Below are 72,089 nucleotides of genomic sequence, written 5' to 3' on the forward strand. Positions count from 1 at the left end.
GGAAATTATCCTGTCTAAGGAACAGAAAGACAAAAAGATTGAAGAAATGACCAGAGTCTAAGGGGCCTGTGGGATGCCATCAAATGGATCAACGTATGTGTCATGGGAATCCCAGAGATGTGTGTGTGTAATTAGTTTTTAATTACCTCTACCAAATAATGGAGCCAGAAAGTATATTACCTTTCCCTTTTACAAATCTATACCTCTTTCTATAAGTATATTTTACTGTTGTATAGAAGATGTTGTAAAATGTATAAGCACAAAAGTCCTCAATAAAATACTATCAAAAAGAATTCAGGTTGAGAGTCCGCCTGCCAATACAGGGGACGCGGGTTTGTGTCCCGGTCTGGGAAGATCCCACATGCCACTGAGCGGCTGAGCCCGTGAGCTATGGCCTCTGAGCCTGCGCGTCGGGAGCCTGTGCTGCGCAACGGGAGAGGCCACAACAGTGAGAGGCCCGCGTACCACAAAAATAAATAAATAAAATAAAATAAAATAAAATAAAAAGAATTCAGCATATTATAAGGATTATACACCATGATCAAGTGAGGTTTATTCCTGGAATGCAAGGATGGTTTAACATATGAAAATTGATTAATGTATTATTCCACATCAGCAGAATGAAGGAGTTAAAAAGCACATGATCATCTCAAGATACAAGAAGCATTTGACAAAATTCAACACCTTTCATGATAAAAACACATAAAAACTTAGAAATAGAAAGAAACCAACTCAATATAAAAGTTCCTCCTTAATAACTGAAAATATGTAATCTTTGCATAGTGGAGAAATTTACAAATTTAAAGTCAGTTCATATTTAGAAAACAAAACAACCCTCGATTTATAGATTTATTTTATATGCTGGTCTCATGGGCAGATGAGATGTTATATGATTAGATATTACTGGCTGTAGTTCAGAAATAGCTCCTCTTTCCAAAATATCACTACATCTGGTCTACAATCGTCAACATCATGCAAATAAATATATCCAGCAAATAACTAAGAAATTATTAACCACCATTAAAGGCATAGTATAGTAAAGTACCTAACACAGTATCTGGAGACAATATCATATGTTTTCCCTGTTTCGAGGAGGACTGATTGATTAGAAAAGAACCACAAGATATGTTTGCAGTGGTGGCTAGAAGGTTAGGATAAATGTAAGAGTCTTTCTAAGAATCTATTGTATATTTCTCATTGGCAATTTTGACAAAGACAGCACAGCTTATATTGCTTCCTCTTTACAGTTTCTTTGAAGTTAAGAAGCCCTAGTGGGGCTTCCCTGGTGGCGCAGTGGTTGAGAATCCGCCTGCCTATGCAGGGGACATGGGTTCGTGCCCCGGTCCGGGAAGATCCCACATGCCACGGAGCGGCTGGGCCCGTGAGCCATGGCCGCTGAGCCTGCGCGTCTGGAGCGTGTACTCCGCAACAGGAGAGGCCACAACAGTGAGAGGCCCGTGTACCGCAAAAAAAAAAAAAAAAAGCCCTAGCTAAACCCTTTTACTCACATGTTCTTACTGTTTATATGAGATGCTCATTTCTAATTCATATACAGATTTTGAACAATTGCTCTCAGACGTTCTGAAAAAAGCAACACTGCCCTTCAGTTTCCAGGTCATTTGTTTATAATACAAATTACCAAATTTTGAAAGACTAAAGCAAAAGTTAATGACTGAATCACATAGCATATGCTATTTTCATGTTAAGGAAGAATTGCGAGATCTTCTCTTCCCCTATTTACATGTTCTGACATGTTGTATATGTTAAATGAATCTTATGTGGATAAGAAGTGGATATAATAGAGGTATTTGGGTTACAGAATAGATCATTGTAAATTTTAAATGAGATGATACTTATAAAACTCTAAGAAAAATATATATAATAAACTGTTATTTAATGAATATAAGCTATAAAAACACTATCAGTGATCATAATGATAATGAGATTTGGAGCATGGAGTTAAGTCATACCATTTCTCAAACCTAGATAAAATGCTTAAGATTCAGGGACACAAAGAATATCAGAGGGCTAACTACTTCAGCTCTGGAAGTTTCTGAGGCTTATTTGATTTTTTTCCTTATCAGTTGATTTGCACAGATATCTGTTCTGGAGCAAGATGATAACATTCTACAGAAGCCAAATAAAGAGAATTCTAGGTCAGAACTCCAACAGAGTTTGAGGACAAAGACAATGTGGAATAAACAGGTATATGCCTTTCTTCAGCAATGTAGAAAGTCTGTTTCTTATTGCTTTCTTTTCAGTTATTTTTCTGCTTACAAATCATTTGAAGCTTTTAGCTATTGTAGGGTGCCTATTTGGTCAGTGCATGGAATGTTTATATATGTTTGGTTGGTTGATTTGTTGGAAACAGTTACTTGCTTATTTGCCAACTGTCAAAAATATTTGCAAAAGGGAAAGAAAGTAGAAATGATATTAAATAAAAAATGCATTCTTTAGGAAAGGCAATTCCTGGAGTGCATATTAAATTACTCTTATGCTTTCTAAAAGAAAGTAGTACTGGTAACCTAATTTACTTCAACTCCTTCAACTTTCAACACTAAGGAGAACAGAATTGTTTGCTTTGTCTTTCTGATTTCTTAATCAAGTACTATACTCAAAGAAACATGTAAGGCATAGAAGCAAGGAAATATGACTCAAAAGAAAAGACTGGGGAATTCCCTGGGGGTCCAGTGGTTAGGACTCCGAGATTTCACTGCTGAGGGGGTGGATTCAATCTATGGTTGGGGAACGAAGATCCCACAAGCCAAGTGGCATGGCCAAAAAAAAAACCCCAAAAAACAAAAAAAAGACTGGTTGACTGGTTTTGAAAGATGATGATTCCTAAAACAAAAAAAAGAAAAGACTGGTTGACTGGTTTTGAAAGGTGATGATTCCTAAGTAGGTTTAAAAATGCCCAAGTGAAGTGACAAGGAAATAAGGGTCCTTTCCTTTGGATGCTTTTGCCATTTAGAAAGAAGGTGTACACATATTTACTGTGATGAATCAAGAACCTGCAGAAGTTTACCACTTCTGTTGATCAAATGAGTCAGATCAAATTGAAAGTCATTAAATATTTGAATACATTCATTAGTGTTCCCTGAAATGTATAGATTCAAGCATTAAATATGGTAAATAGCAAATTGCTATTGTCCTTGTTATTTGTTAATGATAGTAATAATGTAGATAAGATAATTTACATTGTCTTTTAATGTCTTTTGACTCTGTTTTATTCAGAGTCCTTGTTTCACTGGTTAATATGCATGCCCACATAGGATAGGGTATGCGACACAGTGTTACACTTCTACACCCTTACAAGTCACATTACATTTCATAGTGGCTAAAAGAAAAAAATAGCAAAAATATTATCAATAATATTTATTTCCTAGCAACGTTTCAGTGTTCTGATTGTGTCAATAAAAACATGCTTTAGTCATTGATTTGTTACTTATGTGCCTGTTTTAATGTTTTTCACTCTATCTCCAATGACCAGATGAGCTTTCTGGCAACATGCCATCCATCAAAAGAAAATTTCTAGATATGAAATTGAGCTATGAATCCAGGCAAGTTCTGTCCAATTGTGTACTTGAGTCTGATTACCAATATGAGTAGTAGAGCCTGTGTAGAAACAGCAGGGCTATTTTTTATGAAATGTCACTCTTTGAACCTTCTTAATTTAACAAAGAGGCAATCTATCACAGTCTCTTGAGAATATATTTATATATGGGATTTAACTTACATAAGTGGCAGGCAATAATGGTAATTGCCTTCTCTTACCCAGATGGGTTGTTTTTTAAATGGCTATGTACTGTTTTAAACCTCACTGTGTAGTCAATACAGCACTCAGGTGGCAGACTCTAACATAAATAATATGTCAAGAATATGGATATAAACACATAAATATAGGCTCAGTATGAACTGCCTACAAACAGCATATTTCAAGGTGAGTTTGTTTGTACATATTTTCTTTGCAGATTTAAGGTTACAGTGCACAACTGAACTAACCAATGTGTTTTAGATCTAAATTCAATAGGGCACCATTAAAGGCTAGCATCACTCATGCATTGGATCAAATTCATAGCTATGACCAGTAGCTCATTCGTTTGTAAGAAAATGTTTTTTATATCCCCTCAGGGTTTAATCCAGGAAATTCAGAGGATTTCCAAAGGTTAATCACAAAGAAATGGACACAATTGGGCATGAAAATAAATCTTATAGTGGAGAGTACATTGAATACATCATGCCTCTCACACCTAAATGCTATAGTGTGCATTCCCTTGACCTAAAAACAAGGACAAGGACATTCTTTTTAAAACCACAGTATTTTTATCAAAATAAAAATTTTGATATTGCTCAAATGTTACCCACAGTTCATACCTAAATTTTGTCAGTTGTCTCAATAATGACCTTTATAGGTTTTGTTCTTTCCCTGATCCAGGATCCAATACAGAATTACTCATTGGATTTAGTTGCTATATATCTTTAGTAATTTTAATTTGGCAGAGTTTCTTTAATAATCTTGCTTGACCTGGATGTTTTTGAGGAGTAGAATGTCTTCCATTTTATGTTTGTTGGATGTTTTCTCAGGATTTGATTAAAATTATGCACCTTATGGAGGAATATCACAGACATGCTATTGTATTATTCTCAGTATTGTTGATGTCAATTAAGATCACTTTCTTAAGGTAGTGTCCCTCAGGATTCTCCACTGTAAATTTTCTATTTTTCCTTTTGTAACTGATAAGTATTTGGGGTGAAATTCTTAAAGATCATGTAAATATCCTTTTTTTCATCAAATTATCATTAATTTTATGATTATTGCTGGAAGATTTTCTAACTTCATCATTTCGTCTATATTTTTAAGTTGCCATTCAAAGGAAAAGAAGGGGTTTCCTTTCTAGTACATATATTTATTTATTCCTTAATTTATTAATACTAGTATGGACTCATATTGTCCTATGTTATTTAGAGCATTATAATCCATTATTATCTTTATTTTGATAATCGAATTTTTCCAAATTACACTTGTGAGAGTCCCTTCATGACAGCAACTATGTCCTTTTGATGTCTCTATCATTTTTCGAGTACTTTTAGGTACAATATGATTAACATATTCCAGGATTATCTTGTACTTTCCCTGCTTCAATATTGGATTTACCCTTACTCTAAGGAGTATTGATTCCTTAAGTGGGAAATGAGATTTTGATAGGAACATCCAAGTGCTAGAAGTGTTAACTGTTTCAGTATCATTGCTTCAGGGTACTCTCATTGGACACAACTAAGAAATGTAAATATTAATAGATATTACTTGTATTTGGAGATTCATTCTCTCTCCCTTCTCCCTTTCCCTCTTGTTCTCTTACCCCTCCTTCCTCCCAATATAATAAAAAACCACAAAGTGAACTCTAGTCTTCTCCCTTTCTGTTTTTTCGACTTAGTTTTCCAAAATTGAGAGACCTGGCTCCCAGATTGTCAATGCATTCATTCAATGAAAAATAATTTTAGAGTTCACATATTTATTTAGGAAGATGCATATCAATAAATGCACAAATCATAAGTATATATCAACAGTTTTCACTAAGTAAACTCACTTCCTGTAATCAACACAAAAAGCATATTACTGTAACTCTAAAAGCCCTCATACTTTTTCCTACTCAGTCTTACTCTCATAAGGTAATCCATATCCTCATCTTAAATAATTCATGTATGCCCTAAAACTATATAACAATGGAATTGTACTGACTGAATTATTTTGTGGCATTATGTTTCTGATGTTTATCCATGATGTTGCATATAGCAAGTTCATTTGTATTCGTAGTGGTATAGCATTACACTGCATGAATATATCACAGTTTACTCAATTTGATGGGTCTTTTTGTTTTTGTTTATAATTGGAGCCACCATGTAAAGGGCTGCTAAAAACACCTTTGCACATGTCTTTGTTGAATAAAGTACACATTTATCTTAGGTAAGTAAGTGGAGTTGCTGAGTCACAGGATGTTTATATGTTTAGCACTAGAAGATAGTGCAAAGCAATTGGTTGTGTGACCCTATTTAAATTGACACCAGAAGTAAATGGGATTTTCATTTGCACTGTATCTTTTCTAACATTTGGTATTGTCTTTGTTTCATTCTAGTCATTCTTTTGGGTGTGCAATTGTATTGCACTGTAATTTTAAATTGCATTTTCTGATGACTAATGATTTTAAACATGTTTTCATAAATTTATTGACCATTTTTATATCATTTTTAATAGTGTGTAAATTCAAATCATTTGCCCATATTATCTATTGCATAGTGAGTAATTTTCTTATCGATTGTAGGAGTTCTTTATGTATTCCAGATAGAAGTTCTTTGTCAAATATGTGCGTTGAAAATATCTTCTGGTAATTTGTGGCTTCACTTTTGACTCTCAGTGGTATAATTCTTAATTCTAATATAGTGCTATTTGCCATTTTATGGCTACCTTTTTTGTCTTGATAAAAAGAACTTTTATTGCTTTGCATTCACATTTCTACAATACAACTAAAATTGATTTTTACCGTGTACTATATGAAGTAAGATGGAATATATTTTGCCATATAAAAATCCAATTGACTCAGTGGTATTTATTGAGATCATCTTTTCCTTTAAGCACTGTCATGTCATAAATCAAGTGGCAGTATATAAATAGGCAATATATATATGCTTCTGGAAACCATTCTGACCTATTTACTATTTATTCTTTTATCATTGCATTTATACTGACCATGTTAATATAGCTTTATAAAAGCCTTGGTACCTGTTAATGCGAGTCCTTCTACTTTGTTCTTCTTCAAGAGTGCTTGGTTATTCATAAAAATTATATTTGGGTGGAAATTTGAGAGTCTATTTGGCTGCTTCAGAACCCCTGCTGGGATTATTATTATTGTGTTTGTATTGTTTTTATAGGTCATTTTGGGTGGAATTGACAGCTTTAGAATATTAAGTGTTCCTTTTCACAAGGATGGTATATCCTTCTACTTATTTGGTTTGTCTTTAATTTCTCCCAATGATATTTAATGACTTTCAGAAAACAAATTTTACCTCTTTGTTAAATTTGTTCTTAGCTATTAGAATGTTTTAAGTTTTTGTAGATAGTATTTTTATTTCATGTTTTTTGGTTTGTTTCTGGTATTTATAAAAACCATTTCCAGAAAAAAAATTACATATTTGTTCTAATAGTTTGTAGAGTCTTCCAAATGTTCCACATATATCATTGTCATTTTTATATAATGACATTTTTATTTCTCCCTCTTCAATTCATTCATATTTACTTATCTTATCACTGTGGATAGGAACTCCAGTCAATGGTGAATAGAAATGGTGATAACATTTTTATCCTAGTCCTGATATAATGGGGGAAAATTATGAATATCTCAACATTAAGTTTGATGCTTACTGTAATTTTATTTATCTTTTTTCCAGAGATTCTTTATTTTAATGTTCTCTTTCTACTTTCCTAAAAATTTACAATATATATTTTGAATTCTACATTAGTTTTCTATTGCTGCATAAAACAAGAGGCTTCAAACAACCACCATTCATTAGCTCACAATCCTGTATGTAAGAAGTCTAGCACAAAGTGTTTGGGTTCTGTTCCCAGGACATCATAAGACTGAAATCAAAGGTTTGGCTGGGCTGAGTTCTAGTCTGGAAGCTTTGGGGAAGAATTTGCTGCCAAGCGCATTCAAGTTTTTGGCATAATTCATTAGATCTAAGTTATAGAACTGAGGTCCCTGTTTCTTTGCCTGCCTACTGTCAGCCACAAGTTGTTCTCAACTCCAGAGGCTGCCTAAAGTTTTTGCTATAAGGCTTCCATATCTTCAAGCCAACAGTGGCTCACTGAATCCTTCCCAAGCTTTGAAATCTCTGATCTCTAGAACTAGATTTAAAGGACCCATGTAATTAAGTAAGGCTCACCTAGATATCTTTTATAAGGTTAATCGATTTGGAACTTAATTAATTTTGCAAATTCTTTTCACAACAATACCTAGATTAACATTTGAATGAATAACTGGGAGAAGTGTGTACAACAGAGGCTGGGAATCTTGAGAGTCATCTTAAAATTCTGCCTACCCCAAATTATATTACGCAGCTTTTTTTCTCCCACATCTATTGAGATGACCATGTGACTCTTTTGGCCTTTATTTAATTAATGTTGTGAATTACACTGATAGATTTTCAAAGATTAAACTAACATTGCATTCCTGGAATAAACGCAAAATAGTTTTCACATACTGTACTTTATTTCTAGATTTAATATGCCAAAATTTTAAGATTTTTACATCAATGTTCATGAAGGAAATTGTCTTATGCTTTTTTATTGTAAAGTTTGTTTTTTGTTCCCAAGTTACTGAATTAAGGAAATGCTGATTTCATCACCTGAAGTTTTTTATTGTTCATTCTTATTTTTTCTATTTTCTGAGAGATTTTCAATGAGATTGACATTATTTCGTACTTAAAGGTTTGGAAGAAATTATCAGTTAAGCCATATGGATTTGAAATTTTCCCTTATTGGGTAACTTTCTTTTTTTTTTTTTTAAAAAAAAAAATATTTATTTATTTATTTATTTATATTTGGCTGTGTTGGGTCTTCGTTTCTGTGCGAGGGCTTTCTCTAGTTGCAGCGAGCGGGGGATACTCTTCATTGCGGTGCGCGGGCCTCTCACTGTCGTGGCCCCTCTTGTTGCAGAGCGCAGGCTCCAGATGCGCAGGCTCAGCAGTTGTGGCTTATGGGCCCAGGTGCTCCGCGGCATGTGGGATCTTCCCAGACCAGGGCTCGAACCCGTGTCCTCTGCATTGGCAGGCAGATTCTCAACCACTGCACCACCAGGGAAGCCCCGGTAACTTTCTTTTAAGTGAGATATAGAACAGTTGCAGTTTTCTTTTACTTTTTGTTTTGGATTTGTATTTGGGAAATTCTACTTTACTTAAATCTTCTAAAATGTTATTGGGCTTCTGGCGCAGTTGTTGAGAGTCTGCCTACCGATGCAGGGGACACGGGTTCGTGCCATGGTCCGGGAAGATCCCACATGCCGCGGAGCCGCTAGGCCCGTGAGCCATGGCCACTGAGCCTGTGCATCCTGAGCCTGTGCTCCGCAAGCCTGCGTACTGCAAATAAATAAATAAAATGTTATCTTACTGATAACTGTTGGCTTTTGTATTAACTGGAGTTCTCCAGATAAACAGAACCAGTAGGCTATCACTCTATCTCTCTATATCTATCTACTTATTTGTAAGGAATGACAAATTGGCTTATGCAGTCATGGGGTCTCATGTGTCTGCAATTTGTAGGGCAAGGTATGGGCTGGGAATTTAGGTAATAGTTGATGTTATAGTTTTGAATCCAATAACTACAGAAAATTCCGGTAAACTGGGAACTCAGGCAGGATTTTTATGTTGCAGTTGAGACAGATTGCTTCTCCTTCAGGATACCTCAGTCTTTGCTCTTAAGACCTTGAACTGATTGGACAAGGCCCACATTCTGGAGAGTAATCTGCTTTAATTAAAGTCCCAAATCAATTGACATTATGATAGAGAGGTTATCTGAGTGAGCCTGACCTAATCATATGAGCCCTTTAAATTTAGGTCTTTAATGATTGTGTGGTTGTGTTTTATTTTATTTTCTTCTCTGATCTTCAGTTTGGACATTTTATGTTAACTTTATACTTCATTAACTTTTTTTTTTTTGCTCTGAGTCTAATATCCTGTTAAATTCATCTGTTTATTTCTTAATTTCAGTTCTTTTAACTCTCTTAAAATTTTCATTTTATTATTTAATGTAGATCTCAGAATCTGGTGCATTTTTAATTCTTTCTTCTCTTTTCTCTATATTTTCCTCTACAGTCTACTATTTCCAATATCTCTATCACTTGTAATTTACTTTTTTTTTCCTTTTCACTATTTTAGAAAAAAATATTTTGCCTTTTTCTGTGCCTGGTAATTTTTCCTTAAATGCCTGTCATTGTGTTTGAGAAATTATAAAGTATATAGATGTTCTCTTCCTACAGAGAGTGTTCACACTTTTTTCTTATAGAAAAGAAAGGAATATGGGTTGATTACATTAATCTAATTAGGGTAAGACTTGATTGTAGGATAGTTTATATTTAGATCTTTGGGGGTGTTTCATGAAGCCCCTCACTCACCTACACACAGGTCTTGAACTCTAATTATTATCTTCAATAGCTATCTTCTCAGAACTACAAGCTGTCATACCTACTCTGACTTTTGTAAACATTTTGACTGACTTTTGGCCTCATACATTTGCAGTTTCACAAGTTAACAAATATCTGGGGAGAGGGGCACATCAGATAGTTTATAGCACTCTTTTCCCTACAGTTTATGGCTCTATTTTTGGAAAACTGAAACTGAAAACTCTTTTTCCCCCCCCAGGATCATTAATATCTCTGCTGGTTTCTCTGCCTCTTAGTAGAGGTCTTTAGTCCTTTTTTTTTTTAACATCTTTAATGGTGTATAATTGCTTTACAATGTTGTGTTAGTTTTTGCTGTATAACAAAGTGAATCAGCTATATTGCAAAGCATGCTCAGAGTCTTTCCTGGCGCTCAGAATTTTAGGCCTTATAAGAGAAAACAGTTGTTGACTATCTCTTATATTAGCATGTTTATATTTATTCATTGATTATTTTCTTCCTCATGTTATTTTGCCTTGATAATTCTCTAATTTCTAGGTTACATTTAGTTGTTTTTAAACATTTTATCTGGCTTTTTAAAGCATTCTCTCTGAAAGCATGGGTCTACTACAAGCTACTCATTTGTATTGAGATGTGGATTCCTGAAGGCCTAATCCTGCATGAAATATACATGAAAATGAATAAATGTATTCATCATATATCTCAATGAGATTTAATAGGTCTTTAAATACTTCATTGCTGTCATGAAAATGGAAATAAAATGTCAGCCATCTAAAATTAATAATATTGTTACTTAAAATGTATTTTTCATCTAAGAATCTTAGTGTACATCCTTAAAATTGGTCCTTGTGTGTGAAGACTATGCAAGATTCCTTTTTTGTTTTAAAGAAAATAAATTACCTGAGAAGGGTTCATGAGAGATTTCATTTTTTTCTAGTGGCAGTGAAAAAAACATGTTTAGAAAAATAATGTCTGAAGCAAAGAATGGTTTAAGTGTCAATGCAGAATAAAGTTTAATTGGGGCTGTTTGCTCACAATTAGTTAAATTTTACCTCAGTTAAATTTTGTCCCTGTAAATAAATTACGTGTTATTCTAATTTTAAAAATTATAATCTTGTCCTCTCTCTCCAATTTAATACCTTCTTACTTTTTATAATGAAATCACAGAAATTTGTTATCCCACTGCCATGATTATAAAATTAAAAGTAAACAATCTTCATTTAAAAAAATAAACAGTAGAGAGAATGGAAATAAATGCCTTACCCTCTTTGCTAAAGTTTTATTTTTCCCCCCTCAATTAAAGGGTAATTCATAGTTTGTACATAGTGGTATTATTTAGTGTCTGACTTTATGTGGATTATTTTATAATGTAGCTGCCTAACTTATTATTAAATCAAGACAGCATACAAATGGATAAAAGATTATTTCACTACTTTTTTCAGTGTGGACTTAATGAGAGGCATATAGTTTTTATTATTCATACATTTTATAATTAGAGTTCTGAAGTTCTGTCCTGATAAAGCTAAAAATAAGGAAGAAATATTTGCTGATTGAAAACAAATAATCTTTTTAAATTTTCTGTGCATTCACAGAGAGTATCCTAATGCCTAGAATATATGAGATAAAGAGTAGTACATCTCTTAGTTAGCCACATAGTGTATAATAAAAAAAGTACAAGAGGTGAGTGAAGGAAGATTTAAAAAAAAAAAAAAAAAGTACGTTGTTCAGGACTGACTGTTTAGGGAGTAATCTTTAATTTGGGCTGTATAGAATGTGTAGGTGTTTACGGTATTCTAGTTAAAGAGTCAATAAAACAAAGACAAGTATATAGGAAAGAACACTTGACATCTAAGTCACATGTGAGTAGTCTGGTTTAATTTAAATGTTAAGTATAAATAAAGGAGTGTTATTAGATAGAACTAGAAAAGATGGAAAGATACAGGGTTATGGAAGGTCCTGACTGCCAGACGAAAGGGATAATACAGGTGTGACAAAGAAACAATAAGAATTAAGCAGATGAGAGAAATAGTTATGAAGACACTTAAAGCAGCTAGATATTTTGTATAAGATAGAAACTTGAAGTGTGAGATTAATTCTACCAGTTAGGAAATTATAGTATACTAAAATTAAGTGCTTATAATCTCATGAGAACTTAAAGCAATGCAATGATGGTAGGAAGGTAATCATGTGATATGAAAATTATCAATTAATAATTAATCTTGAATTAAATTGATAACTAATTGAGTGTAGAAGAACAGAGTGAAGTGGAAAGTTTGCGCTAAGATTTTAGGCTTACCTTCCTGGAAAAACCATATTCAGATATAGTCATAAATGGAAGCGTTAGAAGAATAATCTAGTTTTGACCAGTTGGTGAAGGTAGCAGGTAATATAATGGACTTTTTGCAAAGTCAGCTTTGATGATCCATCATGATATGGAAATGAAAATGATTACTAGACCTCTGCACCTGCAGAAGAGATTCTTGAGGTCTGAGAAACCACACTCTAAGTGGCTGGGTACTACAGGTTTGCGAGTCAAAGATGAGGAAATGTGTGGAAGAGGGAAAGAAAGATGAGATGAGACATCTGTTTCCTTGAGAGAGGTTTGGTAGTATAGGTGAAGAAAAGGAAGACATTAAATGTGAAATGAAAATAATGAAGTTCAAGTAACTTTTTTTTCTAATTAAAAAAAATCAGATTCTTTTTTGACTTAAAGTCACTAGTTGGATAAAGATTAGTTTCAGTTGGCCAGAGGAAAGAGCTTCTTATGCATCTTTGATATGTAATCAAATTATTGATTAGCATTATCGTGTTTGAATGAACTGTGCCCACTTTTAAGCAGCTTATTTATTGTTTACTTTTACCAGTTATATATGTCAATGACTTCTTAAAATCTTCTACTCACATGACTTTCCTTTGAATAATAATATTTACTCTATTGCCTGGAGTCACACAGTAAGAACATGAAATAAGACATGAGGCATAATTGCTATGTTCTTTCTTTTCTTAAACTACTAACAGGGAAATCCCTAGCTGGTCTTAAAGGCCACTAGGACAACATGTATATATTTCTTTTGAAGCATAAAGGTTAAGAAAAAATGTAGTTCCCAGCAAGCAATGGATATAAACAAGATTAGGACCCCATAAGTGAGTTCTAGCAATCATGTTCCTGCTGAAAACCCATAAAGCTAAGTGTCTTTCAAGGCATGCAATATCCTTTCTAAATCTTTTAGAGCACACATATCATTATACAATTTGGCAATCTTTAAACCCCATGGGGATCAGTGTTTTCAGTGTGCTACATTATACTTTGCTGTTATAGAAGCTCTAGGTAATAAATGTTTCAGCATCCAATTTAAAGAATATCCATTATGCAAATATAATAATACTTGCATAAAATTCTTGATGTTACAGTTTAGTATCATGTATCAAGCTGACTAATGACTTCCCCAAATAAGTTTGTTCAAACAAGGGAAAAAATAAAATACTGTTAACTTGCATGTAGCCATTATAATAAAAAGGAATAGGGGCACTTAAATCTCTAGAATATGTCTTTGAAAATTATTTTAATTCTGAATATGATTATCAAGGCATTCTTCTAACTTTCTGATGAGAACATTTTTTTTTTTTTCTGCAAGGTTTCTGGCATCTATTTTTCCCTAAAATATCTGCCTATATATCACATGAATATAAATACAACCATATGTAAGAATGATATTAGTATGTATTTGTATATAGACACACACAGAGACACATGCAGAAATACTTCTTACATCCTACTTTCCTCTGGTTAATTGAAATAATTAACTCCTCCTTTGCTGGACTATTCCAGGATGAATATGTTGAGCTGTATGTTAATTTTGTAATGACATGATATTATTAGTTAATAGATCTAATCTCTAAGTGAAAAGTGAGGGATGAACTAGAAAAACATAATTTTTAGTTTCTAGAATAAGCACCAAAAAAAAAACCTGGTGTATGACATGGGAGCCCCTGTTACTGGATCTGACTTGCCTCTGCAGGGGTCAGTTGGCAGCCCCAGAAGCCAACCCTCTGCTGGCCTTCATGTCTCCCATAGCACATAGATCCTGGAGAGTTCCCAATACTCCCCTAATATTCACAGCTTCACAACCATTATCTGCCTTGGTTCTTTCAGCACAAGTATTACTGTGCCCTCTGTCTCGGTTTTTTTTTTTTATTTTTTATTTTTTGCGTTATGTGGGCCTCTCACTGTTGTGGCCTCTCCCATTGCGGAGCACAGGTTCCGGACGCGCAGGCTCAGCGGCCATGGCTCACGGGCCTAGCCGCTCCGCGGCATGTGGGATCTTCCCGGACCGGGGCACAAACCCATGTCCCCTGCATCGGCAGGCGGGCTCTCAACCACTGTGCCACCAGGGAAGCCCCTGTCTCTGTTTTTGATCAATTGCTCATCATCACAAGAACATACTAGACTCCCAGGCCTTTCCTCACACCTGGAATATAGTGTCTCTCCTCATTGTCTTTTCTGTCCTATCTGTCACTCCCCTAGAACTCCTGAAACTTTCTACTCCATTTGCAGGACCTATTAAAATCCCCTAAATTATTTATCTCTTTTTTTAAGGTTCCCCTGTATCCTTCCTCTAAAGAAAAATTGTCTAATCTAGCTTGCATAAATAATAATTTTTTTACACATACTTTGGATATGCTGGGCCGGAAAATGAGTATTCTGGCATCAAATCACTACCTTCTTTCATGAAGTCATCTAACAATTCTTAAGCACTTCTTGGTATTCCTAGATTCTGTAGGTTCTTAGCTCACTGTCTTTCTCCATTAGTACAGGCATCTTCCTTCTTGGTAATTTCAGTACTGATATAGATGATCCAACTAATGCTGTGCAGTCGGAACCATGGCTTTCCCTCTTCCAGTAACTTTCTTGAACTAATGTCCTCCAACTTACTCCATTTTAGTCCCTCCAGCTTCCTTTTGGTTCCTAGGACACACCAGACATGCTTGCACCATAGGGATTTGGACATACTGTTCTTTCTGCCTGCATACTCTCCTGTGCATATTCACATGGCTTGTTGCCTCATCCTCTACAAGTCTTAGTTTATTTGTCACCTTCTTACTGAGTCTTCTCCTTTCTAATTTAAAACTGAAAACTCACTTGTCCCTGCATTCCTTATATTCCTTCCTTGATTTATGTTTTCTCTATAGCACTTCTCACATCTAATATACTATATATTTTACTTATTTTATCTATTTATATTCTTCGTAGTCTGACCCCCATTTTAAAAATAAATTCCACAAAGGCTGACTATTTTCTGTTCCCTTCACTGTTGTATCTTCAGTTCTAGAAGAGTTACTGGCATATGGCAGGTTTGAAAATAAGAATTAAAATTATCCTTATTTATAAGAAGTAAACACTCCCAGTGTAAGTAAATACAACCAGTGACTTAAAACAGCTTAATTTACTCACTGGCTGATTTATAAATTAATGAATCCATCTTTTAAATATGCACATTTACCTTCTGAGTAATACATTCATCAAAATAAATCTTTGGAAAATTGTTTAAACCATATAATTTAAATGATAAACCTGAATTTGTTACTGTCTTTTCAGTCTAACCATGAAAGTTCATAATCAGAATGGAATAGTTATGTTAGAGCAGGCAGATAGCTAGATATGAGCAGAGAAAGGGGGGCACAGGCCAAGTGGCAGGAAACCATGCATCTTGTGAACAACAGGGTCCTTGGGTAGACAAAGAAAAGCCGGAACCTCTGGACTGACAGGAAGCCATACAACTTGAGGTCACAGGGGTCTTAGAGGCAGACACAGGAAGGTGGGAAAAGGAGGGAATCCCTGGCATTTGAATGTAACCTTTTGCTCATTTTGCCATTGTTACAATAAAATTAGCCTTGCAGATAAGAAGTACCCATCATGCACTGATGCCATGACACTTCCAATCAAGACTAAATAAGGACAAAAATTCCTCCTCCCCTTGGGAAGGTGGAGCTGGGATGAGAATCAGGGAATATGACCCAAAACCCCTCCCTCCTCAATGAATATCCTGCCCCTTCATTTTCACATCTCATATAACCAGCCTGCCAAAGAAACTCAGCGCAGCTACTCAGCTGAGTCTGCCTGCTCTCACCTTGGAGCATACTGTTACTTACTAAATCCTTTCTTTGTTTTCCTGACCTCTGTGTCTTGTCTCTGAATTCTTTCTGCGATGAGTCAAGAGGCTACTCTCCGGTAACAATTATATGATGAGTAAATTATCTAGTGAGTAAATAATACTCAACAGAACCAAATAATACCATCTTCCAAAATGAGAAGGAAATAATAAACAAAAATATATCATTTTTAATGCATCCTTCACTTTCTAATAAATTATAAAAATATCCAAATGGAAACCAACCAAATTATTTGTGCTCAAATAACTCAGTCCCTAAGAAAAGTCTATAGTTTAACATAAAGGAAATCTTTCTATACTTATTTTAGCTAGATGGATATGAGTATTTATAGAAAGCTAAATGGAACTATAAATTTCCTAGTACTTATAGAGTCATTGAGATAAAATTCCTAACTAGGAATGTACCTAACTAATAATATCTCTGCCAGCAAATAATATTCAGATTTTAAAGATCCTCAGTTGTATATCCTTCTACCGTAGACTCATCCAAGGCAAATTTGAGTTGTTTACCATAATCTCTACATCCCTCACTTTTAAGCTTGTTTTCTTCTTGTCCACTGTAGCAATTGATAGTCTCATGCTGGGCCCTTGGTGCCTTAGACCCGAGGATGCAAAATTTGCAAAATATTAGGATCCCAGTTAAATTTAAATTTTAGTTAAATGGCATGTATATTTTTAAGTCTAATTATATCTCAGGCAATATTTAGAACATACTTATTGTACTAAAGGTTATTTACTGTTTCTCTTAAATTAAACTTAACATCCTCTATTCTATTTGGCAATTCTACTTAGGTCTCCTACTTATCCCCAAGTACTCCATATATGTATACTTTTACCTCTAACTCCTCAAACTTATTTATCTGTGCCATATTTTCTTAGAGGCCTATGGGATATTGCCTTATGTGTCATGTAGTCCAGTCCAGTGTAAATCAGAATGTGGGTTAATAAATGAAGTAGATAATTTAAGTCTGCTAATATTATAGATTAGGCAATTAATTACCTATACTATTAATCTTGTTTGCCCTCCCTGAAAATCACACAGATTATAAAACACATAAAGGACTTAATTCTGTATTTTTCTTTAAGAAGGAATTTTTATTAAAAATATTTAGCATTTAGATATGTTTGTAGCCAATTAATATGGGTAATTTTGGTTTAGTGTAAGAATGGGTTTGGGAGTAGAGCAAGGCTATTTTGGTGCTCCTCAAAAATTTATTGAAGGCTGTTGCCTTCTTAGTGTCAATCATAACAGCTCTTTAAAAAATGAGTATTATAGAACCTTATCTTGAAAACATTGGAAAATTATTAATAAATTGATTTTTGAAATAAATAAAACTTGACAAATGATAATATATTTAGCTAGTCAATCTCTAGTAATTATTTTTGGCTTCCATGAGTAAAGCAATAAAAAGAACTAAAATCAGTGAACTTTTAAGTTCTTGAGAAGATTGCAATTGATTAGTGTAAACTAAATGAACAAATATAGCAAAACTATATAATATATGATGAATAAATGTAGCAGAAACATAGATCTACAAAATTGACCTACCAATAGATACACCAAATTGTCTTCAATAGTTTAATTCCTAGCATCTTCGAAAAGGTTCCATTGAAATACAGTTTCCTTTTTATGGAAGAATTGTGCTACTCCTTTAAAGAAGCTAAAATAGAAGATAGAATATATACATCTATACACACATATACACATACATATAGGTCATATATACATACATATACATGCATATACATATGTGTGTGTGTATATATATATAGTTGAAAATTTGCTGTAAGAATTATCCCTAGAGTAAAAGTAGGAAGGCATATTTAACTGGACTCTTGAGAGTTTTCCTGGAGTTTCTTCTTTTCTTCACTTCTAATTATCCAATATGTTTGACAATTTTGATTTTTGTAGACATACGTTATAGAGAATGACTGAGTCAAATTATATTCAGTCAGAGCTCCATTCTTTCATCTCTCCTACTCACATAGGCAGACATACACATGCTGCATACACACATGCACAATCTTATACCTGAATAGTGTACAATGCCATTCGTTCCTATTGTGAAAGAGACTGAAACAGTTAACTCTCAAGATTCCTTAAGTACAATTTTAATGGATATGAAAATTAAATACACTTTGATCACATTCCTTCCTAATTTTTATTGAACTCAGATTTGAGACACCATTTCAGCGATTATATATCTTTCTCATCTATAGTAATAACATTCGCATTTTGCATTCTGCCATTGAAACTGTAAAACCAGAGTCTGAAAAAGCCCTGAAATCTGTTCATGATTTTTGGTTCCCTATAAGTTAAAACAACAACAATAACAACAAACAACAAAATAACATTAAGATTTTTTTCTGATACATATTGCTGTTTTGTTTTTTTTTTTTAGTATACCACAGGGCCAGTGCCTCTCTCAATTTAGAGCCTCAAAGAAGTCAACAACCCTTTAAGTCCCAGTGCAGGCTTCCCATCTGTTGGGTGAATGGACCTCAGAGAAAACTGAGGTAAGTGCTGGGTTTAAAGTATGGCAGAAATAATGGAGATTTTAAAGCAGTCGTCACCCCTCCAGCAATACTGATGTTCACATAACTCACAGAATTCTTTCTATCGGTCATTTTACCTTCAAAAACTGTATTTCTCCCAACAAAAAAAGCCAGGTTACCCTTTTTGCAATTACTGTGACTTGTGTTTCTTACCCTCCTAGAGGCATCTTTCTACTGGCAGCTTGGGAGCTGTTATCACTAAGTTGGACTAAGATGCCTGCTCTCAGGGTGCATTTCATACCTTCAGTCTTATATAACCATCCTTAACAACCCTCTCCCTGCCTCCTGGTATTGACATCAGACTGATATACATACCTCCCACAACCAACTGAACAATACGTTACATTTGTGACTAACTTGGGAGTTTCAACTATTGTTTGAAGCATAGCTTTTAACTCAGTCATTTATGTTTTCAGTTTCAAAATGGTTAGAAAACTCACTAGACCCAAGTATTTTATTAATTTGAGATAAAATCGTATAGACAAACAAGTACAGTTAAATAAAGCCAGTAACATCAAAGGGATAATTTTCTGTGTAGTCATTATTTTTACAAAACTCTACTCTGTTCTCCACTTTGTCTCCAGTGAAGTGCTCATGTAAATATACCCTCAATCAATTAAAACAAATATTTCATTGTGGGTTTAATTTGGATTTCCCTGATGATTAGTAACATTGAACATTTTTTCATATACTTGTTGGCCAGTTGTATGTTTTCTTTAGAGAAATGTCGATTTGAGTCCTTAGACAAGTTTTAAGTCTGGTTATTAATTTTTTGCTATTGAGTTGTAGGATTTCCTTATATACTTTGGAGATTAAAGTATCATCAGATACTGATTTACAAATGTTTTTTCCCATTCTATAGATTGTCTTTTCACTCGATTTTTACCTTTGCTGTGCAGATGTAGCTGGTGGAAATGCAGAATAGTATAGTTGCTATGAAAATAGCATGTCAGTTCTTCAAAAATTTAAAAATAAAACTACCATGTGATCCAGCAATCCCACTTTTGGGTGTTTATCCAAAATAATTGAAATCAGAATCTTGAAGAGATATCAGTACTTTCATGTTCATTGCAGCACTATCCACAATAGCCAAGATGTGGACTGCTGTACAGCCCTGTACATATCGTGAACAATAATATACACTTAAAGACTTGTTAAAAGGACAGATATCATGTTATGTGTTCTTAGCACAATAACGTAAAAAATAATACACATGGATTATTTCATGTTTAACACTAGAATAACTACCACGTTAATACAGAGGTAAGAAAAATTTATTGATTACGTGTGGATTTTTGGTCACAATATATATTGTCTAATTGCTAATAGGAAGTTATTAAATGTATTATTAAAAGTTTATATTTTTTCATGCATTATAAAAACCATTTGCAGATGCAAACAAAATATGTTTTTATAACATGCATTTCTCCTTTTTATTCTGGAGACATGATTAATGTACATGTAAGAATTGTTTGGGCCATCAAGGTTTTCTTTCTTTTTTTAACATTAAAATAAGTTTGACATAGAAAATCATACATGTCACAACCACATTTGGCATACAAGGTGAAAACTTACTGTATTCCAACTTTGTATTAAAATTTAGGAATACAACCTAATGGGGGAAACAGACAAAAATAAATAACCAGTCAAATAAAATAACACATTGTGGTAAGAGCTAAGAGGAAAGAACCAGGTAGCAGACAGTGAGTAATGGTGAGGGAGTAAGAATGAAGGAATAATAGCTTGATTAAGACAGATTTTCTTTTGAAAAGTGCGGAAGCAGAATTTCAAAGTTTAAGAAGGAAAGTCATATTAGGATAAGGAGGGGAGGAGGATTCCTGAAGCAAGAAAAAGCTTGGTATATTTGAGAAGCTAAAAGTTCGAATGGCTAACATGTAATGAGTAAATGGGAGAGTAGCGCTATACCAAATGAGACATTGGTACGGACCATGCAGGGCCTCTCAGGTCATGATAAAGAGACCATATTCCCTTTTTTGGTATTATGGTTAAAAATTGATATAAGAGAGTGACAGTATCAAGGTATGTGAATGCAGTCGTCCCTTCGTATCCATGGGGCATTGTTTCCAGGATCCTCTGCAGATACCAAACTTTGTGGATGCTCAGGTTCCTTACATTCAGCTGATCTAATGTGGTTGGATCCATGAATGATGAACTTGTGGCTAGGGAGGGCCATCTGCAGTTGGAAAGTTTACCTTACTTGTAAGCTTATAAGTTAGCCTATCAGAGTCAGGTAGAAGACTACTACTGGTAGAAGACTTGAGACTTGAGTCAGAGACAAAAGACCTTATTATTCATGACACAGAAAGTGCTATGAGGATCAACATATTTGTGCCAGTTCCCCTTGCCTCTAATTTCCACAGCAGCAACACAGGTGGGCCCAGAGAAGGGCTGGAACAGGCAATGGATTGTGTTGCAGGAGAGGGACCCTGAGCTTAAGGAACAGGAATCTTTTGTAATGGACATTAAGAAAATCTGCCCTTGTTCTCCACAAAATGACATGATTTTTATTATATTCGACAGTAAGCATGCCTACTCTGCACTCAGTAAGAGTCTTTCTCTATCTTTGCCCTATAGACATCCTTGAAAAGATAGTCTAGAGCAAAGGGAGATGAGTGTCTCTGCTCACAAGACATACAGACATGCAGGAAACCCATGGAGAATTGTCTTACAACAGTCAGGCTCTGATGTATGTTTTAGGCAAATCACTAAGGTCATATAGTAGAGAAAGAATTGAGAGGAGGCAGGTGTTTATGTAGGGTGACCACTGGGATGTCACTACTTTGTGACAGAATGTACATGGGCTTCTGTCACATGTACAGATAATTCTTGCTTGAACTAGGCATCTGCTTGGGAAGGTGGACAAAACAATATGTTAGTATATATTTTGGAGGTGAAATTGACAAAATTTCTTGATTAGTGCTTGATTGGATATGTGAGATAATTCACAGGGAAACAATTTATTGGTATAGAGATGATTATGTGATAGAAGTGGATACAACCGTGTTTATTTAATCAATCAAGAGTTGAGTTTTGAATATGGTATGCTTCAGATAAATGTAAAGGAATGAAATGGATATGTACAAGTTGGAGCTCAGAGGATAGGTCTTGGTGGAGATAATTTTGGAGTCAACAACTAGATGATGTATGAATCCCTGAGCTTGGATGAAACAACTTGAGGAGAAATTTATGAGGGAAGACAAGAGAAAATTCAACTGAATATCAAAGAAAATCAATTCTAAGATATGATATATGAGAGGTAGTATCTGAAATTTTATGAAATAGAAGTAAAAAGGACAGTTATTCTGTCAGAAAACAAAGTAAGTTAGTGTTGCAGGAAGTATACAGACATCTGGTTCAAATGGTCCTGATTAACAACTCTCCTAGTCATGAATTTAGAAAGATTAATTGAGTGAACTTTACTAACTAGAATAAAATTTATTTTTTCCTCAAAAAATAATTCATAACTGGAATAAACATTAGCCAAGAAATTAAGAACTACAGGTGGAATTGTTACAGATTTTAAAATTAAAATTGCCCATCTAGCATCTCTCTACAACCAAAAAAAATACAAAAGACCATTACAAGTGAAGTGCAGTATGTTATAAACCATGTGAATGTAAAAGTAATAGTATAGAGAGAAGGTGGAGGAGCCTGTTAAAGTGGAAAAACAGGTGCTAGAGTAAAGACGTTGATTTCTTATTCTTACATGGTAAGAAATCAAGAGACACAGTCTGAAAAATAATGAACAAAAGTTAATATGTCTTATTTAAAATTCCAAAGAAGCAAATACACAAATGATAAAATATAACTAACAAAATTAAAGCTATCATAGTATAGTATCATGATGCTACCTTCCTGGCTTTGATCATTGCACCGTGGTTATGAAAGGTATTAACATTAGGGGAAACTGGGTAAAGAGTACAGGAACTCTATTTTTGTAACTTTGTCTAAAATTATTTCAAAATAAAATGTTTTAAAAATTAAAGGTATCAGTGATATGAGAGAAGGGACAAGTATGCTATTCCCTCATGTTATATTAGAATCTATAATAATGTTGATTACCTACACTGCCCATTCCCATTATTTTCTTCCTATTCAAGTATCAATACTGTTAATGTATTCATACATTCTTTGAACCCATGTATCTTAGAAGCTGACTCCACTGACACATCCAGAAAAAGCCTGCATTAGTCAAAGTGTACACCAATTACTCCTCGAAGTAATTAGTTCAGGAATGAGTGTATGACTTAATCCTGACCAATGAGCAATAAAAGGAAGACTATTGAGGGTCTTGTGAGAATAGTTCCACTTCTAAGAGAGACTACATGACAAGATGTCTTTTCTTCTTCCTCTGGATTTTATGTGAGTTATTTGATGCCTAGAACCTGAGTAATCAATTTGCTACCTCTAAATATGGAATAAATGCTGCAGAGGTGGAACAGAATAGAAAGAACCTGGGTTCTTGATAATATAATTAAGCATCTAAAATAATTAACCCTGAGGTCTGTGAAATTATGAAATAGTGAAGTTATGTGAAATAAAATAATAATATACTATATTTTAAGCCAGGTTGAGTAACATGCATGAAATTGAAAGCATTATAACTAAGGGAATTTACCAGTGGAAACTATGTAACGGTGGTAATTCAAGAAATGAATATAGAATTAATTGTTTAGAATTCTCTTGGTAACCAATGAATAATTTAAACAGAATGCCTAACTCTAGTAAGTGGGGCTAGAATAGGATGAAGAGGATTTAAATTTTTTCAACTTTTCATTTAATGTCATTCAGTCCTGTTTGATTCTTCCTCTATAAACCACCCCCACCACTGTGCATGCTGTCATTTATATAAGATGCCAGATATTGAGGCCAAAAATAATAATAATAATATATACAAAGTTAAAGATAAGAACCAGATTGTAAGAAAGGGTTTGCAACATAATTCATAGTGATTGGATTAATATATGTATATATAGACTTATTATTACAGAAAAAGACATCTAAGTATAAAATTGGGTAATGGATGATAATTAGCAACTTACCAAAGATTAAATGCAAATGCCCAATATACCTATAAAATGGTACTCAAGGTCACTAATAATCAAGGACAGTAAAATTAAAACAATATTGAAGCTTTTTTAACCCATCAAATGCCAGTCATGTCAAAGACTACGGTTATACTTTCTTGACCAGAATAGACCAAAATAGAAAGACAAAAATTCTTTTGACAAGAGGGTTGCTGGTTACATCAACCCTTGGTTACATCACTTCTGGAAGCCTTACTAATCCCTCTCAGCACTTCCTGGAGCAGGTTTTGATTTTCCCCCATAGTAGATAAAGGGGAAACAGAGGCATAAACATGTTAATAAATGTTCTCAAGTTCATATAGGTCACAGTCAATGAAGCTGTGATTTGAACATTTTTTTCTTCGATATAAAACCTCTTGGTTTTAACTATTGGAGACAACCTGAACCCTTTGGCTAATATTTACATAAGAATAATTCCGTGAGAGGAAGCCTCTAGGCTCCTCTCTGCTACCCCTCACAGAGGCTGTTTGGGCAGGGACTAAGCATAATTTATGCAGCTCCTCTAAACTCTTTTTTTTTGACTCATCTGTTTACAGATAGGAAAATCTAGTCTTCTAATGCAAATTGAGGAATTTTAAAATTGATATTTTATTTCCCTATTAGTTCTAAAAGGTACCAGAAGAAAAGTATACCATCTAATTTTCCCTGAAAACTCCAACATAAATCTCTAAACATTTCTCCCTATAGCTTTTTTTTCTCTCTGAGAGGAAAACAATTGGGCTGATAGGTAGGAACAACTAAAATATCAGTTAGATGGACATTCAAATATTTTTTGAAATTTTAGTGCTAGAGCAACCTATTTTTTATAAAGCTTTTAGATAGATTAATTACTCTAGGAAAGTTAAAATAGTATGCGTATTTTTATTTTTCAGGGTTATGACTTAGGTCACTATTGTCTTTAATAACTCCTTCAGTTGTATTGATTTTATATTTGAATGTAAGGGTAATGTCTGCTTTTCTTCTTCCTTCTCAGCTTCCTTCTTCTTCTCCCTCTTTCTTTAATTTATGAGGTCCATTTTGTGTTCTGTTTTATAATTTCAAATATTTACAGATATTTCCCTAGCAAAATATTTACCCTTGGGCTGTTCCCTTTAATGAATTGCCAGACAATAGACTAGTACAAAATATTTTTGCCTTGAAATATTTCTTAAATGGCTGTCATTACATTTTTTTTTTCACTTAGAAGCTCATAGGTAGAACTTTAATTAAATTAATTATATTTCCTTCCTCATCTTAGTTTCTGAAAGTTTGAGCAATACTTAGAAACTATGTAGTTTGAAATGAGTATATTACCTGTGTGGTAAGCCTGAAGATTTTGGAAGTGATCAAGGAAGAGACAGGACCACGAGAGGCAGTAATACATGGCAGGATTTGTTGGTCAGTGCCTGGACAGGGCTGCATGAGGGTGAATTTGGCATGAGGAACCACTCAGAAGGGGAATAGGGCAAGAGACTGGACCTCCTCAGAGAAGGGAACATCAGAGCAGGGCAAATACGTCTTGGTGATGTCAGTCAGAAGTAAGGCTGGGAGTTTCCGGGTCAGAGTTTGGAAGGGCATTTGTGGTTTGGGGTCTTTTATAGACACAGGGTTTGTCTTATCAATGGTTATCACATATTGGGCAAGTTTTGAGGAGTATACATAGTAGACAGGCTCTAAATGGCTAAAAATATGTTTGTATGTGTAAGGTCGGATCTTAACAAACGGCACCGCGAAACAGAGGAAAGCTTCAAGTGAGCTTTATTAGGGAGCGCTCCCGAGCGAGGTTCACTGGTCCGAGAGAAAGGGGCCAGAGAAGTCGCACCCGGGCGAGGGTTGGGCAAGATTTTATAGGGGAAGAAGGGAAAGGGGTGTGGTGAATCTGGGAGGGCGCAGGGTATTCCTTATTTGGTGGTCTTTTCGGGTATCCTGGGGAACCATTAGTCCCGCCCCTCGAAAGGCGGGAAGGCTGGGCCAGGTGCAAAGTCCCCAGGTCAGTTTCTGGTACTGGGTGGTCCGGAGAGTTTCGGTCTGATGCAACCTGTGAATCTGATTGTGTTCACCTGCCTCGGGCCAGTTGGCCTTACAGTATGGACTATATTTAAAACAATTTAATGTGTAAGAATTTGAGTTTGGCACCTGTAAGCTTTGGGCTAGCAGGCTTGGCTGCTGTGAAGAAATAAACAGTGTGCGGCCATTTAGGACAATGCATCTTTGGCCCATTTATGTAACAACCTCTAAGTGTGAAACAGGAATATAAGCATAATTTATTTTGTTTCCTTCTCTATTTATTGAATGAGTTAACCTGTACTGAATAATAGGCATGTCCTTTTAGGAGGCGCATCATGTAATTTTGTCATTGGTAAATTCAAAGCAGGCAGTATACTTTACATAAATGATTACAGGTTAAACTATTTTGCAGCTATAGCACAGGGCAAATTGTTAAGAGTATCAGTAAACTATAAAACCATTCCCTGAAGCCTGATATCCTGGCCAAAAATTTGGAAAGGGTTTTTGCTTACTTACTGATACAACTAAGCTTCAATATTTAAAGAGGAAAAAGGAAAAGCCCAGAATGAAATCGTATTTACACAGTGCTCAAGGTGCTAGGGAAGAATGTATGATATTACTCTTCTGTAATGTTCTCTGAAAAGTTCTGGGTTTTATAGAGAAATTCAAGTCATGGTGCAAAGGGAATGGTGAAACTGGACAAAGCAAATTCCCTTTTCTAAAGGTAAAATGATATGTTACTAACTCCAAGAAAATTTTTTGATTTATTCATTAGAAGAATTTCTTGGTGCATATAAATGAGTGTTGTTCTATTAGTTCTTTTATGCTTTAGGAATGAAATTAAAATTATTTTCAAAGTAAAATTCCATTAGAAAGCACCTTGCTGTAACCACAGATTTGGATTATTTTAGGGCAAGTACTATCTCCTGTACACATGGGAATTTAGTACAACTCTTTCCATAGAAAATATTCCCTGCAATATAATAATGATGCTAGATTGTAACTTGACATTCAGTGCAACACAACCTCCTTTTCTCTGTTTCATTGGCCAGAGTAGAGTGAGGCTTTTGTCTTGCCCAGCATCACTTTAAGAAACCACCCTTTCTTTTCCCATTGTTAGTTCAAGTGGTTTGGATGGAACTAACTATATTTCAGAGATAAGACTGTGTCATTGGAATTTTTTGGTTCAACATATTAATTATCATATAAAATTAGTCTTGTCAGTTGAGTAGAAATTTAGCCCTTTTGTGAAAGGGTGAAGGAAGAATCAAAATGTGTAAGAGAGAGTAATATTGCTTTTCCTTTTTTGACTGGGAAGGTGCATGGTTGCTGCCTTCTCACATAGAAGGGAGATAATGAATGGAACAACACAATCATACAGCATTGAATATTAGAGTGGATTGGGTCCTAGGAATACACTAATCAAATATCTTCAGTTTACAGGTAAGGGAACTGAGGCCCATGTAAGGAGCTAGATAACTATGAGCCATCCTTGTCATGTGACAATGTTATAAGCATTATTGAAAAAACCAAGTCATTATGAGAACTTCATCTGTATAAATTATCAAGAAAGTATGACATAGGAGAGTGGAAGAACTGGAAAGAATTTTCTGGTACTACAAGGGTTAATGGAATATAAAGTTTTCTTTATCATAGGATATACACTAAAATTGAGGTTTGAAGGTAATAAAATGTACTTGCGGCATTTCAGTATAATAAAATACAACTGTTTTTTAGAATTTTTAAAGGAGTATAGTTGATTTACAATGTTGTGTTAGTTTCTGCTGTACAGCAAAGTGAATCAGATATACATATCCACTCTTTTTTAGATTCTTTTCCCATATAGGTCATTACAGAGTACTGAGAAGATATCCCTGTACTATACAGTAGGTCCTTATTAGTTATGTATTTTATATATAGTAATGTGTATATGTCAATCCCAGTCTCCCAATTTATGCCCCCCCATCTCCCCTAGTAACCATAAATTTGTTTTCTACATCTATGGCTCTATTTCTGTAAATACAACTAGTTCTGAGAATAAAATCAAGATGCCAAAGGTAAAGAATTTGGAGACACTACCTGCACCTAGTAAGCACTCAATAATTAGTACTTCCTTTTATCACTGTCTTTTCCACAGCAAACAGACAATTCTTTTTTTTTTTAATTACAAACTATTATTTTCTTAAATAATCAAGGACATGATAAAGTCAACACAAACCATAGAAGGTTATTATGGTAGATATAGAATCTTTGTTGTTCTAGGCAGGTTACATCAAAAAAAATTAAAAAAAGAATAACCCTTTATATTTGTAGCTGAAGGCAATAAACAGTTAGGAAACAAGCACATTGAAATTACCCCACTTTACAAGATTTTTTTTTTTTTTTGCGGTACGCGGGCCTCTCACTGTCATGGCCTCTCCCGTTGCGGAGCATAGGCTCCGGACGCGCAGGCTCAGCGGCCATGGCTCACGGGCCCAGCCACTCCGTGGCATGTGAGATCTTCCCAGACCGGGGTACGAACCCGCGTCCCCTGCATCTGCAGGCAGACTCTCAACCACTGCGCCACCAGGGAAGCCCTACAAGATTTTAAATACTTCATAATTTTCAAACTCAAGTATTATAAACCAAGGCAAATAAAATTCATTTAAAAATTGTGTCCTTCATTGTGCTCTTTCATATTCTGGAACAAACTGATGTTTTACTTTACAACCATCTCGGGGTTCATGAGGTTAAAACTAAGTTTTTTAACCTTGTTATAATATTATTAACATGCCATGCATTCATTGTCACTATCTTCAAATGAATCAGGAAGTAAACATTTTAACATTTCTGTTTCTGTTTCAATTTTCAGTATGGTAAACATTAATAGTTATGATACATAAATAATGCTAGCTCCCTGGGGTCCTCAATAAGCTTGAAGAGTGCAAAGGGGTTCAGAGACCAACAAAACAGTCCTTTAGGACAAAACTAATATTTTCCTTAACAAACAAATATGTGCAGAGTTGTATTTCTCTGAAATTCTTGTTCCTAAATAGAGTTTCATTCACATATATTAATCATAACTTTTAACCCAAGTAATTTCAATTGCACAGAAAAAACTTTGAGGAGACAACTGGGGTTACACAGCAGCATCATTGAAGTCTTGCAGAGCTCATAAATACAACACAACTTTCTATAGCTATACTTCATACAACTCCTCAAAATGGCAAAAATGTGCATATTCTTTAATAGACCCAAAGTCTCTCAGTAGCATATAAGAAGAAGCAAAAACATAGAAAGTTAAAATTATGCTTAGTAATTAATGTTTCATTGTTCTGACTTAGAAATTATTAAGGTATCCAATGAAATTTCATTAATTAATTCATTTCAGACAATTACTTAGGAAATACACAAGTTCTCTTTGTGTGGCCTGTGGAACCTGCTTAACTTTCCTAGCACTTTGTCTCTGGCTCTTGATAATGGGGATAATTGCACAGTACTTGTTACTTATGTAGCATATTGAATTCCTGTTGCTAAATGATATAGATCCATGGGTTTAAGATATGTCCATGCACACAATATTATCATTGACAATTTAAAGGTTTTTCAGTTTCACAAAGAGTATCTTCATGATCACTTTGAAAGATTTATAAGGTTTGTTTTCATCAGGAAATTCTTGTCTGAGAATTAGCATAAATAGTGCAGGGGAGCCAAGGTGCTGTTAGACATTTTAAGGACAGTACTATAAATGGTAATTACTAGCTTAAACATGTATTTGTTCCAGTGAAATACAACCCTCCATTTACATCTGAGTTCTAGCTGTGAAAGATGACTTTTCTGTAAGCAGGGAGTGGGTTTTTTCCAACACCTGCTAGAAATGTATATGAAATACATTAACTCACGAAGAAAACAGTATCATTCTAAAGCCAAATGAAGTGGTGTTCTATACAGTTCCCATGGAAGAATATCCCTTTATCATTTCATCTCACTGTGAGCCTAGTGACAGAAACCAGTGAAGAGAGGAGGCTGATGAATGGAGAAGGTTGAAGAATTGATGTAAATAACCCTTGATTAATTCTTATGTACAAGGTTATTAATAATAATATTTTAGAAAAATTTTTAGGAAAAGTTGTCCTAAGCCAGTGGTCATTGCTTTAAAAAGTGATAACCCCCTTTAGAATTTAGTAACAGTATTTTAAAAATGCAGTTACTTTGAAGGAGCTAAATCATTTCATGTGATATGTGAATTGAACTCTGAGTTCTTACATGGGATTGCATCGGGGAAAATCATGAACATGTTGCACTTCCTTTTATGGAAAATTGCCAAATGTGTCAATAGATGCCTCCAAATATCAGGCATTCTTAAATCACACTCTTTCTTGCGTTAGCCCTGACTTAGTAACTTACAAATTTATCGAATAATATTGTTTTCTTTACTTTGGCTAGCAGGTTCATAACTGACTCTGCAAACTTTGTCATTATTAGACAAGGAAATAAGACATTTAGAATTTTAGGGAAATACAATTGAGGTTGAAGTGATTATTTTCCACACAGGTATAAATTTTAAAGCTAGTAAAAGTTTTCAATGTATGAATTTATAAATAATAAATCTAGGAAAATATACTATCGTCTGATATTGCAAATTCTGATTACATAGAGAATAAACTAATAGATTTTTATCAATTTCTACATACAGTTGTTAGTGAAATCTTTCATTATATTTCTGGGAACATGTCAAGAATATGTAATGTGATGATTTACTTTGGAGACTTTTTATATGTTTATTATTATTATTTTCTTTGCCTGGAAGATCACTCATCTTTTCCTCATCTGATTAATCCCTACTTATTCCTCTAAACTAAGCTCAAGAACTTCTAGAAAAAATGGCATAAAAGAATGGTATTCAAAATCTCTATTCCATGAACTCATTGAATTTGCCACAACACTAAAATTAGAGCATGGTGTAAACCAAGTGCTGAATAGAATTTCTCCCAGACATAGTGAAGATGGTATTGTGTTGAAGGAATTTTTCCATTGCCAGCACATAATTCCCATTTCTGCAAAAACAATTCAGTGTTATGTGAAATAGATGAAGAAAATCCTCTTAATATTTCTAAAATTTGGAGGTAAATATTTTAATGGAATGCAGTGGACAATTCGGTATTTTATGGGCATCTTTGAATCAGTAAGAGTCATTTTTGCTGCAATGAAAGCCATTCTGAGACCACAGGAAGTATAAAGTTACAACAAATGGAAAAGTCTGTGGTTAACTGATTTTTAACAATTCAGTGTTATGTGAAATAGATGAAGAAAATCCTCTTAATATTTCTAAAATTTGGAGGTAAATATTTTAATGGAATGCAGTGGACAATTCGGTATTTTATGGGCATCTTTGAATCAGTAAGAGTCATTTTTGCTGCAATGAAAGCCATTCTGAGACCACAGGAAGTATAAAGTTACAACAAATGGAAAAGTCTGTGGTTAACTGATTTTTACTCTGACTTACTAATAGAGGAATAGAGGTTTTAATAACCCAGGAATTGGTAAGTTTGTTTCTTAATCAAAACAGAAATATTCTAACCCAGTAAAGTGAGGTCTAAAGTGTTATTTGTAACATCAGAAGGACAGGTATTCCTACCCTAGGAGAGATTTTATCCTCAAATGGCAACATTTTTCAGAAAAATTATGTGCAGGCATAGCAATATCACCTGCAAGCAACAGGTATTGCCCCGAACAAATTTCTTCCTGTCATCGTACAAAGAACTCTCTGTAGGAAAGCTCTTAAATAAAGAAGAAAATTTCAGTTAAGTGAAAAAATTTTAATTTCTTCCAAATTGGCTAGCACAATAACCAAGAAAATTGACTATACATGGACACAGTGGTTATCTAGAGCAGAGGCCAAGTCAAATAGAAAACCGATGTAATGAATATTTAAAAAATATATATATGAAACCAATAAGTTTTAAATTTCCTCCCCCCAAAATATATATTTCATATAGACTGTTTCACCATTATAATCTCAGAAGTGAGTTGGAGTGAAGGTGGTTGGAACATTCTTCTGTGAAGTATAGATTCAGCTAATGAAGCCCAGAAAAACTGAAAGCCCCTTAGAAAAATCCTTGCATTTATTGTGGGACTAGAGCAAGATTTTCCCTCTCAGGTGGTAGGTTAGAAATGGATGGGGGGAAATATCTAGTCAAGCATCCCTAAGCCAGCCATCTCCTCCATCAAGTGTGGATTCCTCAGCTCCACTGTTCTTTAGGCTGACCCTAAGTTTGTGTGTACAACTATAGGGTGGATTAAAAAAATTATTAAAAAGAAACAGCAGGCCTGCAAAGAGCCACTCTGGCTAAGGATGAGGTGTCCTATAGTAAGTTATGGGATTAACATCATCAGCCATGGACTGGATAGATGATGGCTGAGACCCAGAGGTATGGCCATGTTCAAAAAGCCATAGTGAATAGTACACAAGGGCCAGAATATAAGAAACTTGGAAGTCACCACTACATACTAAGAACAAATAAAAAGCTGAATAGATTAAAAAATCAACAACTCTTCTAAAATCCATAAGAGAAGTAAGGTCACAGGGCAAACTGCTGTCCCCAAATTGGAGAGATAGACAGTAATACACAAAGCATCAGAACTTACCTAAGGAGAGCATATATCTTCATGGGAACCAGCGCCAGGGCAGGAAAACCTGAAATGTAATTGACTAATTGCTTTAGGCTCAGTAAGGAGTAAATACTACAAGAGGACCCCGTCATTTGATGTCCCCAATACTTTCATGAATTTACATCCTGGAGCTCTGCCAGGTTCACAGTGAACACTGGAGAAAAACTCCTGTGCTTCCAGCAGGAAGAGGAAAAAAGGAACCATTCTGAAAAATGCCAGAGAATCCTGTTCTTCTTAACAAGGTCTGCCCCCAGGGGAAACTAATTAATTAGAACCTAACTTGCTGGGATGTTATCAGAGCCCAACCAACCTGAGGGAAGCAAAATATTTGCATATTGGCAAATTTTATAATGAATTATTTTACAGGATACTGTCGGGAATGTGAGGAAATAAATACTCTCAAGCAGTATAAGAAACTGTAAATTGTTTCACTATTCCGGGGTTTTTAGGCAATTGATATCAAACATCTTAAAAATATATACTTTTACGAAGCATTTAACTTTTTAGTAACTTGGCCTAATAAAATTATCGGACTCATTGTTTGATAGATACGTCATTATCCTTATGTTTTAAAACGTAGGTTTTATTATTATTCAGGCATGGTGAGGGCAACAGATCAGGAGACAATTGACATTTGAAATAATAGATTATTACTCACAGTCCTCAAGAGGAGGGACATGCCACATCATGGAGAAGTCACAAGGGGAAGCACCAGGGTCTGTCAGGAAATAGAGGGAGTGAGGGGAAAACATGGGCAAGAGACTTTATTGTGGTTTCCATGGGAAGGCAAGACAAGGTAAAATTTTAGGTTTAGGATTGGTTTGTTTGAATAATTTCAGCAGGCTATGGCACATATGGAGTGATCAGGGTAAATGAATAGTGGTCCAAAGTATAAAGGCTCAGTAAAAGAGGTAGTGGGGGTTATGGATTTTGGATTGGTTGGTTTGCGTATGAAAGGTGCACTTGCAGGTGAGCCCTTTACTCTCTCTAGAAATTGGCCATCCATGGGGCATTCTTTCCTGGATCAGAAGTCACCAGATGTCAAAACATCAGAAAATACAGAAAATAAAAGGCATGATTGATACAACTTACAAGGTTATTAAAAGGCACATATTTCTTGTGATTGACAAAAAGCAAAAGAAGTGACTAAAGCATATTTTGAAATATTAATCAATAGAATAGTTTAAAATCTTATGTTACAGATGCCATTTGCCATATTCAATCAGCTAAACATTCATTATTCTTTGCCTTAGAGAAAAGATAAATGGAGAAAGTGCTGGCTGAAGTGAGGGGGCAGGGGACTTCTCCTAACTTCTGATTTTTTAAGTCTTGAACTTACTGGAATCAAAGAAATTCTAGCTAACATCACCAAACAGATGATCAAAATTTCTTGTTCAGGGGAGAAAGTGGATATAATAGGAAGTAAGGAAAGCATAGATTTTTATGTGGATTTCGGAAAGAATGTTCTGTGCTCTCCTTATACTCTTTCAGTATATCTTTGAGTATCTTTAAAGTAGAGCGGTTGTATAAAATTTCAAATATCCAGCAAAGTTGGGTGATCCAAGCGCAGAAAGGACTGGACAAGGTCCATAGAACCTATTTTAAATTTGTGGGATACAAGATTAGATTTTTTTTGTTGGAATTTTAAAAACATGTTTTAAAAGTTTATAATGCATTATTTAAAAATAACTATTGAAAAAATAACAACAAAAGAAATCTAGTCATAGTCACTATTCTTTTCTTTCTCTCTATGCTGGGCTTTATTTTTTGACTTGTTTCGAATTATTTTAGTATACAATTATGAATGACATTCTGATAAGTTACTTTGTGTGAAACTCCATGCTACTTTCACAGAAAGGGGACTATAAGAATTATTTATTTTAATGTAGTTTTAAAAATGTCAACTTCCACTTTTAAATATGTATGTAAGAAAAAAATTAAAAACAAATTTCCATTCTAAAATCAAGAGAAAACTTAATAAAAATATAGTCATAGCTTTCAGTTTTAGCTCCAACTTGTAAAGAGCTTAGAAGTCATCATTCCCATTCTTGCAATAAGAAAAATTTGAACAAAATGAATATTAATGACTCTTCCTGGACCTAACAGAAAACTAAGATCATAGGGCAAGCAGCTACCCTAAAATTGGAAACAGGTAACTCAGGGTTGTCACAACTAAGATTTACCTCCTGTAGCAGAAGCGGCTGGGGCCATGAACTGATAGAAATACTTCAGTGGTTATTTTGCTGAATTGCTGGAGGCTGAGAGTGGACAAGTTTGAGACTGAGAAACTCCTGAAGACAATTGTCTTGGTGGGGGTGGGTGACTCCCACACTTTTCATGACTTTTAACTCAAGCAATCCCACTAGGTTCTCAAGATGAATAGTAAAGAAAGAACCATTTTTCTGCTCTGGCAGAGGGAGGGGAAGACATACACACAGAAAATTCTTCATTGCAAAGACCTACTCTCTATGGTAAAAAGTGTTAACAGAACTTTATTCTTCTGGAGGAAGGGGAATCTCTATCACTCTGGCCTCTACTAGCCTTTTTGTCACACCTGAGTAGGTGACTGGATAAATAAACTGTGACATATCTAGAATATGGAATATTATTCAGTGCAAGAAAGAAATGAGCTATCAAGCCATGAAAAGACATGGAGGATCCTTAAAAGCATATTATTAAGTGAAAGAAGAAAATCTAAGAAGGATACATGCCATTATGATTCCAACTATAAGACATTCTGGAAAAGGCAAAACTAGGAGACAATAAAGAGATTAGTGGTTGCCAGGGTTGGGGGTGGGGAGTAATAAACAGGCAAGGCACAGAGGACGTTTAAGCCAGTGAAAGTACTCTGTACGACACTATAGTGAAAGTGATAGGTATGTCACTATACCTTTGTCCAAATTTATAAAATGTATAACTCCAAGAGTGAATTCTAAGGTAAACTATGGATGACAGGTGATTATGATCTGTCAATGTAGATTCATCCTTGGTAAATAATATGTATCATTCTGGTGAGTGATGTTGATCATGGGGGCAGGCTCTGCATGTGTAGGAGCAGGGAGCATGTGGGGAAATCTCTGTGCCTTTCTGTTAATTTTGTTGTAAACCTAAAACTGCTCTTAAAAATAGTCTTTTTTTGTTAATTAATTAATTAATTTATTTATTTTTGGCTGTGTTGGGTCTTCGTTTCTGTGCAAGGGCTTTCTCTAGTTGCGGCAAGTGGGGGCCACTCTTCATCGCGGTGTGCGGGCCTCTCACTAGAGCAGTCTCTCTTGTTGCGGAGCACAGGCTCCAGACACGCAGGCTCAGTAGTTGTGGCTCAGGGGCCTAGTTGCTCCGCGGCATGTGGGATCTTCCCAGACCAGGGCTTGAACCTGTGTCCCCTGCATTGGCAGGCAGATTCTCAACCACTGTGCCACCAGGGAAGCCCAAAAATAGTCTTTAAAAATTAAAAAAAATTAAACGTTAATCAGTGCAACCTACCATAATAGGCCAAAGAAGAAACATCATAAGATCATATCAATAGATACAAATAAAAGCATTTGACAAGAATCCAACACTCATTTATGATAAGAGCTCTCAGCAAATAAGGAATAGAATGGAACTTTCTCAACTTAATGAAAAACACCTACAAAAATTGTATAGTTAATTTCCTACCATTAAGGTGAGAAGCTGGATAATTTTCCACTAAGATTGGGAACAAAGATGTATGTCCTCTCTTACCACTCCTAGTCAACATTGTAAAATTGTCTTACAGCTAATGCAATAAGAAAAGCAGAGGAAATAAAAGGTATACAGATTGGGAAGGAAGAAATAAAGCTGTTACTGTTGACATATGATGTGATTGTCTATGAAGTAAATCCCAAAGAATCAGCAAAAGCTCTTGGAACTAAAAAATAAGTTTAAAAGGTCACAGCAAACATGGTTAATATAGAAAAGTCAATTGCTTTTCTGTATAGAATCAATGAACAATTGGAATCTGAAATTTAAAAAAAAATTTAAAAGCACGAAAAATTAAATACTTAGCTATAAATCTAAGGAAATATGTACAGGATATATATGTGAGAAACTAAAGAACTTTGATGAAAAAAATCAAAGAACTAACTGAATAGCGAAACAGTCTGTGTTCATGGGTTGGAAGTTTCAATATTGTTAAGATATAAATTCTTTCCAACTTGATCAGTACATTCAGAGAGATCTCAATCAAAATCTAGTGAGAAATATTCTTGATATTGATAAACAGATTCTAAAATTCATAAAAGGATGGCAAAACATCTAGAATATCTAACACAATACTGAAGAAGAACAAATTTGGAGGATTACCACTATCCAATTTCAAGACTTACTATAGATCTACAGTAAGCAAGTATCACTAGTGTGATATTAGTGGGGGAAAAAAAAAGACACACAGATCAGTAGAACATAATAGAAAGTCCAGAAATAGACCCACATGATGTAATCAACCCACCTTTGACAAAGGAGCGAAGACATTTCAATGGAGAATGGATATTCTTTTAATAAGCCCATGGTGCTGGAAAAATTCAACAACCATACGTTAAGAACCAAAAGACAGAATTTATACCTATCATAAAAGTTAAGTCAAAATGGACCATAGAACGAAATTTAAAACTATTAAACTTCCAGAAGAAAACTTAGGAGAAAAATCTAGGAGACACTGGTTTTGGTGATGAGTTTTTAAATAAAAACCCCCAAATGATCAATGAAAGATAAAAAGATAATTTAGACTTTATTAAAATTAAAACCTTCTGCTTGTGAAGGACTCTGTAAAGAGAATCGAAAACAAGCCACAAACTGGGAGAAAGTACTCGCAAATCACATATCTGACACAAGACTTGTATCCAAAATACATAAAAAGAACATTTTGAACTATATAATTTAAAAAATCCAATTAAAAAACAGTGAAAATATCTGAACAGACATTCATCAAAGAAATATACAAATGGAAAATATGTAATGAAAATATGCTCTAAACAATTTGTCATTAGGCAATTACAAATTCAAACAACAGTGAGATACCACTACACATCTTTAAAATGTCTAAAATGTGAAATACTGACAATCTGATTGCCTGTGAGATAGTGGGACAACAGGAAGTTCATTCAATGCTCATGGGAATGCAAACTGGGATCCTTACTTTGGGAGACAGTATGGCAGTTTTTTGCAAAGTAAACATAATATTAACATAAAGTACAACAATCACCCTCCTAAGTATTTAAAATTTATGTCTATACAAAAACTTGCACACAAATGTTTATAGCAGCTTTATTCATAATTGCCCAAAACTGGAAACAAGAAAAATGTCCTTCAGTAGGTGAATGGATCAATACACTGTGATACATCCATTTATTGGACTATTGTTCAGTGAAAAAAAGAAATGATCTGTAAAGCCATGAAAAGACATGAATGAATCTTGAATATGTATTGCTAAGTGAAAAAAGTCAGTCTGAAAGGCTCCATACTGTATGATTCCAACTATCACTAAAACTACAGTGATAGTAAAAAGAACAGGGTTGCCAGGGGTTCCTGGAGGCTGGAAAAAAGAGACGGATAAGTGAAACAAAGGGGCATTTTTAGAGCATTGAAACTAGTTTGTTTGATACTGTAATAAGAGATATACAATACAGTGCCTTTCTTAAAACCCATATAAATTTATAGCACAAAGATTGAACTTTAATTTTTGAACTTTAATTTTTAAAAGAATTATTTAGGTAGTCATGAGCTCTTTGGATGGAATACAGAATGTGACAACAAAGCAATCTAAATCTATTATGAACTTACGAAACAACCTCACTGAAGAGCATGGGGGAGAATGGTGCTGACCTAAGTAATTTTGGAAATGAGCAGAGTTTGTAACACTAAAGCAGAAGTAATTGTACATGGGTCCTGTACCTTAGTTGTTAAAGTTTATTTCTCACAGAGGGCACAGGTCAACATGTCTGACACTAACATATATGTATACTGGAATTGAACAATCAAGTAAATAGATGGATGGTGGAGGCCAGGTTTCTCATTGTTGAAATGGGACTTCACAGGTAAGAAAGGGAAGAAGCTAGAATGGTCCATTATAATGTATTAAAGTTGGAGACATCACTATTAACTGATATTTCACTTAATATAGATATAGATTATTACATATAGAAATTTTAGAGATATGTGCATACACACTAGTATGTACACATATAATTCCTTTCTCTGTCATTTGAGAGGGACTGGTAATAATGACACTCAGTAACAGTGAACACACCTAATACCCAGGTCTTGGTTTATAATATGATTTTCAATTAAAGAAATGAGCTCCTTGGAGAAATGGCTGATTCTGGGACTGGGACAGAAATACACAAGATGAACCTGGAGTAACTTTCAGTGCCAGAAAGTAAGGAAACTTAAAATAAAAACAAAAAAGAGCACTATGACGTGGATATATCAAAGAGATACGGTAAGTAAACGGAAATCAACTGAAAGTGTTCCCAATGGCCAAATCTACAATAGTTTGAACAAAAAAAATAGACATAGTAATACTGGATTATAAGCCAAAGTGCAAAATAAAGATGAGTCCATATTGATATAAATAAATGATTGAATAAATAAATGGGTAAAATACAAATCTATGCAAAACAATTCCAAATAATTTATGTAGATACTCTACCTTCAGGGAGGTGGAGCATAACTCCCCATTTCTTAAGTATGGGCTGTGCATAGTAATTTCCTTCCAAAGGGTAAAATACGGAGGGAGGGAAAAGAAGTAACTTTACAGTGGAGAACTCTGCTAAACACTATCGCAGCCATGTGGTTAAGGTCAGCATCAACAGTGATAAGTCACGTTGATAGCATATACCCTTGACATGATATGATGAAAATAGCACTTTCCCTCTGTGCTCTCCTCCCGCAAAACACATAATCCAAATCTAATTATGAGAAACCTATCAGACAAATCCCAGTTAAGGGACAGCCACAAAATACCTGAACAGCAGTCCTCAAAACTGACAGAGTTATCCAAAATAAGAGAATTCTAAGAAATTGTTACAGCCAAGAGTAGTCTAAGGGGACATGACAACTAAGTGCAATGTCATATCCTGGATGGGATTCTGAAGTAGAAAAAAGGAAATTCTATAAAAAACAAAGATACCTTAATAAAATATGGACTTTACTTACTCATGATTAATCAGTAACAGTTCATTAATTATAACAAATGTACCATACTAAGGTAAGATGTTAATAATAGGGAAACGTGGGTATATTACTATCTTCACTTTTTAAAAAAAAATCTGAGACTGTTATAAAATAAAATGCTTTTTGAAAAAATATATAATTGTGGAGAATTTGCATTATTTCATTAAAAATCAAATCATTGGGCTTCCCTGGTGGCGCAGTGGTTGAGAGTCCGCCTGCCGATGCAGGGGACACGGGTTCGTGCCTCGGTCCGGGAAGATCCCACATGTGGCGGAGCGGCTAGGCCCGTGAGCCATGGCCGCTGAGCCTGCACGTCTGGAGCCTGTGCTCCGCAACGGGAGAGGCCACAACAGTGAGAGGCCCGTGTACCGCAAAAAAAAAAAAAAAATCAAATCACTGATTTGATAAATAAAATGGCCTAACTATACCAAAAAACTTCCTTTATAAATAATTTACCTTTTAAGCTCATTTAACTTTAATTTCCTTTCCTAGTGCAGTAATGCACTGGGGACAGAGACTAGTTTGATGATTATCTTTTTATTTGCAGTCAATCTTCCAGCTTTGATCTCCAAAAAAATAACCACAGTATGCAACCATTTCTTTAAATGTTCTGTTTATCATCAGCATGGCTAACAGAGCAAAGCAAGAGACATGGGACTTTGTTCTTCTTTGACCAAGCAGAGACATTAGAAGAAAAACTAGATCTTTAAGAAACCAAAGAATAGTCAAATTATTAGAGTTATTATTTTCTTTTTATTTATTTAGTTATTATTTATTTTTGGCTACATCGGGTCTTAGTTGTGCGGCACTCAGGCTTCTTTCTAGTTGTGGGGCGCAGGCTTAGTTGCCCCACGGCATGTGGGATCTTAGTTCCCTGACCAGGGATCGAACCCACGTCTCCTGCACTGTAAGGGGGATTCTTTACCACTGGACCACCAGGGAAGTCCTGAGTTATTACTTTCTACTTTCTGTAGAATTTTTTTTTCCCTGAATGTTCATTAAACTTCAGGATCTGCCTGATTATACTGATTGCAACCCATGAACCCCTTGCTAAATAAAAGACAGATTCCTGACACTGAATGATATCCACCGTGAAGAACAAAATATATTTGCATACTAATATAAAGTCTTCTAATTAAAGTCTTACAAAATTTTATAATTAAGATTGTGTGACAGCGAGGATGGAGCAAAACACTGTTTTTTTAAAATAGTTAATTATCAATCTAAAGTCAAGTTTAAATGTGAAGGTGGAAGCCAGAGACGAGAGGTACACTAAAACAGAAAAGGTTAGTAGGGTTGGTAGTAGACAGATTTTATGTGGACAATCTATTAAAATATCTTTTATTTCTTCTTTGTTAATCAGTCACAATATGATTTGAACATAGGGATGAAAATAATAGGAATACTATTCATAGTTAATAAATCCAAAATTGCTGATTGCTTTTATTGATGGTAAAATAACTACAGAAATCAGAATAACTCACTTTGGATTAAATTCACAATATTGGCTTTCTTTGTTGACTAGAGGAAATGATGGAATATTTTTATACCACAGTTATCCTAGAGGTTAAAAAATGAATTATATACCTTCTCACTACTTCTACCTTACTGGTACCAGAGAAGCCTTTTACTGAAAGGTATATTACTATTAAATACATTATTATTGTTTTTCTAATGCAACACATATTAAACTCTGATATGAGTAATAAGTAACAATTAAATAGTTCATCTTTCAAACACTTAGATTATCTTCCCCTTACAATTTTTACACCATATCTGTACATATTACATGGATGTTAATTGATGTTAATGGAGCATATCCTTTAGGAATAAAGTTGGTCTGTCTTCATTAATAATGTTAGATAATTGACTGCTTGAAAAGCACTAAAAAATCAAGGAAAGCACTGTTTTTCTTCAATCTAGAAAAATTTTTAAATTATACTTTCTGCATAAATATTAAAAGATACGAAACACTGGACAGGGTGAGTTAGGGCCAAGTCTTCTGAAGATTGATTATATAAAATTTAGTTGCTCATATCCTGTTAGAATGAGTATATCAGTCTAGGTAGCACTTCCTTTTGAGGGGAAAACGATTAGCCTGATAGATATGAGAAATGTGATGACTCAGTGTGTAGGTTGGTGGGAAATTATGAAGATATCTTATTAGCAATAGTGCATTGTTTAGTTGACCTAAAAGCCACATAATTTTATAACTTTGCATTACTAATGTCCAAATAAGAACCATTTACAAGCTATGACTCATCCCAGCTGCAGCTCACAGAATTAACATACCTCTGCATTTGACTTTAGTCTGTGTACTTAAGTATAATCTCTCTCACATTCCTAGCTGGGTCTCTACTGATACTTCCTTTTAAACATCCCCATGTTTCCCCATTCGGTTCACATTAATATTATCAGAGAAGCATAGAACTGCTGGAGAGACAGTACCATCCTTAGGTCTGGGCAAAAGAGGCCCTTTTCCTGCGCCCTGCATTATTGAGAGTCCTGCTTTGGCTTTTCCCTGGATGTCCCCCTCCCAACAGTGTGAAGGGAACAAACACACTGAGAGTCTGTTTCCCCTATCCTAGATTATGTTTTGGACATAATCTTTGTCTAGGACAAAGCTAGACATTTGATTAATTAAATACATGGATTTTTTTCATTTTCATTTTTTTCTTACTAAACATCAAGAGAACAGCTTAAGAAGCCATTTTAGAATTGTGCCTTTTAGGCTATTGACTAGTTCTTAAAAATAATTCCTATCTATGTTAAAAAATAAAATTACATTCTCAGCTTCTGCTGCATTTGTTCAGATAGTAAATTATAAATTTAGACTACTTCTCAGCTTCTCAAATAGGCAAAAATAATGTGGGTTTTTTTTGGTGCTATTTATTTATTTCGTTTTTAACTTTCCAATAACAGGGCTAATCTAATTCATTAACCCAGAAGTAAACAACTAGAAACTTGCCCATAAATGGTCTTCTTAAAAGTTTTTTCCCAGACTGTTGCATGGAAATCCTCCGTGTTTCATATATCTACTATAGTCTTCTCCAAATAGGCACTAAGTACCTAGAGTGGCTTTTATGACTCCACAGAAGCCAGTCAGAGAAGAGACTCAATCAGTTAGGAATATCATGATCTCTTGCTCTTGCTCTGATGAAAAATGACTGATTTGTTTTAGTTCCTTACTCGTATTTGCCATGTTATGACTAATCCTATCTAATCTTTTGGAATGACATGACACCCACTACTGGCATCTGGGCAAATAGCTTTGTCTCTGGATTCAAAGACCCTTTGTATTATGGCTCCTTTAACCTCAGCATTCCGTGTTCCCTTCCCATAGCATTTAGGAATTTCTTAATTATCTGCTACTGCTTGAGAGTAACGGGAATTAGAAAAACTACCTTAGTTTTTACTTCTTTCACCGGTCATGCAGAGTAGCTCCCACTCCACATTAAATGGTGCTAAGTGGTGGTAAATCTGCCAGTGATGAGCAGTACTAGCTTGGTTGTCTTTCCTATATACAAACATGGATATTTGCATAGCAACAACCTTCTCAAACCCCAAAGTTTAGGTCCATAATCCCATCTGAACTCTTTGCTCTACTTTTATTTCTGTCTTCCTTTCAAAAGTACTTCAAAAGTATTGAAGGAAGAAGCTTTTCCTCTTTCCATTTGAAAGGGACTTCTATCCCATATCCTGTTCTGAATGAGGTGGCCTTCAACCTGTCCCTTTCTGTAGAGTCATATTTGAAAAACAAAAAGTTTACTGTTTAGGGAAGAAACATCAAAAGGTCTCTCTTGCCTCAGCTGTGAAAACAATCAGCTTGCTTTTCTCCTTGAGGCTGTATTATATATTTAATCATCATTTATTTTTTAAAGATCTTTTTGATGTGGACCATTGTTAAAGACTTTATTGAATTTATTACAATATTGCTTCTGTTTTATGTTTTGGTTTTTTGGCCACAAGGCATGTGGGATCTCAGCTCCCTGAGCACGGATTGAACCAGCACCCCCTGCTTTGGAAGGTGAAGTATCAACCACTGGACCGCCCGGGAAGTCCCTTAATTATCATTGTTTAAATGTCAGTGCCAATATCTGAGTCATCTGTGGGTCTGTTTCTACTGAATATTTTTCTCTTAGTTATGTATCAAGTTTCTTGTTTTTTTCATCCTTCTCACTTTTTCCCTCTTCTTTTGTTTTCCAGATAATGGGTATAAAATAACAGTGTAGAGAAGATGGAAATATAACTTTTTAAATTTACATTCCTGAGCTTACAGCTCCTTCCTTCATCTGGCAGCTAGGATAAGGAGTTAAACATTCTAATTCTACCAATTCAGGTGCTATTTTGATTAGATTGTTTTTAGACCTTGTTAGTAAAAACACTATCTGCTCACATAACAGTTACTGAAGGGCTGATCTCTTTAATCTGGTAAACATTTGACCTGGACTGTAACTGGAGTGCTATTTCATAGAGTTTTGTGTCAGTGTTTATGAATGTAAACTCTTTGAATATCATCAAGACTTCATAAATTCTCTCTAATTTCTAGCTGCTTTTTTTACTGCTAATTTTTCAGAAAAATTCAGGAAAGAGGAGAATTTTAGGTTGAGTGATTTAATTTTACATTTGAAGCTTTTTGGGTTCTAATTTATCATGCTGTTTCAAATTGTCATTAAAAATTCTGCCTGCTTCTTTATCTGTCTGCACCTGGAAAAAGTGTTTTATTCTCAGCAGCTATGGTTCTCTGCTCACCTATGGAAAACATGTTCATCTCAGGAATTCAGTTTCTCAGGGTTCCTTGCATCTACTATTTTGCAGTCGCCTCCTATAAAAGGCTATTGTCTTTTAAATAATTCATTTTTTGTTTTCCTTTTGCTACCATGAGAGCATAGGCTTTACAATCATTTTACATCCTAACAAGAAGTATCAGGATTTCAGTTTATTTTAAAGCATGAAAACATAAGAATTATTTAAGTTACACCTATATTTAATTCTAAACCTAAATTTCATGGAGTCACTAAAAGTCTGTGTGTGTGTATGTTTATTTAAGCTACAGGTAAATATAATTTTAAACTTACAATATTTTTAAACTGAGTTGGTATAGGTGATTGTATCATAATTGAAGAATAAGTAAATGGAGAATTTATTTTAAATTTCCCATTTGATTTACCCCCAACCTAAGCAAACTTTATTTTTCCAAGGTTCACTCACATCATAGCATTTTCCCCATTCCTTTTATTATATCATGGTAAAATATGCATAACAAAATTTACCTCATAACCATTTTTAAGTCTAAGCAAACTTTAGAATCATGGCCCAAAACATACTTAATTATTGGTCAGACTAAATGCAATAAACTGGCAAATGTAATGACATGTTTCTCACATATGAATGTATAAAAGAAATAAAGATATAGGAAAGTGGAAAGTTGTTATAAGATACAAGTGAATGTCTTCAAATAATCAATGACAATACTGACACATAACTTCTCAGAGAAAACAACAGAAGCAAAAACATGACTGAATATGATATTTAACATTTAGTGTGTGTGGTGGTGGGGGAGAATTCTGGCCTAGAATTTTAGCAAAATTTTGATCAAAAATAAAGATAAAATAAAAACCTTTTTCTTAAAAAATCTGAGAAAATGTATCACTAGCATCCCTGGTGATAAAAGAAGTATTATAGGATTATCTTCAAACAAAATATAAATGAAACCAGATAGAAGATCACACAATCAGGAAAGAACAAAGAATTTCTAAAAGTAAAATATTTTGGTAAGTCGAAATGAATATTAACTTTTTAAAACAATATAGTGACATCTAATAGAGTTTTAAAAATTTAAGATATATGAGAGCAAGAAGATATTAATTCAGAGAAATTTATGAGCTAATGTGATAAAATTGAGGTAATGTGGAGGTAATGTGATTCAAAGCCCTTGACATTTTCATGTTGAAATATATTTATTTTATTAGTTTTTGATAAGATAGCAATATATGATATAATTTTACCATTACTATAATGGTTAAAGAATGAGTAAACATGGGTAATAGAAGGACAATTGGATAATTTTAAAAATTCAGTATATATGTCAAGTGATAAAATACACAACATGCAGAATATAGAAGAAAAAAACAGTAAAGTGGTTTATTTAAACTGAGAATGTCAGAAGGTACTTTAATATAAGTGAAATTCATGTTTAATTAATAGATGATAATTATCAGACACAAAAGAAAATAAGTTATATACTAATAATAGAAATATATAAAATGAAGAGCATTTAAAAGAAAAAGCGTGGAAAATCAAATATTAGGCAAATACCAACCAAAAGAAATTAATGGAGCTATTAATCAGATACAGTTAAATTTAAGGGGAAAAGATAAAGATAGAGAAAAATTTCATGATGATAAAATGCTTAATTAGTCATGAAAATATAGCAAATTTTAAATTGTAGTCACATGATATTGTAACATCAAAATAAAACAAAACAAAAATACAAATATAAAAATCCACAATTATAGTGGGAGACTTTAACATACCTTTCTCAGTGCTTGATAGGACAATCAGACAAAAAATGAGTAAGACTATAGAAGATTTGAACTCCTTGATTACCAAATTTGATAAAATTTTTATCTATAGAAGACTACTTCCAACAATTGTAGAAAGAACATCTTTTTAAAGTACACATGGAACATTAATGAAATTTCACCGTATGTTATGCCACTAAGCAAATGTTGACATAGTTATAGGATTTAAATGGTTTAGAATGATTCTGATCGCAAAATAATAGAAATAAGCTAGAAAGCCGTAACAAAATATAATTTGAAAATCAACCTATGTTACGTTAAGAAATGTAAAGCTTTTTTTTTCTAAATCATCCATAGCTCAAAGAAATAAATTATAATGGTAACTAGAAAAAATTTTGTACTAAATGATAATGAATATATAATATATCCAAATTGCTAAAGAGAGAAATAACAAAGTTATTGCTTGGAATAGGCAGGAAAAAGTGAACTCTTTCTGACAATGGAGAGAAGAGAGAGAGGCAGAGAAAGAGAGAGCTTAGAAACAAAATAGTCAACATCAGTAAGGAATAAAGGATATGACTACAGATACTACAGATATTTTAAGAAACCAAAAAGAGTATTGTGAACAACTAATGCCAATAATTGTTTTAAAAATTAAACAGGAAAAATTCCTATAGGAATTAAAATACAACTTACTAACAATGACACATGAATAAAGGGTTATTCTAATTAGTCCTGTCACATGTTAAAGAAATAGAATCTGCACTTAAAAACTTACCCACAATGATGAATCCAGGCTAAGGTGCTACACTGAGGAATGCTTTCAAACAGAAGAAATAATTTCCATCCCATAGCAAATTCTTCCAGAGAATAGGAAAAAAAAAGGGGGAAGATGTTCTGAATCCTTTTATGAGGCCAGTGTATCCTTCATCCCAAAATCTGAGGAAGACATTGGAAAAAATTATAAGTATTTTACTAGTATGTACATAGATGCAAAAATCAATGAAACATTAACAAATTTAATCCATTGATAAATAAAATGAATAATACATCACAAAAAATTGTCTTATTCAAGGAATGTTAAGTTGTATTTGATAAAGAATATCCACAAAATCTTACAAAAAACAATTACTCTGCATGTTGAAATTTTGTAAAGCAACCCACTAAGCTTAGGAATCAGGCATGGAAGCCCATTATCATTATTTCTATTTGATATTGTATTAGAGGTCCTAGCCAGTTTGATAATAAAGAAAATTTTAAAGTAAAAAGCCCAAGGATTGAAAAGAAAATGGCAGAATGAATCATTCACATGATTCTGTATGTAGATTATCTAAACAACCTATAAGTAAGTTGTTAGATCTAATAAATGAGTTTAGCAATATTGTTGGATACAAATTCAATAAAATTTTGATTGCATTTCTGGGTTAAAAACAGGGATAAATACTCATGAGTGCTCACACCCCACACACACCATTTGGAACAACAACAACAGTATCAAAGGCCTAGGAATATATAAATAAATTATATAATAATTTATAAATAAATAAATAAGGGTAAGATATGAAGGACTTTTACTGAAAAATATAAAATATTATTAGGGGATTTTTTTAAAAAGAAGTAAACACATAAAGGAATATAGCACATCCATGAATTGGATGTAATACTGGAAAGTTGTCAGTTCTTTACAAATTGACTTATAGAATCAAAACACTCCCAAACAAATGTATGCATAACTTTTACTAAAATTGGCAGACATAGATACATTATTAGAAATTCAAAGGCCAAAAATATCCTGATTGTTGAGGGAAAGAAAAAAAGGTAAGAGTTACTCTATTGAATATTAAGACTTACTATAACAGAAGAGTTATGCACAGTTAAAGAAAAAAGTAGACTAATAGAATAAGTAAGTCTAGAACAATGTGAATGTTTCATTCATGTGAAGATGACACAGAATAGCAATGCAGAATGAACATTTTTACAAATGCTGTTTTGTCAATTTAGTTTCCATATGGAAATTTTTTTGTAGTAGTCCCAAACTGGATACAACCCAAATGTTTAACAAAAGTAGACTGTGTATATGAGTTGCTGCATATAAAAATGCAATGCTATGTGAGGATGTAATAAATGAACATAGATTATGTCTTCTCACAAACATAATGTTGGATGAAAAATGCCATTACAAAAGAATGCATACTAAATGACTATATTTATATAAAGGCCCAATACAGGCAAAACTAATTTCCAGTGTTTACAGGTGAAGATACTGGTTAGCTTTTGTAAAAGCCAGGGGGATAAAGATTGAAAGGCGTAGGGGGAGGCAGTGAGGCCTCCAGTTTGTTAGCATTATTCTCTTTATTGAACTGGATGGTAGTCACATGGGTATTCTCAGTTTGTAAAAATTTTTTAAGTAGCACACTTAGGTTTTGTGCATTTTCCAAGAAATACTTTCAGTAAATAATTTAATTAAAATTTATATTCCTGGGAAACTAACTTGTGTTGTTTTATAACTATACATGTTAAAATGTCTAGATTTTCTGTATTACCTAAACATGAGGCGCTAGAGATAGCTCTGTAAGTTATTGAATAAGGCATGGTTATATTTGGGTGAAAAAAATGAATGACATACACACAACCCAAAATGCAATTTTATACCTATCTCAAAATAACAATATCATTCTAACCACTGTAACTCTTTTCCCAAAACATAGCATAGTGCTGGAAAAGTAGTATGTACTGAAGAATTTTATTCTATGGATTAGAATTAAATGTAGTTGAGAGTCACATTCCAGTTAGACTGTTTATAACCTTGCGATCTTGACCAAGTTACTTGAACGTCTCTTCAGTATCCTTATTGGAAAAATTTGCATATATTCTATCTCCTTTCTGAAATGACTTGCAGAAAGTAACTAGCACTTAATAGGTACTTAATAATAATAATATCAATATTCCAAGCTTAACTTGCTAAATTAATCCCTAATGAACTCCTGATTGAAATAAAAATTTTCATATCATATATGTGTAGTAGTGAAAAAAATATTTTTATCGTCATTTTTCATGAAATTTAAAGTTTTTAATGTAAAAAATCCATATCAAATGATTTGGTAAAAATATTTATTTTAGTGAGATGTTTGCTAATTATAATTAGGTTACAAATATTTGAGAGGCACATAGAGGAACTTATATGCTAAAAACAATTGGTTACATGTCCCCACTTCCTATTCCAGTGACCTCCAGTTGGAAAGATACTAGGTGCAAATTATGTTTCTGTGGTATTTCTACCATAAATTTTAAACATAGATTGTGCAGTTTTATTTTATAACTTTGCCTTAACTTTGCCTTAAAGAAATAACTTTGCCTTAAAGAAAATTCTTAAATAACTTTGCCTTAAAGAAAATTCTGTGATCTTGAGACATTGACTTCATCTTCCTGGCATTCAGTGAACTCATCTTCAGAGTAGAGTAAGAATAATTACTTCATTTATAAGATTTGGGTGATCATAAGTGGTAAAGCTTGACAAAAATATCAGTTTTCTTAACATTGTTTAAGAGCTTTCCCTAAAATTTTCATTGGTACTCCCAACTTTTTCTATCCTACATCTCTCACATCTAATTCATCAGCAAATATTTTTAATTTGGCCAATAGATTACATTGCAAATAAGCCTGTTTTTCTGTATATCCATTGGTACTATCCTAAACAACCATTGTTTCTTACCTGGAACTAAGGAATGTTAATATTTTGCCACTTTTAATTCATTTTTTACAGCAACACCCAGATCTGTTATCATAACATTCATATCATAATCTGAACCAAAATTTTATTTCCTGTTGTTCTTGGCTTAAAATCTAGATTACTTACTCTACTTAAAAAAAAAAAAAGGAAAGAAAGAAAAAAAGAGAGAAAGAGAGAGAGAAAGAAAGAGAAAGAAAGAAAAAGAAAGAAAGAAAGAAAGGAAAGGAAGAAAAAGAAAATTTTTTTCAAATAAGTTTATTCCCACCTCTGAACTTCATGCTAGTCATGGACTAAAATCTTTCTTCTTCTGATTATCTGAATACATTGTTGACAAGATTCAGTTCACAGCTTGAATTTTCATGTCCTCTATGAATTTCTTTCTTGATTTATTTACAATCATTCTGCCTTAGATAATACTTCTGTGAATGGCTCTCTTTATGATATTATTATCATGAGAAATTATCTTTTTATTTCATTTTTTCCTATTTATGTTTCTTAAATAAAATTTTATGAGTAGGGACCTTGTTTGTCGTATTGAGTGCTTTGTTTTCACTTGAGGATTAGCACTGAGACAATGGTTTTTGAATAAATATCCAGTTTAATCACTAGCCGACATGTCAGAAGGCACATAAACCAGATGGAATTCACGATCAAAGGGGCTTGTTCTGATGTGACATAGTTCTCAATTTTAAGAGGGAATGCTTTAGCAATTCACTATTAAATTTGTGGTTGTAAACTTTAAGACACCGTTATAGAAACAAGTTAGTTGAATATTTTGTTAGTGCAAGATCTTGTATGTACAAATATTGATATCTTCATAATATTTGTTCTTAAGAAGCTTGTACACATGGTAGGCATATATAATATATATACTTAACATTATTAGGAATTGACCAGTTTCAAAAACAAAGTTTTTGGTAGAAATAGTAAAATATAATACAAAATCTATGATTAATATAGAATACAAGTTGTTATTAGGAGGAATTTAGTTTAGACTAAAATTATCACTTAAAAATTCATGGAGAAATTAATAAATGGCAATCACCATCATTGATTAAGAATATTTAGATAACTAAATGTTTAAGGTACAGGTTAAATTTTTTTCCAAAGGAACTTGAGGAATGAAAATCTTGCTATTAGACATTCTTATGTAATTGTCTTTCTTTTAGAGAAAGCTTTTTTAAAAATACAGCCAGTCAAAGCAAACAAAAAGCTTCTTTCAAATAAGTAATCAATTATTAAACTAGGCCACTGGCATCATTGTCATTCTAAGCTGTACAGAAAACAATTAAAAGTTGCCAGCTGCACAAGGCCTCTACTGGCAATACCAAACTGTTCATTTTGAGTGAGACGACTTTTCAGCAAATAAAATGTAATGCCAAAAGTATTTTCACAAGTTAAGGATACTGAATGGACTTGGCATCTGAAATGCTTGATAGGGCAGCATTTCACCATGTGAGTGTTACAGCACCAGAACATTTCATTGGAAGCATATTCTGATTCCGTCATTAAACTTAACCAAATTGATAGTTGGATAACTACTAAGTAATGTTTCATGGGAGACAGATTAACTTCAAAACAGTTGACTCTGAGCATTGACTTTAATTTTTTATTTATCAAATACACATAGACAGTGCTTTTATACAATTAAAAAAGACTGTGTTCTTTTAAGTTTAATTAGGTCCCATTTGTTTATTTTTGTTTTTATTTCCATTACTCTAGGAGATGAATCCAAAAAAATATTGCTGCGATTTATGTCAAAGAGTGTTCTGCCTATGTTTTCCTCTAGGAGTTTTATAGTATCTGATCTTACATTTAGATCTTTAATCCATTTTTACTTTATTTTTGTATATGGTATTAGAGAATGTTCTAATTTCATTCTTTTACATGTGGCTGCCCAGTTTTCCCAGCACCACTTATTGAAGAGACTGTTTTTTCTCCATTGTATTTTCTTGGCTCCTTTGTCATAGATTAATTGACCTTAAAAGCTTTTGCACAACAAAGGAAACCATAAACAAAACTAAAAGACAACGTACAGACTGGGAGAAAATATTTGCAAATGATGCTACCGACAAGGGATTAATTTCCAAAATATACAAACAGCTCATACAACTCAATAGCAAAAAAACAAACAATCCAATCAAAAATGGTCAGAAGATCTAAATAGACATTTCTCCAAAGAAGACATGCAGATGGGCAACAGGTACATGAAAAGATGCTGAATACTGCTAATTATTGGAGAAACACAAATCAAAACTACAATGAGGTATCACCTCACACCAGTCAGAATGGCCATCATTAAAAAGTCTACAAACAATAAATGCTGGAGAGAGTGTGGAAAAAAAAGGAGCTCTCCTTCACTGTTAGTGGGAATGAAAATTGGTGCAGCCACTATGGAGAACAGTGTGGAGGTTCCTTAACAAACTAAAAGTAGAGTTGCCATTTGACCCTGCAATCCCACTCCTGGGCATATATCCAAAAAAGACAAAAACTCTAATTCTAAACGATACACACACTCCAATATTCATAGCAATACTACTTAAACAATAGCCAAGACATGGATGCAACCTAAATGTTCATGGGCAGATGAACGGATAAAGAAGATGTGGTACATATATACAATGGAATATTACTCAGCCATTAAAATGAATAAAATAATGCCTTTTGCAGCAATATGGATGGACCTAGAGATTATCATATTTAGTGAAGTAAGTCAGAAAAAGACAAATATCATACGATGTTACTTATATGTGGAATCTAAAAAAATGATAAAAATGAACTGATTTGCAAAACAGAAATAAACTCACAGACACAGAAAACAAACTTGTGGCTACCAAAGGAGATGGGGGGCAGAGATAAATTAAGAGTTTGGGATTAACAAATACACACTAATATATCTATATATAAATATATATAGCTCCTACTGTATAACACAGGGAACTATACTAAGTATCTTGTAATAACCTATAATGGAAAAGAATCTGAAAAAAATAGATATATACATATGTGTAATTAAATCACTTTGCTGTATACTTGAAACTAACACAATATTGTAAATTAACTATACTTCAATTAAAAAAAATACACACACACACAAAGACTGTGTTCAAAGCTGGCATAGCTTTTTACTCTTCTTACTCCATTCTTTTCATTGCCTCTTGTGTATGTAAGCTATTTGAAAGGAAGCTATTATACAAAATGCCTGGCACAAAATAGATTCCCAATAAGTAGTAGCTCTTTTATTACTAATATTAGTAATAATATTGATGTTATCGGTATGTTTTTACAATACTCTATAGGGGTAGCTTTTTACATCCATGCTATTCAATGGTGTCTGTCAGAGCCCAGTTAGGAAAGCAAAAATATCATAGGTAGTTCATACAGAAGATGTTAAATACTGGGAACTGATTATAAATGTCTTAGGGTAGAAGGAGTGAAAGGGAGATACTGAAGTGAGTAGAGATTGATACTTTCAGGAAGCTTCTCCCACACCGGAGAGCTAGAAAAAACAAAGGAAGGGAGACAGGTTTTCGAGAGCCCAGGTGCACATTTCCCCTTGACTCTGCTGGAAACTGCCAATGCTTGACCCTCCAAAGGCTGCTGAGACCTACAGCTACTTATTGCTTTAGCCTTTAGTGCTGCTGAAAGCCTCTGTAGCCTGTGGCTCCAACAGCTGCTGGCAGTCTCCCACTGCTACTGCTGCTGGAATACTAAAGGCACTGAAGTCAATCACCAGTCACTGATCTACTTCCCATATTCCTCTTAAAATCCTACCAGTGATCTCTAGGACATTATGTTTGGTGAACAAATACCAAAAGGTCACATGTGGTATCATTCTATTTAGGTAATATTCTTGAGATGACAAAATGATAGATATGGAAAACAGTAGTGCTTGTCAGGGGTTAGGGAAAATGAAGGGGTAGGGGAGGGATGGGAGTGACTATAAAAGATTAAAATGAGGGAGATCTTTGTGGTGATGAAATAGTTTTATATCTTGATTTTGGTATAGGTTACATAAATCCATACATGTGATAAAACGAAATAGAACTGTACATACATTTTACAAATGTAAGTGCCTGGTTTTGATATTGCATTAGAATTAGGTAAGGTGTAAAAACTGGGGGAAACTGAGTAAAATGTGTACTGCGCTCTGTTCTTTCTTTACAAATTACTATGAAAATATAATAATTTAAAAATAAAAATAATAAATAACTTCTACTAGTTCTTCGTATTAGCCAATACTAACTAAAATCCAACTGGCAGAGGAGTGTGAGAAATTTAATTTTTAGGGGTCCATATGCCTTCAATATAGAGCAGAAAACTGAATTACAGAAATGAAATTGATTACGTATAGATGAAGAAAAAAATGACAGTTCCAAACATCTTAAATATGTACCCATTGGTTAGAAAATTAAACTGTACATTAAGAAATATTTGTAGAACTAAACATATTTAATTCATTCATCCCATAATAACCACTATCAATACCAATGGTGTTGAAGGCTGTAAAGAGATAATTGGGAAAAGTAATACTTGGGGAAAACTTATATTCAGAAAACAATATTCAGTTCTCACCATATTCCTACCACATAATACAAGATAAATAATATTTTTCAAGTAAATGGCTAAAATGAATGCACTAAATCTAAGTAGTATTCTATCATGATATTTTTATGTTTAATACTATAAAATTTTTCAAGAGTTTTGTATTTGCAGTACTATATAGCTGGGTACTAACTTCAAGGATTTCATGGAGTAAGAGCCTATAGTCATATAGGCTGACTAAATGGAATATTACCTTAGCTCTGAATTTCTAAACAAACATATGTGTATATTTCTTCAAAAGGAGATAGATTAAAATCTGTTTCATTATTTAGCTCAGAACACCAAATTTCATTTCCTTCTGTTTGTCTTTCTTAGATGCCTCCTAAGCCAGCAAATCTGGGGAATTATTAAATAAGATCTAATATTTTTCTTTTATTTTAACTTTATTTGTACTTCGACTTTATTGTAACATATTTAAATCTAAACTACCAGAAGCACATCAGAATACATGGAACAGAAACAAAAATGCATATTGAAATGCATCATACACTAGACAGTCCTCTCTTTTCATTAGTCAGGGCTACAATTTATAGAAGCTGACATGATCAGAGACTGCTTGTTCACTGAAAGTTTGCATCATGAATAGATGTTGAATTTTGTCAAGTACTTTCCATACATGTATTATCATGACAATATGTTTTTTCTTCTTTAGGTTATTAATATTGTGAATTACATGGATTGATTTACAAGTCAATTGACACAGCAATACCATTTCTAGCTATTTATACTAAAGAAATAAAAACTTGCATCTGTGCAGAAAACCTTCAGATGAATATTTATAGCAGCATTATTCAGTATTGCCACAAATCATACACCCAGGTATCCCTCAACAAGTGAATGTGTAAATAGACTTTGATACATCCACACAATGAAATACTCTTGGGCAATAAAAAACAAAAACAAACAAACAAAAAAAAGCAACAAACTATCATGTTATGCAACAATATGAATGAATTTTTAAAACATTCTAAAAAAAGGTGAAACTATAGCAACAGAGAATAGATAAGTGGTTTCAGGGGAATAGGTGAGGGGAGAGGGTCTGAATACAAAGGGATTTTTTTAGGTGTTGGAATTGTTCTGTATCCTATGATGGTGGTTATTTGTCTAAGTATATAAACTCATATCTCAATCCAACAAAAAAGTGAATTTTACTGTGTGTAATTTAAAAAAAAAACAAACAAAAAATCCCTCTTTTTATTAAACTCTCCTCAAATAACTCAACTTGTTTTCTACTACAACTCAATTAATACAGATGGCTACCACGTCTTTAGCACGCCCTTAGAGTCTTAAGGACTATTGAAAAGGAAAATCTTAATTCCTTCCATTCCTATGTGCAAATCCAGAGTTGGAATGAACCTGTTTCTTCTGGTCTTCTCATTTATTCATACAAGGGAAGAAATGTGTTTTGTTTAATATTGAGATATTAGGAAACTTTATAATCTCTATTCATTCTTCATATTTTTCTTCAAAATGTTTGGTAACCAATAGTATAAAACATACTTTCTAGTATTAGCTATTTCTGATACTTGTTTTTATTACTAAGAATACTACAATAAAACAGAACTTGCTTCATGTTATAACTATGTTTTCTCTGAATTAGAATCAAGGTCAACCCTTAGCCAAATTGTGAGATAAATAAGTTTTTAAGAGTTCTTTTCCCAATTTTACTTTTTTCCTCCTACATTTTGTGCCTTATTGAGAATAGCTTCTGAATTTTTCTCTTTCCCCGCCCCAAAATCAATCATGCTTTCTCTTAATAAATCATCTGACAGTGTGAATGAAGAAATATCGATTGTATATCCACTGTTTACAGGAAAGTATAAATGAGTGAATAAAATAGTGAGTCCCCTCCCTAGGATATTTGCATTTTTATAAAAATAAAAGTCAAAGCACTGCAGCAAGAAAAATAAGGATCCAATTTGTATCTTTAGATATCAATGACCTCATTTTGGGTCATTTTTTTTGGAGATAAGAGAGGATTTACTGCAAATCATCACAAATAACAATATGACCCTCTCCTTTCCCATACATACAGAATCACACATTCAAAATTCTTCTTTTAAGATCTTTTCTATTCTTTTTAAAAAGTGACTAATTGAAGTTAAAAATTCCCTAGTATAAATCATTCTACTAGACCTCTGTAATATGAGATCTAAAATTATTAGTTGACTTTAAGTCAATGGCAAAAAAAGAAAAAATGAAAGGAGAAAGGCACTTTGGTTCACACAGATGATGGTGGTGGTTTTGCACATTAAACCTAGATATATCTGATGAAATATTTAACCAGATCAGTTAGCTATCTATTTCTTCAAAATTGAAATATCTGATCAAAAATAGTTATTTGAATATTAGATTTGCTCAAACGGCCCTCTGTTTTTGGCTTACTACTACCTCCATTTTTTCCTTTCATAACCTCTTATATTGGAGAAATATGTTTTGGGGGATCATCACAGAGAAAAGGAATGCTCACATTGTGGCAATTCAGCATAATCATGTGCTCCCAGTGTATGCAATCACTGTGGGATCATGACTTTTGTTGGATATAGTTTAGAGTCACATCCTGAGGACACGTCATAAATGTACTATAGTCAGTATTCTAATATTTCTAGGAAATACATAAGCATAATACAGCTGGAATCAGCCAACAAATGCTCAGATTTGGGGTTTTTCTGAACTCTAACTACTTTTTGTATATTTGTAAAAATACTCTTTTACAAATTGTAATGTTTCGTATAAAATACTAGTCAGCTTTTAGACTGAGCCACAGATAAAATAGTTATACAAATTAATTTTCAAAGTTGTAATACTTTTTTCCCCACTAGTGTGGAATCAGAAGTTTTCAGTTTCTTATATTCCTATGAAAAATTCTGAAGTATGCGGATTCAATCTCTTCTGAATATTGGGATTTTAATATATAAAGGTACAGATTATAAATGGAAGCTTATGAAGCAATTCAGTTTTACATATATGTGATCTTATTGCTCTATTCTTAGACTATGTGTAGATTTTGTAATGAATGTCTAATATTTCATTGGATAGAAAAAAATCATTTGATTGCTTTTGTTGCTATCTGGGTAGGTCTAAATAATTTCCCTCTTCTGTTCTATTTTTTAAAAATAATTTTAAATGTGCTCAAACACAACTATTGAAATAATTTAAACCTGTAGGTCCATTGTGCTCGTCAGTATACACATGTGCTGGATATTTTAAGGACTCAATAAGAAATATTATTTCATAAATTATAAACTTAAATGGTAAATTGATTTTAAAGAAGAGGTTAACTAAAATAAAAAAAAGACAGAGTTGGCTGGGTTTATATTTGACTATATGAGGAAAACTAAAGTTAACTATAAGACAGTATGGAAATTAGTAAAAATGAGGGGAGGAAAGATTTTAATTGAAAATGAAGGATTATACTCAGTAATCAAAAATCACCCTTCCTGATGACTCTTTTTATCCAAGTGAAACTGAGTTTTACCACATCAAGAAAGTAGCTGAGTATAGGATACCTCCTTTTGAAACTAGATTGCCAATACAACAGTGCAAAACTAAGTAAAATGTTTGGAAGACCCATAATTAGAAAGCCCAGACTCTGCTAAAAATAAATGAAATTTAAAAAATTAAGCCCACCTAATAATGTAATTTGCATTACTATGACATTAAACAATTCCTTTCCATCAGTTTCTTTAAATTATAATTAGAGGCCTATGCAAATTGTGAAAAAATTCCACAAAAGATGTATTTTTTTTTGGATAGAGAGGTGTCTTACTGTGCAAAGTCATACATTGGAAACATTTCATGGAAGCTACATTTACTATAAACGACTATCATAGGGACGTAATGCCAACTGAAAAATCCTATCCTAGAAAAAGAATAGAAATGGAAAGAACCATTAAGTTCTTATTACAATATAATTTGACTTTAATTTTTGCATGTGGAATTCCCAACAGAAATGTGTTTCAGTTACCTGATAAAAAAAGAAATATAATAAAACAGAATTACAAAAGATAAAAGTAAATTTAAGTGTCTTAGAAAAAAATCAATATAGCACACTAGTCAAAACCAGGTGTCATATTTAAGAAAATGTTGAGAGTCAGTTGAAAGGAGAGTGGATATGTCATTAATTTAAGTGGATATTATAAATCATAAAGAAAATGCTATAAATTAACCAGAACATGTACTAACTCCACAATGGTTATGCTAGGTAGATAACTTCTATTTGATGGTTCAACTATTATAATTTGGGAGCAATGGAGCTCTTCAGGTATTTTCTGACAGGAATCTCAGTTATTTATCCATGTACTCTTTCTTTCTCACCTCCTTATCTGGTTCCAAATATCTTTACCACCTTATTCATTCCTTTCATTTTGCAAAGTTTTGAATACATTGCTTTACTTGTATAAGCATGACTGAACTAATTCATGCATGATGATAATTAACTGACTAATAATAGTTTGATAAAATAGAATTTTTTTTCTAGATGGGATGTGAGAGGGGTAAAAAGAACTTAAGTTATTAAGAACAAACTACACCTAGAACTGTGTCACCATGAATGAAAACACCGTTTCAAACCTACCCCATTGTTGCATTTGATCATAAAATTCAAAATGGTAACAGCTTTCCTTCCTTTTATCTTGATTCTTTTTTTCTAGGCTTACAAAGCTATAAAGGGTACCATTTCTACTTTACCTTTACCTGTGTTAGACATTCCTCTTATGCTATTTAGAGTTCTGAACCTTGCACACATATCTAATTTAGCGTATTTCTAAGAACATACAATTTTAGAGTAATTTTTCTATAGTTCAAACTTTTCTGTATCTATCTATTTATCTATCCATCTATCTAGCATCTATCTATATCTATCTATCTAGTATTTTAGCTTTTGTGAGGAAATAGAAATGTTAAACTATTTGTTGCTTTAAAAGATAACAGTAGTAAATGGGTAACAATTTTCTTAGAGATTTAAATGAATGACTTAAGAATTCCCACATTAATGACTAGAATCTGACTGGGTTAGTGAAGGGTTAGTGAGAAGAATATGTCAGAGAAAACCTGGTAAAAAAGCCAAAGGTTTGACAGAAATGAAAATTCAGGAGCTAAAATGCAATTTTCCAATAGTTAACAAAAAACCTATAGGTTTGCCAAATAATCACCTTTCTGTGAACTACTCAGTGGGGGAAATGATAGTCTGTCGCCAGATGCCCTTGTCCAAGCTCCATTTTAAAACTGACAGCATTTGATAATTTTTTTTTTACTTGAATTATCAGTTCACTTATTTCTTACCTCTAAGATCTGCTTGTAGAGGACCAGCCCATAATTTCCCTTCTCAATAGAATTTTTTATTAAAAAAAAACTAATGAAAAGAGGAGAGATTATATGTATGATGACTATGATATTTGCATGACCACAGAGGAGTAACAAATTCTATAAGCATGTTAAGAATACTCCATTTTTAAAATCTAATTTCCAGTAAGGAAAAGAGAGAAGTTTGTCTAAAGTTCAGCCTCACTGCCACTATTTATTTCACAGGTGTGCACAAATTATGATGGAATAAATTGCTGCTAAGGAGGAATTTCTAAACCAAAGTAATCCTTTTAACAGCATTTACTTATATCTAATACTTCAAGAAATTTGCCATTATGGGTGTGCCGTGAGAAATGTATAGGCAAAAAGTCAAACTAGCGGTCAGAGAAATCAAAGATTTCTTTTCTTTGAAAAGAATTATGATTCTTTTTAAAATCTCTGAATTAAACAGAGAAGTTTACAGTAGGTTAGAATCTTAAATTGCTTAGTTATGAAACAGTTAATCAACTATGATGGACATAACTATTCTTTAGTGGGAACTTTAAAATTAAAAGAATAAATTGAAAATGAATCTTTGTTTCTTTACTCCTTCAATAGTATTTAAGGTAATTTTCATAGTTAACAATAACAAACAGAAGTGTTTTCCTTAGTATGTTAAAAATAAATAGTCCTCTCAGTTACTGCCAATGCAAGGGAAATCAAACATAGGATTAGAGAACTGTTTTATTTTGCTTAGCTAACAGCAAACATTACCTAGAGGGTTTGTTTCCTTCCCAGATCAATTAATTTTTCTTCCTGCTTAAAATGAAAACCCTTTTATTTGAATGTCTTTTATGTACATATACAGTATTAAAAAAAATGGAACTTTGAATTCTTCTTAATTTAGAGAAGGACTTTGTAACTACTATAGAAAATGGAAAATTAGCCCACTGTTAATAAAAGTTGATCTCTTTATTTTTACTGAGAAGAGGTTGATTTAAGCTTGTTACTCATGGGAGGAAAGATAAACTATGTGTGAACAAGGCTAGTATTGGAAACTGCTTTCAATAACTTCATCTGAAACATGAAAGGTTTTGACATGAAACAAGAATACCTCTACTACCAAATATCGATGAACTCTATCATGTGAGTGTTGTTTATTTACAGGCAATTGAAATTGTTGGTATATACTGTACTTACTGATGTAAGTAAGAATTTGAGCTCTTATTTAACAGCAGTCTGCCATTAGTTTAATCCATTTCACATACATGCACAATTTGTGACTCTCTCCTTAAATATGAAAGCTCTGTTTTGAATATCCTTTTCCAAATATTTAATATACTATCTGAAATTATATCATGACATTTCTGTTCCCTGATTTTTAATTCTTGATCAGTGGCAGATAGCAAAATATTTTCTTTCTATTTGATTCTACTACTAATGAAATCTATAACTACTCGTGGTTCCTGTAAGGGCTTCTCATAAACAACTGCTGCATAACAGATAAATCAGTGCATGCTTACATCCACTGAAAAGAAGTTTGTAGACGAAATAAACTTGTGGATACAGAGCAAGAGTGAAATGCTGCAAACATATTAGCTGAGCTTGTTGACTTTAGGGAAAATTAAAATTGAACAATCATTTATGCCTATTAAGTTAAGGTCTTCTAATCCTCCTTGTAGTCATATCTATTAAAAATAAAAATTTATGCATTTCATATATATTTGCTCAAGCATTTGCCTTATTTCATATTTCATAACATTATATTACAAATTTCTTAAATATTTGTAAGTTGTATATTTTAAATATATTCAGCATGACCACACTGCTTTGGAATTAGACATTTTTTGTGAGAAAGTAAAACTACTTGTTGCTTTGGTTTTGATTGTGTTGGGGTAGCTGCTTTTCATATATTTTTATTTTTTATTTCTTTTAACTTTTAACTTGTATATAGAATTGTAGGTTGCTCTTTTTCCAATAGTTGAATGATAGTACTCCATTGTCTTCTTGTTTCCATAGTTTCTGACAAGAAATTTGCTTTAATTTTTACCTGTATTTCTCAGAATGCATTGTATCTTTTTTCTCCATTATTCTTCGAGATTTTCTCTTTACCATTTGTCTCTGGCAGGTTTAGTATAGTATGTCTCTGTGAATAGTTGTTTCTTTGATTATATTTAAACTTAATTTGAGGTCTGGGCATCTTAGATCTGTGGCTTAATGCTTTTCATTATCTCTTCACATATGTATTCCTCCCTGTTATCTCTCTCATTTCGGTCTAAGATTTCAATTACATGTGTGTTACTTTTTGATATTTTCCCAAAGATCTTGATGTTATCTTCTTTGATTTTTATTTTCACATTTCTTTTACTTTGTGTTCAGTTCAATTTTCTATTTCCTTATCTTCAAATTCTTTTAAAGTTGAGTGTCAAGTCTGCTGATAATCCCATTGAAGACATTCTTCATCTCTATTACCATTACTTTTCAAAACTTTCTAGCATGTCATTTTGATTGTTACTTACAGTTCTCACTTCTTTGAAGACATTCCCCATCTGCTTTTTCATGTTGTCCATCCTTTCCACTGTAGCCCTTGACATATTAATCATGTTATTTTAAATTCCCTGTCTGAGAGATCCAATATCTAGGTCATATCTGAGCTTGCTTCTGTTGACTGCTTTGTCTAATTTGTCCCCTATGTTCTTTCTTACTTCCTTTGTTGCATAATTTTTGGATTAAAGCTCTAGATCACCTGTAGGTTAAGAGAGCTAGTGTTTATGCTTCAAAATAGGAATTTTCTCCCAGCTTTATTATGGTATAATTGACAAATAAACATTATATATATTTAAGGTGTACAACATCATGTTTTGATATATATGTACATTGTGAAATGATTTCCCCAATGAAGCTAATTAAACTATCCATCACCTCACATATTTACCTTTTGTGTGTATATGTGGTAATAACACTTCAGATCTACTCTGTCACCAAGTTTCAACTATACAATACTTTATTATTAACTATAGTCACCATGCTATACATTAGATCACGAGAACTTATTATGGGTATGCTTCCTTTGTTAGAACCTTAGTGTGGAAGTTTTTGTCCATATAATCATGAATCAAGCTATGTTTGTGTTTTATTATTGCTATTATTAGAATCATTACCCTACTGGCTTCAAATTCCTCAAGTGTTGTCCATCCTTATTGTGGGGCTGGGTTGATGGAGATTTTTGCTCAATGTGCTTCTCTCAGATTTAGGTTATTCTGGTGGTTTCTTGCCTGAAAGAGAATATCTTTCCAGGTACTTGTTCCTGCCTTCAGGGATAAACTGCTGTTACTTGTTACTGATATTTGCTAGTCTGGGGATGGATACAGCAGTGGCATGCTCTTTTCTCCGCTTTCAATCTCAGACATAGGCTTTGTTTGTGTCACTGGGTCTCAGATTTGACGGCCAGTGACTCGGCCCCTCCTGCATATGTATAGGGTCTGTAATGGTCTGGGATCAGGATAGTTTCTGCCCATTGCTTATAGTTAGCAGCTATTGTTTTCTATTTTTTAGCCAACCTGTATTGGATATTTTTCCAGTTTAATGGCTGTTTACTATGAGAGAGCTAGTCCAGTGTAATTTTTCTGCCATAACCAGAAGTTGAAGTTTGAAATAACTGTCACAGTCCAAGTAAGTCATACCACATTTGAACATATGGATATATTAACATATTAGACCTGCAGATGTGTTCGTGTGTGTGTGTGTGCACGTTTGTGTGTGAGTTTATTGCATGTAAATATTTGCCATCTATTTTAGGGGTTTTGTCTGCTTTCTAATTCTAGAACTTGAGGAAAGTAACTATCTTTTTGCATCTTTATTATATTCAAGGTACCTTAAGAAGTGATTTACATAAGTATCCATTTACTATTCCAAAAAAAGCATTTTGGACTTACTCTAAATTATCTAATTGCATAGTAGTTTTAGACCTGGGGCATATGAATCTGCACTAATGCCGAATTATCTACTCCTTGAGGCTAGTGTACAGCTAGCCAGCTGTCCATTAACACTGACGTCATTGCAGTAAATCTTTTACATCTTAGTGTCCTTGTTAACTTTTAGTCTTGGTTGTTTTCTTTGTAAGGGTGAAGAACTTTGCTCTTTTAATCCATCCTAGAAGTTTATATTTTCTAGGTATTTGATCTGTCTTGTGGGTCTTAGAACAATTTTTAAAATAGTTTCTCAGTTGAATGTTGTACTAAAAAATGGGTGTGCCCTTTAGGTAGAAAGAGTAGGGTGGAGATAAAGCAGGGTGAAACATTTGTCTCTCTTAATCAAGGTGAGATTAGTCTATTCCAAATCAAGGTCTCTTTCATAATACATTCATTTCCACTTTGTTTCCAGTGGTAAAACTCAGATTAATTCTGGATATTCTATAGATGTTCGAAGACTCTTTATATTTAGCTATTAATTTATCTACTTCAATATTATGCTTAATTTGTTTGGTTCCCATTATTTAGGACTGATAAATTTTAAGAGTTATAGGGGGGGAAAGCTGAATAGAGCCTCTAAAGAGATTGTGAAGCAGAGGCATATTTATTTTTAATATTTTGAATTGAAGTAACACGTGTTAGCAAAATGATTTAGGGGTGCTACCTTAGCTGGAAAAGTTACTGTGATTCTCTTTGATTGATTTAAATTGTAGTGATGTATAGCATTTAACAGATGACCCAGGAGTATATTGTTAATTTTTAAGTGATGCTCCAACTTATGTTATACCTCGTGGAAATGTACTTGTTGACCATTTTTTTAACCTATTTTTAGAAGCAAGAAATAAAATATCGTGTTAATTTTCAGCTTATATAAGTAGAATTTACTCTCTTCACATTTTTATACTTTACATTTTTAGTTTTTACATGACATATTTTACACAAATACTTCACAATAGAGTAAATAACACCTAAGTTGGGTATGTTAGTTAAATTTCTGCAATGTAAAAATTAGTAAGAAAGGAATCAAATGGTCATGAAAATTACAATAGAATCATGAGGCTCTGGGTGTACATTTACAAATCATTAATAAATAAAATGAAGAAGCAATCAATTATGATTTAAGAATCAATTAAGAATAAAAAGTAAACCTGAATATTTTCTAAAATGATAAATCATATCTATGTTAACCACATTGAATGTGAGAAATACAGAGATGAATTTAATCCAAAAGGCCTAAAGTGGGATCTTTTGCTTTGAGGATGAAAAGGGGCATTTTGTTTATTTCTTGATTTATTCTGAAAGGATACTTTAATATCCTAGTGTGTTCTGAACCATCAGCTACTCCATATTTGTTAGATTCAGGTTGGAGGAATCAGGGCATAGAAGTAAAATATATTCCAATAGAAGAAGCAAGATCTAAGACAAAAGGTTAGTGAAGATGAAGATCACAGAAACATACCACTCAATTGAGCTTGTCCAGATATTTTACAACAGGTGCATTCTGTAGGTGATTTGTACTTATACATGGGGGGCCATTTTATAAGTTTCCCAAGTAAAATTCCTTTGTGGTAATTAGATGTTAATTTATTCCTCATGCATCATTAATTCATTTCACAAACACTTATAATGAAATATTTACTTGTTTCAAAACAAATGAAACAGAGTGATAAGATGTTTTTCTCCTCACTTTCTCATAAACATCTTCACACTCTCCTTGTCTTCCAAGATCTTACAATACATGTAAACACTAGTTTTAGCAAATATATCTTCAGGTAGGAGAATATGTAAAACAAAAATCTTATGTCCCTTCCTACCCTCCACACCTGCCCTACTACATAAGCTATGCTATAGAACAATGTAGAAAGTCAGAAAGAGAACATGAAGAAAACTAATTTTCAAAGAATAGAATAGGTGGTGTACATAGGGGGAGTATGCATTCTACATACTTGTTTGATTTCTGGAGCAAGGTATAAAGGAGAAAGCTTATCTTTTATGGTTTATGAAAACAATTTTGAAAATGCAGGCTGGAAATGTTTTTCACCTTTTTCTTTCCGGTCAGTGGAGGTGCCCTAAATACTCAGTGGAAACAGGTTGAGGAAATCTAGGTGGGAAAGGGCAGACACATTCTCTCCTCCCAGTTCTCCATGCCTCTCAGGTAGATGCAGAGGCTGACCCTAGTACCCTGATCCCAAGCAAGGAGCCCCTGATCTCAGCTAAGAGGCTGTGCTGCTATCCTGGAGGACAATTTACTGTGCTCTGGAAGCAGCAAAGGGAGACCATTTGGCCCTTTCCAGCTGCTCCTTGCCAGCAGCCTAGATAAATTTAAATATGGCTTCGGTGTGCACAATTTATTCTGAGAACACCACAGCAGATAAAATCAATATAGTCAGAACATTTCACAGAGAAATAGCTGATTTCTATGGTCCAGACCTCATGCAGTCACTTGCTGTTTTCAGGAACAAGCATAGAAATAACCCAAACCCAAAGCACACTTTTCCTCTACTGACATCATAGTAAGGAATCTTCTCCTGAATTTCCCATCCTGAAAAGGATACAGAAGGGTAAGAACTTAAGCATTCAATTAAGAGGCATTCTGTACTAATTTGAAATCATTTAAAATTTTCTTAAAGATACAATCCTACAAATATGTTTGTTATTATAAATTTTAGTCCTGGTGCATATTTTTTAGTATGAGCACTAGGCTAAATTCTGAAATTTAAAAGAAGTGAAAAAGCATATTATTAGGTTGGCCAAAAAGTTCCTTTGGTTTTAAAGTAAAAATAAAAGACACAGTTTTTCATTTTCACCAAGAACTTTATTGAACAATGTATTCACCGTTTGTCCACTAACTTTTGCCATTTTTCAGGCAACTTCATAATTCCATCTTCCCCCCAAATTTTATCTTTTCGAGAAAAGAACTGTTACAGGTGCCTTTTACAGTGTTCCAGGGAATTGAAATTTTTTCCATTAAGAGAATTTTGTAAAGACCGAAATAAATGGAAATCTGAAGGTGCAATATCTGGTGAATACGGTGGATGAATCAGAACTTCCCAGACAAGCTGTAACAGTTTTTGCATGGTCATCAAAAAACATGAGGTCTTGTATTATCTTGATGGAAGATTATGTGTTTTCTGTTGACTATTCGGGATGCATTTTGTCGAGTGCTGCTTTCAGCTGGTCTCATTGGGAACAGTACTTGTTGGAATTAATCGTTTGGTTTTCCAGAAGGAGCTCATAATAGAGGACTCTTTTCCAATCTTAACATGTATACAACATCACCTTCTTTGGATGAAGGCGAGCCTTTGGTGTGGTTGGTGGTGTTTCATTTCACTTGCTCCACGATCTTTCCATTCCACCTTATTGTACAGTATCCACTTTTCATCGCCCATCATGACTTGTTTTAAAAACAGAATGTTTTCTTTACGTTTCAGTAGAGAATCGCATGGGGAAATACGGTCAAGAAGGGTTTTTTTGCTTATGTGGAACCCAAACATCAAAGCGATGAACATAACCAAGCTGGTGCAAATGATTTTCAAAGCTTGATTTGGACTTTTGAGTATGTCGGCTATCTCTGCATGGTATAACATTGATTGTCCTCAATTTATGTCTCGATTGGATTGCTATCAACTTCAACTTGTCTACCCGACCGTGGAGTATTGTCCAGTGAGAAATCTTCAGCACGAAACTTCACAAACCACTTTTGACATGTTTGATCAGTCACAGCACCTTCTCCATACACTGCACAAATCTTTTTTTGCATTTCAGTTGCATTTTACCTTTCTTGAAATATAAAAGGTAATATGCCAAAAATGCTGCTTTTTTCTTCTATCTTCAATATTAAAATGGCTACACAAAAATTCACCAATTTTGATGTTTTTTTTAAAATTCATGCTGCTATGACAGCTGTCACAATACAATCTAACAAAATTGTTTCAATTGAAGTTAAAGACAACTAAGTGCTACAAGAGCCATCTTATGGAAAAAAACCAAATGAACTTTTTGGCAAACCCAATATATTAGGTGGGGCTGTCATAACAAAATTCCACAGAGTAGGTGGTTTAAGCAACAGAAATTTATCTTCTAACAGTTCTGAAATCTGGAAGTCCAATGTCAAGGTGTCAGCAGGTTTGGTTTCTCCTGAGACCTCTCTCTGTAATTTGCATATGGCCGCCTTGCTGTGTCTTCCTGTGGCCTTTCTTCTGTGTGCACAAGCCCTTGGTGTCTTTTCCTCTTCTTATAAGGACACAGGCCTATTGGTTTAGGGCTCACCCATATGACTTCATTTAACCTTAATTAAGGCCTCCTTAAAAGGCCCAGTCTCCAAATTCAATCACATTTGAGAATTGGGATTCAACATATGAATTTGGAGGGACACAATTCAGTCTATAATACATTCTAAAATTCAAAGCTTAATGGGGAGGTTAATGTGATAGTCAGAATAATGGCTCCACTGTTACTGAACCAGACATGGGTCTACTCATCCATGTGCAGTAACGCCAAGCTATTGACACCAAGCTGTGAAGGAAAATGCAGTTTTTATTGCAGGGTGCTAAGCAAGGAGTCCAGGCAGCTAGTGCTCAAAAGACCCAAATTCCTTGATGGCTTTCAGGGAAAGATTTTTAAAGAGAAGATGAGGGAGGAAGGTTGTGGGGTGAGTGATTAGCTTGTGGGCATTCTTCTGATTGGTTGGTGGTAAAGTAATTGAGAGTCAGTATTATCAACCTTCTGGTTCCACTGGTCTGGGGCTATGGGCTTGTGGGCAGCATACAGTTAACTTCTTCCACCTGGTGGGGGTTTTAGTATTTGTATTTGCAAAGCAGCTCAAAGGACATGGCTCAGAATATTATCTATAGCCCTTGAGGAGGAACTAAATGTCCTTGACTTTGTTTAGTGGCTAAACTATTATTATTTTGTCTTGCTTGACTGTTTTCCTTTTCCTCTACATTTTCTTACTTCTCTGAATAAATTTATTCTTTTAACTCAGGGAAGGCCTAGGAGGCTAAAGTTTTTCTACAGACAGGAGGCAGGTGGAAAACATGACAGGAGCGGGGGTGGGGGTGGGGTTGGGAGGGTTCTTCTTCTCCAGAAAGACCCATTGTGTCCTGCTCAGTTATAACACAAGGATGTCCACATCCTAATCCCCAGAAACTGTTAATATGTTACCTTACAAGAGATACTGCAGATGTGATTAACTTAAAGATCTTGAGAAAGGGGAATATCCTTGATTATCCACGTGGGCCCAGTGTAATCTTGAGGGTCTTTATAAAAGGGAGAGAGAGAAGGATCAAAGTCAGAGAAGGAGCTGAGACAGCAGGAGTAAAGATCAGAATTATGCATTACCATGAGTCGAGGAATGTACGCAGCCTCCAGAATGGGAAAAGGCAGGGGAAAGAAATCTCTCCTGGAAGTTCTAGAATGAATGCAGACCTGTTGACCCATTCTAGACTTTTAATCTCCAGAGTTGTAAGACAATACAATTGTGTTGTTACAGCCTCTAATTTGTGGTGATTTGTTAACAGCAACAATAGGAAACTATTACAGTTGATTTAGAAACAATAATGATAATACAGTTTGATGAATGTTGTAATATGGGGAATGAAAAATAAATTGGTGACAAAAAGAAAAAAATAGTAAAAAGCTTCACAGAAAGTGTAATTCTTGGGCTAAATATTAAAATACGAGTAGAATTTAGCTAATAAAATAGGGAGGAAGGACATTTTAGGCCTCCTTTAAAAGGAAAGAAAATAATTTCAGAAGAGAATTGATAAGTTGAGATAAAAGAGAAGGGTTATGGGATCTGTTGGAAATTTTAGAAGCATATGTCTATAGAGAATTAGAGTGAAACATCTCAGAGGATATTGGATCATAGATAGCAAGTCTTAAAATTTCTGTCTCACAGCCTATTTGGAGCTGTACAGGAATTAAATTTTCTAGGTTGTCTCATCCCTTGTTACAGTGGACAGTGTCTCTCAGAAAATCATCTAACCAGTTCTTGATTTCTCTAGACATGGAACTGTGTAAACCCAGTAGAAGCAGTGGGTTAAAATAAAATTGCAGGTGCTTTAACATCAGGTCAGATAGTTTAAAAACTTCTACATATTGCAAAGTTGCCTTGAGTTAGATTTTTAAAAAATAACAATGTAGAAGAATCCTTTAAAAGGCATTTTTGGAGACCTAATGAGTAATACTTTAAAAAACTCATCTCAAGTGTATTATTGACAGGGAGAGAAATTCTAAAATATAAAAAAGAAAAACAAATTGGGAATAATTTTTATAACTTTATTTCATAAAAAGTAAGTTGATACAAGTTATAATAATTAAGTTCCTTGGTTCTAAGGCATATATTTTTCACATTTTAACATCCCTGAAATTGAGATATATCATAATAAATAGGGTGGCAATTATAATTAGCAGTATTTAATTCATAGTGGTATAAAAATATAATGTATAATATCATTAGTGATGATTTAGGTTCAATAAATAGAATACTAGTCCTTTACATCTTGCTTTGGTAATAAATAGAAAAATTAATTTAAAAATTCTTAAAAATACACAAAACACTAATTCTGGGGGCAGTGCTTACAGATGAATAAAAGAATGACATTGTCAATGAATAATGTCAGCATTAATAGAATAAATATATGGTGTCTCAAAATTATGACACTCCTGCATGTATGTCAAGTCTCAAAACAAAGATCCATATCAATAAATAAAATCTGAAGCTTATTTACAATTAATATGAAAAAATTAGCCACAAAGGAAAATTCTATATTAATTTTTGTCCTAGATCATAGATAAAAAAAGAATGAGCTAAAAAGGACACCTGGGATCACCCAATTCAATCACTTGGCCTTAAAAATGAAGAGCTTAAGATGCATATAAATAAGCTTACAGGGTATTTTTCACCCACTAGCAAAACTAAGACAAAAACATGGTTCACCAGACTCAGTTTCCTGTTTTTGTTCCATTTCATCACAGCTGTGCTTTTTCCACTCTACCAAGTGAACAGCCTTGCCTCTAACTGTCAGCATTTGCTGTGGTGTAGAGATTCAGATGAGCAGTGTGACTGAGAAAAGGTAGTTGTGAGGAACAAAGTTCTTTTAAATTGGAGTTCACAATATCAAGGAAGCTAACAAAGGCCATAAGATTATTTTCTGTGGATTATACCAGTATTTCTGTCCCTTTTCAAAATTATGAAGCAGTAAGCAAAAGTAAAAAAAGGAAGGTACCACAAATATAATAATAATTTGCTTTAAGTAAGCAATTTCTTCTCTTCTGCAAATATTACAATGAATACTTTCATTTGAGTATATTTCACAGTTTGTTACCAGGCTTTGAGACATTATTATATAATAATTTCTCAAATTAAGTGTCCTTTCATTATATTCACACTGTATACAGTGCAATGAACAATAGCATCAATATTACATTTTCCATCATGTTAGAATTAACAAATATTTTTAGGTACATTATCTTGTTTAATTTCCACAAAAGTAATATACGATATCGGGACAGATATTATGACACCCATATATAACAAAGAAAGACTGTCAACTGATAATGATTAAAATAATTTTTCTTGTGATGATAAGTTTTAAGATTTACTCTCTTATCAACTTTCAAATATGCAATACAGTATTATAAACTACAGTTTACCATGCTGTAAAAAAATATAAAATTCTGTAACCATGTATGGTGATGGATGGTAACTATACTTAATTTGGTGCTTATTTCATAATACCTACAAATATCAAATCATTGGGTTGTATACCTAAAATTAATATAATGTACAAGACTTACACCTCAATAGAGAATAAATTTTTTTAAAAAATTACATACATATATACAACTTAGCACAGTGACAACGACCTAGTTTTATAGGAGGTGGATATTTAACTTCTTTAGATAATTCCATTTTCAACACTAGCCCTATAATTATACATACCCACAAAATGTGTATGAAATTTGTAGGTACCCTATATACTTGTTAACACTTAGCAGTCATTTTCATTTTACCATTCTAGTATGCATATAGTGGTATTAAACTGTGATTTTTGTTTACATTTTTATGTAATGCTATTGAACACCTTTTCATCTGCTTATTTGCCATCCGTATGTCTTCTTAGATTAATATCCTTTTAAATA

Source organism: Pseudorca crassidens, chromosome 5 (genome assembly GCF_039906515.1).
Source record: "Pseudorca crassidens isolate mPseCra1 chromosome 5, mPseCra1.hap1, whole genome shotgun sequence".
Taxonomy (NCBI): domain Eukaryota; kingdom Metazoa; phylum Chordata; class Mammalia; order Artiodactyla; family Delphinidae; genus Pseudorca; species Pseudorca crassidens.